Source organism: Aquarana catesbeiana, linkage group LG13 (genome assembly GCF_042186555.1).
Source record: "Aquarana catesbeiana isolate 2022-GZ linkage group LG13, ASM4218655v1, whole genome shotgun sequence".
NCBI lineage: Eukaryota > Metazoa > Chordata > Amphibia > Anura > Ranidae > Aquarana > Aquarana catesbeiana.
This window is the reverse complement of record NC_133336.1, coordinates 186,214,358-186,286,446: the sequence shown is the minus strand read 5'-3', so window position 1 is coordinate 186,286,446 and position 72,089 is coordinate 186,214,358. Positions and strand designations below refer to the sequence as shown.

Sequence of the window (72,089 nt, the reverse complement as noted above, 5' to 3'; positions counted from 1 at the left end):
TTAACTTGGTGCCGTTATAAAGCTGACTTAGCCTTCTGATGCCAAGATTCTCCCACTCCCTGAATGTGCCTATTTTAAGGACTTCCTGTAAGTTGCGATTGTTCCAGATAGGAGAGTAGACTGTTGGATCTTCATATCTCATCATTTTCTTGACTGTTTTCCAGAGTTTAGTTAGCAGTTTAATAGTTGGAAATTCGTCATGGAACATATCCGCCTCTAGAGTTTCAATTATTGTATTATGTGGAGTACTTAGCAATAGTAATTTGCCATTGGGGGTGCCTCCTTTCGGTATCCCACATCCCAGCAACTGCTGTAGCTGAGTTGCCAAGAAGTAGCGCTCAGGGTGTGGGAGGGCAAAGCCCCCCTCCCAAGTGGGAAGCTGGAGCACTCGAAGACGAATCCTGGCTTGCTTCCCCTTCCATATCAATTCCCTAAAGAGGCTATCAATTCTTTTAAACCACTTCTTGCCAATCTAGACTGGAGAGTTATGCAGGACATATAGCAATTGTGGCATCCATACCATTTTTATTAAGCTACATCTTCCTGCGGCCGACAGAGGCAGACGCCTCCAAATTCCTATTTTTTGTTTCAATTTTGTTAAAAGAGGGATGAGGTTTCTGCTGATATATAAGGTGGGGTCCTTCGTCAGAACTATTCCCAGGTATTTCAGGGCATCCACCATTACCATATGGGGTATGTCGCATGCTATTAACTCGCTAATGGGATCTATCGGCAAGAACTCGGACTTCTCCCAGTTTATCTCTAAACCAGAGAAACTGCCGAAGTCCTTCACTATCCTCATCGCGCCCAGTAGTGAATTTCTCGAATCCCCCAGGAATAACAAAATGTCATCTGCATAAAGCGCGATTTTTTCTTCGCCCGATTTTCTCAGGAAGCCAGTTATCGCACTGCTTTCCCTTATGGAGATGGCCAGGGGTTCCATCGCCAACGCAAACAGCAGAGGGGAGAGTGGACAACCCTGCCTAGTCCCCCTTTCCAACTCAAACCAGTCTGAAAATTCATTATTAATTTTTAGTCTTGCCTTAGGGCGGGTATATAGCATTCTGATCCACCCTATAAAGGACGGGCCAAATCCGAATTTCTCCAGCACACGCCATATATAGCCCCACTCCACGCTATCAAAAGCCTTGGATACATCAAGGGTCATTAACGCTCTCGAGCCCACATTCTCCGTTGGAGACTGTAAGTTCAAAAACGCTCTTCTAATGTTCAAACTCGTAGATCTGTTGGCTATAAAGCCCGCCTGATCCTCGTGGATCAGTTTATGAATAACTCCGTTCAATCTTGCTGCCAGTACCTTGGCCAGAATTTTTACATCAGTACAAAGTAGAGAGATTGGTCTATAGGCGGCCACGTCCAATGGGTCTTTCCCTTCCTTCTGTAGCACAATGATTGTTGCTTCTAGCATTGAAGCAGGCAACTGACCCCCCTCAAGCGACCCCTTCAGAGCTTTTAGTAGTTCAGGGATCAACACTTCACCATACTGTTTATATGTCTCGCTTGGAAGGCCATTGGGCCCGGGTGACTTAAGGCTTGCCATGCCCGGTACTGCTTGATGTAATTCTGCTACTGTTATTGGAGAGTCTAATGTGGCCCTTTCTTCCTGTGATATAGTTGGAATCGGCAGCCCCTCCAAGAAGTCCTCCATCTTAGCCTCCTTACCCTTTTTCTGCGAAGAGTAGAGTTTTTTTATAAAAAAACCCTGAAGGCTTGTACTATTTCTGGGATGCCTGATACTATATCTCCACTCTGCAATCTAATAGCGAGGACCGTGGATGGAGCTGCATTTGATTTTACTAGCATAGCCAATGTCCTTCCCACTCTTTCGCCCTCCACCATAAATTCCTGTCTCTGAAGAAGGCACCTAGTCTCTGCTTTCTGCATGACCACTAATTTATACTTTTGTTGTTTCTCTTGCCAAGTGCTTTCCGACTCCGGGGTTGGATTTCTAATAAAGTTATTTTCGGCCTCGAGAGCGTCCCTCAGAGTGCACTCTTCCTCACTCCCAGCCTCTTTATTGAATTTAGCCATCTGCTGTATTAGAACCCCACTAAGGAACGCCTTGAGGGTGTCCCATAGCACAGGAGGAGACGCCGATCCCTGATTGAACTCAACAAACTCCCTTAAGATGGGGAGAATCCCATCCGATTTTTTGATTACTTCGAACCAGTGCGGGCTCATACTCCAACTCTTCCTGGGCCTAGCCTCTCCTACATTTAATGTAGCCACCAAAGGGGAATGATCTGAAATGCCTCTTGGCCAGTATGTTATTTTTTCTAGCATCTGGAGTGCCCTGGCATTTCCCAGGACTAGATCTATCCTTGAGAGCGTGGAGTATGACGTGGAGCAACAGGTATATTGCAGCACGCCTGGGTTCCGCACCCTCCATAAATCTACTAGCCCCACTTCCTCCAGGAATAGACTTAACCGGCTCCTCCCTGATTCCTCTGAGGGTTGTCGTAACGGGAATCTATCCAGCTTTCTGTCTAGGACCTCATTAAAGTCCCCTACGACTACGATCGGGCACTCTTTTTTATCTAACAGAAATTTGTACAATTTAAGCAGTATATCCAGATTAAATGGCGGAGGGATGTATATATTTGCCACCACATACATGACCCCATCAATGGAGCAGAATAGAAAAATATATCTACCCAGCTCGTCTATACTGACCTGTCTGCAGGAAAATTTTACCCTGGCTTTCACCAAGATGCTCACCCCCCTGCTAAAAGAGGAGTGAAATGCATGGAATTGGTATTGAAATGTTTTCATCTGTAACTGCTGACTGGTATCCTTGGTTAGGTGGGTTTCCTGCAGACAGATCAGATCTACCCTACATCTCTCCAACGTAGAAAACACTGCCAGCCTTTTAAGAGGGGAACCCAGGCCCCTGACGTTCCAGGATCCTATTTTCAAGGACTTAACTAACATCTGGGTTCTGAAGAGCCTGCCTTGTCCCAACAAGTGCTACCGTATATATCAAGTTACTTTTATAAAGTGAAATTTATGCACCTCTTTACTCAAAATTAAAGTTTTTTTCCCCCTCCTAGTATATGTTGTATTAATTCTAAATGCGTGCGTATTGTGGATTCTAAAATACATGCTTAACTTAGCCACATCTACCCTGCTTTATTAAAATTTGCTGCAAAAAGTGCCTGTATGTGCAAGTAATAAAAACAAGAAAAATCTGTAAGTGAAGGTCTGGATACCTCCAGAGTAATTTCTAGTGGTGTAAGTGTTCGTGAATAATGAATTACCCACCCTAATTCCCCACCCTCCCATCCTCCCACCCCTTCCCTCCCCCCCCCCCCCCTACCCCCCCCCCCTCCCGTACCCACCTATCTAGGTATACCCCCTGGGGATTTACCATGACCGTTACCTCTTACACTAACACCACCCTTTTACACCAAATCTTCCACTCACAACGCCACACCTCCCCACATGTAGACAGCTATGTGCACCCATCCCCTCCCGTCCCCTACTAACAGATACCATCAGCAGATGGCAGGTAGGGGTAGAAACTTAAGGAGTACTCCCCCCCCAAAAAAAAAAAGAAAACAAAAAAGAAACAAAAAGAAGAAAGAAAAGCAAAAATACAGCCCCTATACCTCCCAATACCCTGTCATGTCCTCCTATTGATGCACCGGCCTATTATATCTTCCCCAACTCTCTACGTGAAATTCGTAATTTTTTCCCTATTATCTTCAAGCCACTTCTCAACTTCAGCAGGGGAGTTAAAAAACAGAGTCTCCCCCAGGGCCGCAACCCGCAACCTTGCCGGGTATAAAAGAGCATATGTCAACTTAAATTTTTGTAGATTGCGTTTTGCCTGAGTAAACTCTGCTCTTCGCCTCTGCAGATCCGGAGAGAAGTCGGAATAAAAAGATATTTTTGCACCTTTAAAAAAAAAAACCTCCCCTGCTTCCCTGATCTTCCGTAGCAAAGTCACTTTATCCTGGTAGTTGAGAAATCTCAGGAGGAGAGGTCTCGGGTGGCCCCCCTCCGGCGGTGCCCTGAAAGGGATCTTGTGAGCCCTTATGATGGAGAACAAAGCCGAGAATGATTCTTTCCTGAATAGCTCCCCCAACCATTTTTCTAGGAATGCAATTGGATTGGCGCCCTCACTCCTTTCAGGTAGACCTATCAGCCTCACATTATCTCTTCTACTCCTGTTCTCCATCTCATCCATTTTAGAGGCTTGTTTAGATAACTGTTCCTTCAGCCATTTTATTTCTTTGATTATTGGGGACACATTATCTTCTAGCCCACTGACTCTTTCTTCCAGGTCCGTTGTTCTCTCTGCCGTTTTCTGTAAATCTTGTCTGACCAGTAACAGATCTGCTTTAACACCTTTCATCTGCTCACAGAGATCTTTAAGCGAGCCGTTGCACACCCCTACAGCCATAAATACATCCGTTAAGGTTGGTTCTCTATTCAAGGGTATATTCTGGTCGCTTATTAGCTCCATATTCACGTTTGTGTTTTGATCACTTAGCCCCTGACCTTTATTACATAATGATTTGGAAGGCTGGGTAGCCAACGCAGCCCCTGAGGGCTGTAAATGAGGCTGGCCCTGGCTTTTCCTATCCGATGCCCCCCCCCCTGTTGACCCTTTAGCTGCGTCCCCTTTTTTGGAGGCGTCAGAGCAGAGGCATGAGCATATTGCTCCAATTTTGCTGCTGCCGATGCTGCTACAGCATGCTGCGAGTTTTTCTCTTTAGACGAGCGTAGATTCTGCATCATTTACTCTTATAGTTATAAATATACTCTAACAGCAACAAATTGGTTACCGACAGTTACCGACGGCTTCCGCAAGCCTAAGAGGATCTAAGGGGAAGGAAGAGGAAAGGAAGGAAGAGGAAAGGGAAACCTCTGCACCTGTCTGCACTTATCTGCCCGTTGTACAGAGCATATACCACAATGCTTTAAAAAGTAAAAGTAAAGTGTCTGAAGCGGGGTAGGTCTCTCCACCCTTATACACCCCGGTAAGGAAAAAGAGAGCTCAAACAGAAGGAAACCACAGTACCTTAGGTGGCCGGTGTGGGGCAGCTCCCTACACCCATAGGCTCCTCAGCTACGACAGTAATTAGTGCAACCCCCCCCTACACCGTAATTTGCACAGTTTGGTTAAATGCCGCTAAGGCAGTCGCCAGCTGTGTACGGTTAGTGGGGTGTATACGCCGAGTATCCCGACCCCCACCTAAATCTCACCCCTTGCAGCTGAGGATCCCAGGGCTTTGACTAGTTTATGATGGCCTCGCCTGAAGATGGGGGGATTAGTGTGTTCTTAATGGCACCCCAGGAATCCCCCACTGCCCCTGTTCCCACGTCCATCCCAGCAATACAAAAAAAAAGAAAAAGGAAATGTACTTTGCTTCCTGTATTAGCTTACTCTGCTCCCAAACGTAATATTACCCATGCAGCAAGCAAAGCAAAACACTGACACACGTAGGTGACTATGTTACTGCACAGACGTCACATTACCAGGAGTTGCTCTAATCCAAGGGTTGTCTATATCTTCTAAAACAGCATCTGGTTACCATATTAGTGACTCCATACTATACCAGCTCTAGCCGTCTTCTGTTCCATGACTAGCAAGGAGATGGGGAAGTGAAAGTGAAAGCTGCTTGTCTCGCAGCAGCGTGCAGGGGATGACGTCTCTCCCGGAGAATTCCACAGTGCTCACCGCCCATTTAGGGATTGATGGACCTTTAGCAGAGAAACAGGGGAGGCGGTAAGACACCGAGCCCGCGGGTACAGGCAGCGTCTAGGGAACCAGAACCATCCGGTATGCCGTTCGTATGGCCGGGGGAGAGAGAGATGAGAACGGGGGTGGGACGGAGCACACAGCGTCCTTGCTCACACTCACTCCATGCCGCCGCTCACCACGCACCCACCCATCCGGTCACGCCCCCTCACCCAACTTTTGGGCTTGAAGGTTAGTGTGACTTGTAGGTTTAGCTGAACACTGTGAGCAGGAAGCACCCCACTAACTTGTAGGTTTAGCTGAACACTGTGAGCAGGACGCACCCCACTAACTTGTAGTTTTAGCTGAACACTGTGAGCAGGACGCACTCCACTAACTTGTAGTTTTAGCTGAACACTGTGAGCAGGACGCACTGCACTAACTGTAAATAGTCTAGCTGCCTGACTGTGGTACTAATAGGATCAAAAGAACACCAGCAATTTTATTCAGGTAGCTGTAAATACTGTAACAAGACAAGCCTGCCTGTCAGTAAGAAGATAACAGGAACGGATCTAGCTGAACACTGTGAGCAGGACGCACTGCACTAACTTGTAGCTTTAGATGAACACTGTGCAGAGGTCCCACTACACTAACTTTTAGGTTTAGCTGAACACTGGGAGCAGGACGCACAGCACTAACTTGTAGTTTTAGCTGAACACTGTGAGCAGGACGCACCGCACTAACTTCTAGGTTTAGCTGAACACTGTGAGGTGGACGCACCGCACTAACTTGTAGTTTTAGCTGAACACTGTGAGCAGGACGCACCGCACTAACTTGTAGGTTTAGCTGAACACTGTGAGCAGGACGCACCGCACTAACTTGTAGGTTTAGCTGAACACTGTGAGGTGGACGCACCACACTAACTTGTAGTTTTAGCTGAACACTGTGAGCAGGACGCACAGCACTAACTTGTAGTTTTAGCTGAACACTGTGAGCAGGACGCACCGCACTAACTTGTAGGTTTAGCTGAACACTGTGAGCAGGACGCACCCCACTAACTTGTAGGTTTAGCTGAACACTGTGAGCAGGACGCACCACACTAACTTGTAGTTTTAGCTGAACACTGTGAGCAGGACGCACAGCACTAACTTGTAGTTTTAGCTGAACACTGTGAGCAGGACGCACTGCACTAACTTGTAGGTTTAGCTGAACACTGTGAGCAGGACGCACCCCACTAACTTGTAGTTTTAGCTGAACACTGTGAGCAGGACGCACTGCACTAACTGTAAATAGTCTAGCTGCCTGACTGTGGTACTAATAGGATCAAAAGAACACCAGCAATTTTATTCAGGTAGCTGTAAATACTGTAACAAGACAAGCCTGCCTGTCAGTAAGAAGATAACAGGAACGGATCTAGCTGAACACTGTGAGCAGGACGCACTGCACTAACTTGTAGCTTTAGATGAACACTGTGCAGAGGTCCCACTACACTAACTTGTAGGTTTAGCTGAACACTGGGAGCAGGACGCACCGCACCGCACTAACTTGTAGGTTTAGCTGAACACTGTGAGCAGGACGCACCGCACTAACTTCTAGGTTTAGCTGAACACTGTGAGGTGGACGCACCACACTAACTTGTAGTTTTAGCTGAACACTGTGAGCAGGACGCACAGCACTAACTTGTAGTTTTAGCTGAACACTGTGAGCAGGACGCACCGCACTAACTTGTAGGTTTAGCTGAACACTGTGAGCAGGACGCACCCCACTAACTTGTAGGTTTAGCTGAACACTGTGAGCAGGACGCACCACACTAACTTGTAGTTTTAGCTGAACACTGTAAGCAGGACGCACAGCACTAACTTGTAGTTTTAGCTGAACACTGTGAGCAGGACGCACCGCACTAACTTGTAGGTTTAGCTGAACACTGTGAGCAGGACGCACCCCACTAACTTGTAGTTTTAGCTGAACACTGTGAGCAGGACGCACTGCACTAACTGTAAATAGTCTAGCTGCCTGACTGTGGTACTAATAGGATCAAAAGAACACCAGAAATTTTCTTCAGGTAGCTGTAAATACTGTAACAAGACAAGCCTGCCTGTCAGTAAGAAGATAACAGGAACGGATCTAGCTGAACACTGTGAGCAGGACGCACTGCACTAACTTGTAGCTTTAGATGAACACTGTGCAGAGGTCCCACTACACTAACTTGTAGGTTTAGCTGAACACTGGGAGCAGGACGCACAGCACTAACTTGTAGTTTTAGCTGAACACTGTCAGCAGGACGCACCGCACTAACTTCTAGGTTTAGCTGAACACTGTGAGGTGGACGCACCGCACTAACTTGTAGTTTTAGCTTAACACTGTGAGCAGGACGCACCGCACTAACTTGTAGGTCTAGCTGAACACTGTGAGCAGGACGCACCGCACTAACTTCTAGGTTTAGCTGAACACTGTGAGGTGGACGCACAGCACTAACTTGTAGTTTTAGCTGAACACTGTGAGCAGGACGCACCGCACTAACTTGTAGGTTTAGCTGAACACTGTGAGCAGGACGCACCCCACTAACTTGTAGGTTTAGCTGAACACTGTGAGCAGGACGCACCACACTAACTTGTAGTTTTAGCTGAACACTGTGAGCAGGACGCACAGCACTAACTTGTAGTTTTAGCTGAACACTGTGAGCAGGACGCACCGCACTAACTTGTAGGTTTAGCTGAACACTGTGAGCAGGACGCACCCCACTAACTTGTAGTTTTAGCTGAACACTGTGAGCAGGACGCACTGCACTAACTGTAAATAGTCTAGCTGCCTGACTGTGGTACTAATAGGATCAAAAGAACACCAGCAATTTTCTTCAGGTAGCTGTAAATACTGTAACAAGACAAGCCTGCCTGTCAGTAAGAAGATAACAGGAACGGATCTAGCTAAACTGAATACAGTGTATATATATATATATATATATATATATATGCAACACCTGGGATGCATATATATACACAATACACTGTAAGTGCAGCTAACTGACTGACTGTTCTGCCTAATCTATCTAACTCAAATCAAATGACACTGTCTGTCTCTCTCTCTCTCTATCTATGAACGCCGGAACACACACTACACAGGGCCGCCGTGCAGGCGACCTTATATAGTGTGGGGCGTGTACTAATACCCCTGAGCCATAATTGGCGGGTCATAGTGCATGCTTGGCCAATCATCAGCCAGCAATGCACTGTGATGCCGCAGTGAATTATGGGCCGTGACGCACCACACGAATTGTTCGCAATTCGGCGAACGGGCGAACAGACAATGTTCGAGTCGAACATGGGTTCGACTCGAACACGAAGCTCATCCCTACTCTGCAGAAATTCGAGCCTTAGGTGTTGGTGGTACCAGAACACTGTAAGCCCTCACAGTTACTCTTGGTGGGCGCTGGAACGGGTCCTGCTGTGAAATATTAGATCAAGAATTGTAATTACATGCCCCTGTTGAACAGGGTCAGAAAAATTGGGCCTTTGGTGGTGGTGTGGTGGTGTTGCCACAACACTGTAAGCCCTCAGTTACTCTTGGTGGGCACTGGAACAGACCCTGCTGTGAAATATTATATCAAGAATTGTAATTACATGCCCCTGTTTAACAGGGTCAGAAAAATTGGGCCTTTGGTGGTGGTGGTGGTGGTGTTTCCACAACACTGTAGGCCCTCACAGTTACTCTTGGTGGGCACAGAAACGGACCCTGCTGTGAAATATTAGATCAAAAATTGTAATTACATGCCCCTGTTAAATAATAGGGGCAGAAAAATTGGGCTTTAGGCACTGGTGCTGATGCCACAACACTGTAACCCCTCACAGATACTCTAGTTGAGCGCAGGAACGAGCCCTGCTGCAAAATATTACAGCAAAAGTTGTAATTACACTCTCCTGTTAATCAGGGACAGAAAAATTGGGCTTTAGGCACTGGTGCTGGTGCCACAACATTGCAACCTCTCACAGATACACTAGTTGAGCGCAGGAACAAGCCCTGCTGCAAAATATTACAGCAAAAATTGTAATTACACGCCCCTGTTAAACAGGGGCAGAAAAATTGGGCTTTAGGCACTGTTGCTGGTGCCCAGAACCAAAAATGTTCTTAGAAGCTATCAACAAGAACATTGAGGAGGAACAGGATAGTCACTCAGCATCAGCATAGGCAGTCTTCAAGGGATCTCACATTCATAAAAAAAATAATCGGTAACATCAGCGTCAGGTGATTGGTAGCTGGTGATCCAAGACTGATTCATTTTTAGGAAGGTGAGCCGATCAACAGAGTCTGTGCACAGGCGCACTCTGTGATCGGTTACAAAGCCTCCAGCAGCACTAAATGTGCGTTCAGATAGAACGCTGGATGCAGGACAGGCTAGTAGCTCAATTGCATACTGTGCAAGCTCTGGCCAGTGATCCATCCTTAAGACCCAGTAACCCAGTGGATTTTCGGTTGGAAAGGTCACCAAGTCTGATCTTGCCCCAAGGTATTCCAGCACCATGTAAATCAGACGCTGGCGATGGTTGCTGGAACCAATTAGACTTTGGGGCTGCGGACTAAAAAATTGTCTGAACGCATCGGTCAGACAGCCACCTTCTCCACCGCTCCTTCTGTGACTGACCGAAGCCTCAGCAACACATTGTCCAGGAGGACCAGGAAATTGTACCCTCCCAGGCTTTGGAAACGCACTGCAGATCACTGAATCACCTGCCTGCCTGCCTGAAAGTCTATTTGAAAATGTACACCAGCAATGGCCTGTAGTCAGGTATAGGCTTGGTTAGACTAGAATGCAGTGGATATATATGTAGGAGACTGTATATATATTTTATGCACTGCAGATCACTGAATCACCTGCCTGCCTGCCTGAAAGTGTATTTGAAAACGTACACCAGGAACTACCTGCAGTCAGATATAGGCTTGGCTAGACTAGAATGCAGTGGATATATATATATATATATATATATGTAGGAGACTGTATATATATTTTATGCACTGCAGATCACTGAATCACTTACCTGCCTGAAAGTGTATTTGAAAACGGACACCAGCAATGGCCTGTAGTCAGATATAGGCTTGGCTAGACTAGAATGCAGTAGATATATATGTAGGAGACAGTATATATATTTTATGCACTGCAGATCACTGAATCACCTGCCTGCCTGCCTGAAAGTATATTTGAAAACGTACACCAGGAACTACCTACAGTCAGATATAGGCTTGGCTAGGCTAGAATGCAGTGGATATATATATGTAGGAGACTGTACATATATTTTATGCACTGCAGATCACTGAATCACCTGCCTGGCTGCCTGAAAGTGTAGTTGAAAACGTACACCAGGAACTACCTGCAGTCAGATATAGGCTTGGCTGGACTAGAATGCAGTGGATATATATATGTAGGAGACTGTATATATATTTTATGCACTGCAGATCACTGAATCACCTGCCTGCCTGCCTGAAATTGTATTTGAAAACGTACACCAGGAACTACCTGCAGTCAGAGATAGGCTTGGCTAGACTAGAATGCAGTGGATATATATATATATATATATATATATATATATATGTTGGAGACTGTATATATATTTAATGCACTGCAGATCACTGAATCACTTGCCTGCCTGAAAGTGAATTTGAAAACGTACACCAGCAATGGCCTGCAGTCAGATATAGGCTTGGCTGGATTAGAATGCAGTGGATATATATGTAGGAGACTATATATATATATATTTATTGCACTGCAGATCACTGAATCACTTGCCTGCATGAAAGTGTATTTGAAAACGTACACCAGCAATGGCCTGCAGTCAGATATAGGCTTGGCTAGACTAGAATGCAGTGGATAGATATGTAGGAGACAGTATATATATTTTATGCACTGCAGATCACTAAATCACCTGCCTGCCTGCCTGCCTGAAAGTGTATTTGAAAACGTACACCAGCAATGGCCTGTAGGCAGGTATAGGCTTAGCTAGACTAGAATGCAGTGGATATATATGTAGGAGACTGTATATATATTTTATGCACTGCAGATCACTGAATCACCTGCCTGCCTGCCTGAAAGTGTATTTGAAAATGTACACCAGGAACTACCTGTAGTCAGATATAGGCTTGGCTAGACTAGAATGCAGTGGATATATATATATATATATATATATATATATATATATATATATATGAGACTGTATATCACTGAATAACCGGCCTGGCCTGCCTGCCTGACAGTGTATTTGAATACGTACACCAAGAATGGCCTGCAGTGAGATCTAGCTACACAGGATACAGTATATATATATATATATATATATATATATATATATATATATATTTAATACACTGCAGCTAACTGAAACAGCTGCCTCCTGGCTGAAGTAGATTAGAAACAGTACACAAGGAATGGTCTGCAGTGAGATCTAGCTAAACTGGATACAGTGGATATATATATATCTACCAGTCTTAAAAAAAGAAGGGAGAAAACCTGGCCCTACCACTCTCTTCCTATCTCAGCGCTATGGAGTAATGTAGGCCTTAAATACAGGAAATGACACAGATAGAATTTAAATAAAATAACATAAAACAATGATAATAAGATTTTTCAATCAGCAGCTGCTTAAAGTAAATTATCAATATAGACAATTGATGTAAAATCTGATACTGTAAACAGTGGCAAACAAACATCAAAGGTGACTACCAAATACGCAACAAATAGAAAAAAAAAAGGGGACGATGTGAATAGTGGTAAGTGAACAGTCTCTAATTGACACTGATGGCATAAACAGCTGATAATTAAGGAGTGCACCTTTCACCAAATATTCTTCCACCTTGTGCTCCACACACCCCCTCTGGGTTACAACTCACCGGACATTATGTCATTGACGCTGTGTGTTCCAGGACCTGGAGAGTTGAACCTGGAAGGAGGAAGTGCCGAACGCTGAGATCATCACGATCTCCACCGAAGCACTCTCGGCCCTTTTTAGTTTTTAGCTTCTGGGGGAAAGTGTATTGGCTTGTAGCTCACATAGAACCAACCTTGAGCTATACGATCACTTTTGGAACTGGCACTGTGTCATTGAACATTGGATTTATTTTTTATCATATTTTATAATAAATGGTGTCCGGTGAGTTGTAACCCCGAGGGGGTGTGTGGAGCACGAGGTGGAAGAATATTTGGTGAAAGGTGCACTCATCAATTTTCAACTGTTTATCCCATCAGTGTCCATTAGAGACTGTTCACTTACCACTATTCACATCGTCCCATTTGTTTTACTATTTGTTGCATATTTGGTAGTCACCATATACTTGCTAGTCAGTAATTTATTAATTGACAGGAGTGCTGCTTTGATGTTTGTTTGCCACTGTTCACAGTATCAGATTTTGCATCAATTGTCTAACAGTCTGACTGTTAATATATATATTAAATACACTGCAGCTAACTGAATCAACTGCCTGCCTGAAGTATATTAAAAACAGTACACCAGTAACGGTCTGCAGTGAGATCTAGCTAAACTGGATACAGTGTGTATATATATATATATATATATATATATATATATATATATATATACAAAGCCGGGATGTATATATTTACAAAATACACTGCAGCTAACTGAATCAACTGCCTGCCTGAAGTAGATTAGAAACAGTACAGCAGGTCTGCAGTGAGATCTAGCTAACTGAATAAAAAACGTTGATCACCTCTACGATTTTTATTTTTTGCGCTATAAAAACAAAAGTAGAGCGACAATTTTGAAAAAAACACAATATTTTTCACTTTTTGCTATAATAAATATCCCCAAAAAATATATAAAAAACTAATTTCATCCTCAGTTTAGGCCGATATGTATTCTTCTACATATTTTTGGTAATAAAAATGGCAATAAGCGTATATTGATTGGTTTGCGCAAAAGTTATATGGTCTACAAAATAGGGGATAGATTTATGGCATTTTGATTATTATTATTTTTATTCACTAGTAATGGCGGCGATCTGTGATTTTTATCTGGACTGCGACATTGCGGCAGACAGATCAGTCACTTTTGACACTATTTTGGGACCATTGACATTTATTCAGTGATCAAAGCTAAAAATAGCCACTGATTACTGTATAAATGTCACTGGCAGGGAAGGGGTTAACACTATGGGGGCGATCAAGGGGTTAATTGTGAGTCCTAGGGAGTGTTTCTAACTGTGGGGGGATGGGACTGCCTGGGGGAGGAGACCGATTATTGTTCCTAAGCAGTAGGAACAACAGGTCAGTCTCCTCACCCCTGACAGAACGGAGATCTGTCTGTTTACATTGACAGATCTCCGTTCTGTCTCTGTCAGGAGACATCGCTGCCACCGGGGCACGTGCATCGGCTCCTAAGTGACACGGCGGGTGCTTGCGCGCCCCCTATACTCCTTAAAGCACCCGCCGTACAGCTACGGCGATTTGCGCACAAGTGCCATTCTGCCGTTGTCAAACGACGGCGGGCGGTCGACAAGTGGTTAATCAGAGTCCGTTCTGAGAGTGGAATTTACAGCCTTATGCCTCTACCGGTAGTTTACAAGGCTACAGATAACAATAACAGATGAGGTGACATCCTTGTTTTTGTTGCAGATTCGAAACAACCTGTTATGGCATTGTGAGATAGGATGGATTGTAAAAGTGTGGAAGGTTCAACTATCACTCAGTTCTGCAGGGTATCATGCTGACTAAATAGCTGGCACTCTTGTTTTGCATTAAAAAGGGTTAAAGACCGTGAAAGTACAAAAAAATATATGTTATTTGCTGAAATGCTCTCAGCTCCTAATACCTGTTGTGGGATGACAACACGCAGCTTTTGTAGACTGATTGGTGTCAGCCCTGCCCAGTGTTGTTTGCTAAACTACTCAACTACTCCCACTCTCAGATCTCTACAACATAAAGTCTTAGGTGGACTTCACAGGCAGGATTAGTATTTCTGGTACTTTGCAGGACTGTAAATTCGTATGTACTTATAATCAATTGTTGCTGCACATATTTTATTCTCACGTGAGACTATTTATGGGTGTGGCTTGACAACACAATTCCAAAATATCCCAAACCTTTGTAAGTGAAATCAACATAGGTACTATCCACCACCTTTATATATTGTTGGTTGAGTTTTCCAAAATAAAGCATCGATATCTTGTTTGCACAGCATAGATCATTTTATTGTTGCAATGAAAAGCAGACCAAATACAAGGTATGGAAAGCGAATATAGTAAAGCCGGCACACGCGTTTCAGCCCGAGTAGAGCCTTACTCATAGCTAGGTATGGAAAGGATATCCAGCATTTCCACTCTCACACAACCGGATAGACACCAAAGTCAGCGATTCCACATTGGTTGCCACGATTTCTGGCCAACTTCATGAACCCATTTTCACCCCAGCCTGGGCCCCAGCTGCAAAGAATGTATACAAATAATATTACAGATCCAGAAATGTTTATATTCTGTACAGATTTTTAGTAGAATACTTCTTTTCACTACTTATACAAGGCACTTATCCCCTTCCTGCCCAGGCCAATTTTCAGCTTTCAGCGCTGTCACACTTTGAATGACAATTGCGCGGTCATGCAACACTGTACCCATATGAAATTTTTAGCATTTTCTTCACACAAATAGAGTGTCCTTTTGGTGGTATTTAATCATGAATCACAATTTTGAAAGAAGAACAAAACATGTTTTATTAGTTTCTGTTATAAAATTCTGCAAATAAATAATGTTCTTAAATTTAGGGCAAAATGTATTCTGCTACATTTCTTTGGTGAAAAAAACCCAAATCAGTGTATATTATTTAGTCTGTAGGAAAGTTATAGAGTTTCCCAAACTATGGTATATATCTGAAAATTGATCAATTCCGATATACTGACTGACTATACTGACTATACTCTCATTTCTTGAGACCCAAAAATGTCAGGACAGTACAAATATCCCCCAAATGACCCCTTTTTGGAAAGTAGACAGTCCAAGGTATTTAGTAAGAGGCATGGTGAGTTTTTTGGAGTTGTAAAGTTTTATCATATTTTTTTAGAAAATGAAAAAATGAAAAAAAAACAAAAAACAGTTTTTCACATTTTTTTTTACATACTGTCACCAATGGAGTACAGCTTTATCATATATCAGTGATCAGGGACACTGACTGGTGATGTTATGTAAAAAAAAAATATTTATATTTTTATTTTTTTTATTACTTTTTTAAAACTATTTTTACGATTTTTTTTACCCCTGTGACCAGATTAATACAGTGTTACCATAGTAACACTGTAATACTCTGGGGAAGTGATTTCTTTTTTTACACATTATGATTGCTTATACTAGTGAATTTCATTGGTATAAACAACCATTTTTCCTGAATAAAACTGATTCGTTCAGTATGTATTGTTGTGATAAGCTGTAATTGGCCAAAGCTAATCACATGGTACAGATGGCCTGTGATTGAGCCTGTCTGTACCATGTGATCACTGTGACCAATCACAGCTAGCAACACAAGTGTACACAATGAAAGGAAGCCATTCATTGTTTACAATTGTCATGTGATCTGCTGTGATTGGTCACAGCAGATCATATGGTACCACCAGCGGGCCAGTACAGTGATCAGTGATCGGCTGTGTTCGCAGCTACGGCGCATTCCTGGAGGACACTAGGCCCCGCCCCCTCCTCTTTTCTCAATGGAAGTCTAAGCCTCCTGGGATATGTGACAAACACATCCCAGGAGGCAGGACAGGCCAAGTGCAAGTCAATTGCCTAGGTAAATGACTTGCACAGAGAGGGTGGTGTTGGTGGTGCTGGACCTCAATTGACAAAAAAAAATCCTAAACAAATGGAAAAAGATAATGTGCCTGATACCCAATCCTCCATGACATTCTCTGCAGAACGAGGTAAGTGCCAGTAATATCTTGTTAAATACGATTTTTTTACCTGGTTTATCCTGCAGAAATACTGAGGGTCAGGAGAGGCTACCACAAAAACCTTATAATGGTTTTAGTCATTTTATCCACAGTCTGTATGAAGTTCTCATTTAAATGTTTTCCAATTTATAAAATGTATACCTGTTTTTAATCAGCCAGTAGTCAGCTCCATTTTCTCTTCCGTATCCAACTATAAGTACTGCATGGTCCGCGGTTTGTGGAAGGCAGCTAGGATCATAGTACACACCTAATACATAAAAAGTAAAAGGAAAAAGATCAGCTTACACTTCTGTATATAATAATGACTGTAAATGAAAAAAACGTATTAACCACTTCAGCCCCGGACCATTTGGCTGGCAAAAGACCAGAGCACTTTTCGCGATTCGGCACTGCATCACTTTAACTGACAATTGCGTGGTCGTGCGACGTGGCTCCGAAACAAAATTGACGTCCTTTTTTCCCACAAATAGAGCTTTCTTTTGGTGGTATTTGATCACCTCTGCGGTTTTTATTTTTTTGCGCCATAAACAAAAATAGCGACAATTTTGAAAAAAAAAAAACGCATTATTTTTTAATTTTTGCTATAATAAATATCCCCCAAAAAATATATAAAAAAACATTTTTTTTTCCTCAGTTTAGGCCAACAACTGACAGTAAACAAATTGAATGGATTATTAAAGTAGGTACTTTTTTCAGTATAGAAATTGCTTAAAGCTTAGTTCAAGCTTTGTTTTGTATTACAAAAAAGTAAAAAAGAAACTTGAGACTTTTTTTGGAGGTTAATACATGTACAGATCCAGCATATAAAAAATCTTAAGCTTTAGGCTGCTTTCACACTGGGGAGGTGGGGGCGTCGGCGGTAAAACAGCGCTATTTTTAGCGCTGCTTTACCGTCGTTTTTGCGGCGGTATTCGGCCGCTAGCGGTGCGGTTTTAACCCCCGCTGGCGGCCGTAAAAGGGTTAAAACCGCGCGCATAGCGCGGCTATAGCCGCGGTATTGCCGTGGTATAGCCGCACTGCCCCATTGATTTCAATAGGCAGGAGCGGTTTAGGAGCGGTGAATACACCGCTCCTTCACCGCTCCAAAGATGCGGCTTGCAGGAGTTTTTTTCTTCTCCTGCCAGCGCACCACTTCAGTGTGAAAGCCCTCGGGCTTTCACACTGAACAAACAGTAGCGGCTGTTTTGGGTCGGTTTGCAGGCGGTATTTTTAGTGCAATAACGCCTGCAAACCGCCCCAGTGTGAAAGGGCTCTAATTGCTTAAAAAAAAGATTAACAACAAAGGAATGCACAAAGGATAGTTCTTATGATTTTCCACATGTTGATTATACACTCGCTCCTTAAAAAGAGCTGTCAAGATTTGTGTAGTCATCAAATGAAGCAATAGAAAACATTAGAGATCTCAATGTGTTTCATTAACCAGTTGCCGACCGCTGCACGCCGATGTACGTCGGCACAATGGCACGGGCAGGCATAAGGGCTTATCTGTATGTCCCTGCCTGCCCGCGGGCGATTCCCCCCCCCCCGGTGCCTGCGGCGGTCGATTTCTTGTCAGGAGCGATTCGGGGTGAGGGGGGGGCCACTGATTCATGGCCACCCCCTCACGATCACTCCTGGCGAATGAAAACCTTCCTCTGTAATGTAAATAGCGGCAGAGGAAGTGATGTCATCTCTCCTCGTGTCGGTCTTTTTCGTTCCGGCACCAAGGAGAGAAGACATCAAGTAAGTGCACCAAACAGGGCAGCCATCAGAAATTGTGGGCCCCCCCAGGCCTGACTGCCAACATTCCCCAGGGCCTGCCCACTGGCCATCCCACCGAATGCCCACTAGCCATCCCATCAAGTCCTTCCGTGCACACACCTTTTATTTTAACAGTTACAACGTCTTATATGAAAATGAACAGTGTATTATAAGTCATCAGTGCTTTCACATTTATATTTTGCCCAAAAGAGACACCCCAAACCAGCAGCTGTACACTCGCAACCCCACTTACACTTGTGAGCTCGAAGCCCCAGTCACACTTGTACGCTCGCAGCCCCTCTTCACATATGTTCTCTCTCAACCCCCACACACTTGTATGTTCTCAGCCCCCCTCACACCTGTACGCTCTCAGCCCCAACACCTGTATGCTCTCAGCCCCCCACACACCTGTACGCTCTCAGCCCCCCTCACACCTGTACGATCTCAGCCCCCCTCACACCTGTATGCTCTCAGCCCCCCACACACCTGTACGCTCTCAGCCCCCCTACCACACTTGTACGCTCTTAGCCCCCCTTACACCTGTACGCTCTCAGCCCCCCTCTCACCTGTACTATCTCAGCCCCCCTCACACCTGTACGCACTCAGCCCCCCACACACCTGTACGCTCTCAGCCCCCCACACACCTGTACGCTCTCAGACCCCTCACACCTGTACGCGCTCAGCCCCCCACACACCTGTACGCTCTCAGCCCCCCACACACCTGTACGCTCTCAGCCCCCCACACACCTGTACGCTCTCAGCCCCCCTCACACCTGTACGCTCTCAACCCCCCTCACACCTGTACGCTCTCAGCCCCCCTCACACCTGTACGCTCTCAGCCCCCCCCACACCTGTACGCTCTCAGCCCCCCCCACACCTGTACGCTCTCAGCCCCCCTCACACCTGTACGCTCTCAGCCCCCCCCACACCTGTACGCTCTCAGCCCCCCTCACACCTGTACGCTCTCAGCCCCCCTCTCACCTGTATGCTCTCAGCCCCCCTCACATCTGTATGCTCTAAGCTCCCCTCACACACACACAGACACATATGTACACAGACACACACACATGTACATAGGCACACATGCATATGTACAGAGACACACACACACAGGCACAGACAGGCACACACACACACGTACACATGCATTGGCACACACACATATGTACACAGACACACACATGCACACACATATGTACACAGACACACACATGTACACATGCACATAGGCACACACACATATGTACACAGATACACACAGGCACACACATGCACACACACACACACATGTACACAGACACACATGTACACCACCCCACCCCCGTTCCTCTTCAGTTGTACATTAGTCCTTACTTGGAAGGTGCTGTTCCTGGTCCCAGCTCATGTGCAAAACACACAAGGAGTGCACATGCTGGAATTTACCAGAGGTGGCAGCAAAGAGCCCGATGTCAGTGACACAGCAGCAGCTGCTGACTCGCACACATTCTGAAAGCCAGTGCAGCCACAGAGCTTTCATGCATCTCTCCTTGCCTTCTCTCATCCCCGCCAGACAGCCGGGCCCTTCTAGACTCTAGGGCCCCTTACAAGTGTGTGGGCTGTACCCCCCTGATGGTGGCCCTGGCACCAAACACCACACATACAGTAGAACACTCTAGGCACACTTTTCACACACCCCCCCATCACCCCCTGATCACCCCCCTGTACCCCCTGTCACAGTGACACCAGTAGCAGTTTTTTTTTTTCCTGATTACTGCATGGTGTCAGTTTGTGACAGTTATAAGTGGTAGGGCAGTTAGTGTTAGGCCCCTTTAGGTCTAGGGTGCCCCCCTAACCCCCCCTAATAAAGTTTTAACCCCTTGATCACCCCCCGTCGCCAGTGTCACTAAGCGATCGTTTTTCTGATCGCTGTATTAGTGTCACAGGTGACGCTAGTTAGGGAGGTACTTAGGTTTTCCTGTCAGCATTTTATAGCGTCTGGGACCCCCATAGACTACCTAGTAAAGGTTTTAACCCTCTGATTGCCGCCTAGTTAACCCTTTCACCAGTGATCACCGTATAACTGTTACGGGTGACGGTGGTTAGTTTATTTTTTATAGTGTCAGGGCACCCGCCGTTTATTATCTAATAAAGGTTTAACCCCCTGATCGCCCGGCGGTGATATAAGTTAGGTTTTAGGGTCAGATAGGGTCTGTGTTGCCCCAGGCAGCGTCAGGTTAGTGCCAGTACCGCTAACACCCACGCACGCAGCATACACCTCCCTTTAGTGGTATAGTATCTGAACGGATCAATATCTGATCCGATCAGATCTATACTAGCGTCCCCAGCAGTTTAGGGTTCCCAAAAACGCAGTGTTAGCGGGATCAGCCCAGATACCTGCTAGCACCTGCGTTTTGCCCCTCCGCCCAGCCCACCCAAGTGCAGTATCGATCGATCACTGTCACTTACAAAACACTAAACGCACATAACTGCAGCGTTTGCAGAGTCAGGCCTGATCCCTGCGATCACCAACAGTTTTTTGGCAGCATTTTGATCCAGTCGCTAACAGTCAGGAGCTTTTTTGCCTGTGAGTCTCACTAGTGTACCACTAAATTTAGAGCCCAAAATGGCAAATCGAAGGTACACTAGTGAAGAGGAAGTCACTCATCTGTCAGATTCAAGCTCAGAATACGAACCCGTAGACAGCAGTGGCTCCATGACAGATAGCTCTGACGACGGAGTTGTGGTCCCTGCCAAGATCAGGCGTACCAGCTCCCAATCTTCTTCTTCTGCTGTTGAGTTGCAAGAACCGCAGGTCCCTCATATGGAGCAGAGAAGTACTAGCGCTGCTATTCCTTCTGGTGAACTGGCAAGCACCAGCGGCCTAGTACACCCTGGTCGTACATCCAGCACTGCAGTAACACTTGGTGACGTGGCGAGTCCCATAAGTGCAGTTCAAGCTGGCGAGGTGGCAAGCACAAGTAATGTCCCGCTGCCACCAAGAAGACGAACACAGGCCCGTCGTGCCCATAGTGCCCTTCCTGCTGCATTCGCCAATCCGAATTGGGAACCCACTACTTCTGCAGCACCCGTACTTCCCCCATTCACTGGCAAACCCGGCATTCATGTGGAAACAGTTGATTTTACGTCACTTGATTTTTATTCGCTGTTTTTCACCGAAGATCTCTATAGATCTATTGTGGACCAAAGCAATTTGTACACTGGTCAACACATCGCCACTATTCCCCAGTCCTCCCTTGTCAGAGATTGGAAACCAAATACGGTTTCCGAATTTAAGATCTTTCTGGGCCTTTCCCTCCTCATGGGCATAACCAAAAAGAGTGAGTTGCGGTCATGTTGGTCCACTGACCCAATTCACCATATGCCCGTGTTTTCTGCCTCCATGGCCAGGGCACAATACGAGCAGATTTTGCGGTTCATGCACTTCAACAACAATGAACTCTGTCGTCCTCGTGGAGACCCTGAATACGATCGGCTCTACAAAATTCGGCCCCTCGTAAACTACTTCAACCAACGTTTTGCAGACTTGTTTACTCCCCATCAAGTTGTCTGCCTTGATGAGTCCCTGATTAAATTTTCTGGCCGCTTGTCATTCAAACAGTACCTTCCCAGCAAGCGTGCCAGATACGGGGTCAAGATGTATAATCTCTGTGACAGGGCCACAGGCTATACATGTAGTTTTATGGTTTACGAGGGAAAAGATAGTCACATAAAGCCGACAAACTGCCCTGACTACATAGGAAGCGCTGGCAAGATTGTGTGGGACTTGGTGTCACCCTTATTCGGAAAGGGGTACCACTTGTACGTGGACAATTATTACACAAGCGTGCCACTTTTTAGTCACCTTTTAGATCATCAGATTGGAGCATGTGGCACCGTGCGACCTAATCACGGGGCTTTCCCCAGCGGCTTGTAGATTCCCGTCTTAGGCTGGGGGAGAGAGCCTGCTTGAAGTGTAATAATTTGCTCGCTATGAAGTGGAGGGATAAGAAGAATGTTTTCGTTCTTACCTCCCTTCATGCAGATACGACGGTCCAAATTACTACAGCGACTAGTGTTGTGGAGAAACCTCTCTGTGTCCACGAATATAACCAAAATATGTGAGGGGTGGACCTCAACGATTGTTGTTGTTGGCAGTTGTTGGCGCCGTACCTAGTTGCCCGTAAGGCCAGACGCTGGTATAAAAAAAAGTGTCTGTTTATTTATTTCAATTGGCTTTGCTGAACGCTCATGTGCTATACAGAGCTTCAGGACGGACTGGATCCTTCCTTAAATTCCAGGAACAGATCGTCAGAGCCCTTCTGTTTCCAGACGGTGCTCCACCTCACCTTCCCAACCAAATGCAGTAAGCCGGCTGCATGAGAGGCATTTTCCTTATGTCCTCCCGCGTACCCCTACCCAACGAGCCCCCCAAAGAAAATGTTGTGTCTGCAGAAAGCGCGGATATAGGCGTGACACCCCCTATTATTGTCCCTCCTGTCCTGGCAATCCTGGTCTTTGCATTGGTGAATGTTTTGAACGCTACCATACACTAGTTGAGTTTTAGCGTAGGGTAGAGCATTGCACAGAGTAGGCACACTTTCACAGGATCTCCCAAGATGCCATCGCATTTTGAGAGACCCGAACCTGGAACCGGTTACAGTTACAAAAGTTACAGTTATAAAAAAAATGTAAAAAAAAAAATAAATAAATAAATAAAAATACACAAAAAAATATAAAATAAAATAAACAAAAATAGTTGTCGTTTTATTGTTCTCTCTCTATTCTCTTTCTATTGTTCTTCTCTTTTTTACTGTATTCTATTCTGCAATGTTTTATTGTTGTTATGTTTTATCATGTTTGTTTTTCAGGTATGTAATTTTTTTATACTTTACTGTTTACTATGTTTTATTGTTAACCATTTTTTTGTTTTCAGGTAAGCCATTCAGCCTCAGCGCGGATTTATTTATCTTGACAGCAACAGCGTTTGCTCCCACGATACATAAAGACGTTGCTTTGCAGGTATGGTAAGTCTTATGCCCCGTACACACGGTCGGATTTTCCGATGGACAATGTCCGATCGGAGCGTGTTGTCGGAAATTCCGACCGTGTGTGGGCGCCAGCGGACATTTTCCATCGGATTTTCCGACACACAAAGTTGGACAGCAGGAGATAAAATTTTCCGACAACAAAATCCGATCGCGTAAATTCCGACCGTGTGTGGCCTGTTCCGACGCACAAAGTGCCACGCATGCTCAGAAGAAATTCCGACACGGGACAGCTCGTTCTGGTAAACGTAGCGTTCGGAATGGATACAGCACTTTCGTCACGCTGCAATGTTCAAAATGGTTTAATACAGCGCACTCTCTTCTTCTTTATAATGTGACAAGAATTAAGTAGTTTTGCTGCTCATATTCACACACACTTCTCACAAACTTATTTCGTTACTATTTATCGGGATTCCCTCAATATATTTTGATTTCTCACATCTGACAACAAAATTTTTTTTTTTTTTTGGACTTTAATGTAGATTCTTTTTTTGTGTTTCTCTTTTTTATTTTTATTTTTTTTGGTGATTTTGATTTGTATTCCCGAAAATGTTTGTGTGTTTTTTGTGACAAGTTCCCACAACACCACTAATATGTTGTTCTATTTAATCTGTAGGAGATTGTTTGGTGTTGTTGTCCCTTGTTAATTTCACATTGTACTTTAGAAATGTACCTGAATCGTCACCAACAAACTGTCCTTTTTGGATGAAAACACACACAGGAGAGTAGAATTTACCCAAAAAATTTTTATTAAGGGGTCACAACTATAAACAAAGAGGGAGGCAACGCTGGAGAAACTGCAGAAGTGGGCGAAGCCTTGGACCCCCAGGGCAGACATCAACTATTTAAAAGCAAAATTGGTGGCCTGAGGAGTCCATATCTAAGGGAGGGCAGTCTGGTCCAGAAGTCCCAGAGATCCGGAAAGCAGCAGATGACATCTGTGTCCCCAGGCTGTGGTCATACGAGAGACTGCATCTTCTGTCAGACCAGACTGAACCCAGGGCAATCACTCTTTGGTCTTCCTTCCACGCTTCCTTACAGGCTTTGGCTGTGGTGGTGGAGTTGTGGCAGCAGGAGGAGGAGGAGGAGGAGGAGGATCGTCGATCTCAATGACATCCGTCTTGTGTGTCAGTTCCCCACTCTCCCCCTTACGAAGGACTTTATAAATCAGGTCCTCAGAGATCTTGCGTTGACCCTCCTGCATGCCCTGCAATTTTGTGGCAGCCATGCAGGCAAAGGCCTCTTCAGGACTGGGGAAGGCTCGGAGGGACGCCGAAGCCTCCTGGATCAGCCTGTACGCTGAATCCTGCTCGGAGTGGCCTTCCTGGCTCGTTTATATGGCAGGCGGAGGGGAGGGACCTGAGACTCAGTCAGGCTGCGACTTGTCCCAGGCTTCTCTTGGCTGCCACTTAGCCCCGCCTCCTCCTGGCTGCCACTAATCCCCGCCTCCCCCTGACTGCCACATTCCACAGCCTCCTCCTGGCTGAGGTCTTCCTGTGTATGAAAAAGGGACATAGTTTTAGTTTTTTATTCATCAATCACACACAATTTTCACCTCCTGACTGCTGCAAATTGAATGTTAACAAATATAACAGACTATCCTTCAGAGCCCAGCAGTTTTCATTCTTTTCCCAATTTTGGGTGCCCACTACTGTCTATTGATATGTAAAGCACTTTTTTTAATCAGCAATTAGTGATCAATAATAACATCTAATAAACATCATTTATTTATTGACCAGAAATCTGTAGAAGAATGCTATACCTGACTCCAGCTGGGCTCCTCCACTTCTTCCTGGCTGGAAGGCCCAGGTTGGACATCGGAAGCCTCAGCTGGGGTGGAAGGAAGCGTGGAAGGAAGAGTAGAGAGGGATTCCCTGACTTCAGTGTGGTCTGACAGAAATCGCAGTCTCTCATAGTACCACAGCCTGGGGACATAAACGACATCTGCTGCAGCTCCGGATCTCTGGGAATCTGTGACCTTCTTGCGCTCCCTCAGATACGTGCTCCTCAGGCCACCAATTTTAGCTTTTAAATAAGGGATGGTTGCTGTGGGGACCACCGGCTTCACCAACGCCAGCAGTTTCTCCAGCGCTGCCTGCCTCTTCTGTTTGTGATTATAGTGGGGGTGTCTCACTTGCCACAGACAGGGCAGCTCCCTGTACTTGTCTATGAACAGGGGCAGGAAATTGTGGTCGTTGAACCCATCCATTTTCTCTGTAAGACACAACACAAGACAAAGCCTAATGTCAGGCCAAACTCCCCTAATCTTGTTACAATATAGGCTTCCATTTCGAAGCAGTATAGGCCCAAGTTTAGATCCTACCTTCGTTAGCACGATCAGCGCCTCCGATGCTCCTTCCTCCGCTCACAGATCGTACGTAAGACGCGCGCGTTACGATTTATACACACTGCGCATGCGTATAACTCCGCCCGCCCCTGACGTTCTTTCTAGTCTATTCCCCGCCCCTTTTCGTTCGGCGCAGTGGGGGAAGAGCACATGGCGGATAGACAGCAGGATCATGCTAATTGTAGCAACGAGGAGGAGGAGGAAAGGCTGGAGCCTGAAACGTCCCGATCCAGAAGGAGATTAAAGGACTCAAATATGTCCTTTGGGGAGATGTTGGAGATGGTGGACATCCTGAAGAAGGCCGACTATGATGGAAAGTATGGGCCTTACCCCAACCCCAATGTCAGAAAGGCCAAGATCATGGCAAAAGTGGTCAGGAGTCTGCACCGGAAATTCGGAGTATGACGATCGAAAGATCAGCTCAGGAAGCGGTGGTCGGACCTGAAATTACGAGAACATGAGCAGTACAGAAAGATCCGGAGAGTGCTGCAAAAAAGTAAGTAGTTGTGCTGTGTTCCTATTCTTTATGTTTATTACGTTCGTGCTGCTCCATGTGCTTTTAGGAACTGTTGTACAGTTTAAAATGGCAACTTTCATGTTCATGGGCACATTATTCGTTCGGATCACACATTGTTATTTCGGACGATAAAATACCATTGTTTAGGCCATATGCATTTGGCCACCATTTTGACGCCCTATACTTGTCTTCAAAGAATTGGGTTGTGTAGATGGCTTTGTTACTAGAATGAAATGCAAACTAGATTCTGTGTAAGGAGAGGACACTGAGCAGCTGCTTTCACATCTGGACACTGGAGCACTAGTGTGGGACACAAGAACACCATTTTTATTAGGGGGCCACACAGGTGCTCCAGTGTATACTATAGGGGGGGGGCTACATCTGTGAAGCTTGTACCAAACAGGTAAAGTATTGCAGCTTGACAAAGGGCACTAAAAAAGCTACATCTTGGAACTCGGCTAAAATAGACAATTGTACCCCACTTCCAAGCAATGTTTCATCTTTATAGTTCTGACATTAAATATCTGTGTGCTAATTATACCATTTTTGTTTTACATAGGGGATAAAAGACTCGGAGGACACCCCTCATCCGAGGAGACCAGAGCCCCCCCCCTCTGGAAGAAGGGGAAAACCCCCCAACACAAGCTGAGCAGGAGGAAGAAGACGTGGTGGAAGTAGTTACCACAACAGGTGAGTGTCTGCGACCACAGGCTCAGATAAGAGATGGATTGCGGCCTTTTTTTGAAACCTAATTTATTTTGGGGTTCCTCTCTTTTTAGGTGATCGTGAGGTTGTGGATCCAGATCCTTTCACATCCGAAAGTGCCCAGATCCTGATCGGGGAGATCATGGGGTGTAATTTACAATTGGAAATCATCAAGCAAAACATCAATGATGTTATTCCAAAATATAAAAACATCATTGATGTTTTGGGGCGAGTTTAAAACCCCTCCAAATCTCTTTCTTCTTTTGTGTGCTACAATGTGCGAAATGTTTTTGTGATTTTTCCCAAAGCCAAATTTGGAAGATGCACACAGTGTGTCAACATGTGCTATCTGCCATCACGGGAGATCAATGGACGCGTTTTGGGGGTGCAACCCCTTCCTCAATAATAAAGTAGCGGTGAGGAAGGGCTTTCTCCCCCAAAACACATCCCTTGATCCCCCCTGATGGCAGATAGCACATGTTGACATTGGGAAATTTGTGTGCATCTTCCAAATTTGGCTTTTCCAAGGGTGATTTCCCCCCATCTGAACGCAATATCAAACACAGTTCCTAAATACTCATGTCTGATATTGCCTTCCAGTTCTACCAAATGTGAACTTTGTAAGATCAAGATTTGTGTCTTTCTTGTTGGTTTTACACAGGCCTGTTTTCTATAAAATGGACATTTTGATTTTGGATAATGACACCACAAAAATTGTTATACAACAAACATGTTGGTTTGTCAGAAAAACCTTTGGTAAATGCACATGTGATTATGCAGGTATTAAAAAGATTGTTCATCAAGAATGTGTGGATTATTGTCTCACGCTACAACACTTTTGGGGTGATGTAATTGTTGTTTTATGAGAAAATGGGGGTAATTTCCTAAGGGGAAATCCACTTTGCACTACAAGTGCAGTTTCAGTGCAGTTGCAAGTGCACTTGTAGTGAAAAGTGTCTTTGCATTTAGTAAATAACAGCCAACAGTGCTTTGTATAAGGTTACACAATCACGACATTTTCTGCACTCCACACATTTCTGTCAGGGTCAGCTAAAACAAACACAAGCAGTAAATGTCCACAAAGAAGAGCCTGGGGGGAGATGCCTGTCGAGAACTTGAGGTCCTGCAGGCTTCTCCCTGTGGCCAAATACCGCAAGGTAGCGACCAACCTCTGCTCCGGAGTGATGGCTTGCCTCATGCAGGTATCCTGCCTGCTAATATAAGGGGTCAGCGAAGCCAACAGACGGTGAAACACGGGGTCCGTCATCCGGAGAAAGTTCCTGAAATCATCAGGATTATTCTCACGGATCTCACGGAGCAAAGGCATATGAGAGAACTGGTGACGCTGAAGCAACCAATTCTTGGTCCATGAACTCCTCCCCACCCTGTTCATGGACTGGACTTGTGTCAAGGTCAGGACCCCAACACCAAGCCCCCACACAGCACGAACTGTACGAGGAGTACGCATACGAAACATGGCTAGAAAACGGTCGGCTGCTCAGAACGAAGTAACAGAACGCACTGAAGAACAGCAAGGCCTGTGAAGAGCGACCTGAAAAACAGCAACGAGCAGGCAAGATCACACAGAAAACTCGGATACGAACTGACTGCACGCACTGAAGAGCTGATACAAACCCACAAGCACAAACTGAACAGCAGAAAACGATCTGAAAGCCACGAGTCTGAAAAAGCGCGAATCGTCTCTCACCAAACTTTTACTAACACGAGATTAGCAAAAGGAGCCCAAAGGGTGCCGCGCTTGGTTCTGAACCGGCCTTTTCTAGTCTCGTTGTACGTGGTATACGTGACCGCGTGGTTGTCGATCGGAAATTCCGACAACTTTGTGCGACCGTGTGTAAGCAAAACAAGTTTGAGCCAACATCCGTCGGAAAAAATCTGAGGATTTTGTTGTCGGAATGTCCGAACAAAGTCCGACCGTGTGTACGGGGCATAACTGTTATACTGTAATGTTACTTTGTTTTATTGTTAACCATCATTTGCTTAACAGGTACGCCATTCAGTTGCAGCGCGGATTTATTTATCTTGACAGCAACAGCGTTTGCTCCCACGATACATAAAGCCGTGACTCCAGCGCTGTCGGAGGTGATTTCACCACCACAGTTAAAAAAAAGAGCATATGTTCCAAAGCATGGGGGCAGCAGGGGCGGAGGAGCGATTTGCTCCTAACTTTTGGGGCGGATGCCCCCATGCTTCGGCATATATAAATGGTGCATGTATGCCCATCATTAGAAGTGGGTGGATGAAGGGAGGTATTCTAATGGTGGGCATACCCACCGATCAATCTCTTTTTTTCGTTCAGCCCACAGGCTGCATGAAAAAAAAGATTACAATATATGCCCAACAAGGACCAGCAACGTACTGGTATGTTGCTGGACTTTGGTTACACCAGAATGATGCCTGCAGGTTTAGGTATCATCTTGGTATCATTCTTTGCAGCCAGCAGTCGGCCTTCATGTAAAAGCAATTCTAGCGGCTAATTAGCCTCTAGACTGCTTTTACAAGCAGTGGGAGGGAATGTCCCCCCCCCCCCACCGTCTTCCATGGTTTTCTCTGGCTCTCCTATCCCAACAGGGAACCCGAGAATGCAGCCGGTGATTCGGCCAGCTGACCATAGAGCTGATCAGAGACCAGAATGGCTCCAATCATCTCTATGGCCTAAGAAACCGGAAGCTACCAGCATTTCATGACTTAGATTTCGCTGGATGTAAACAGCGCCATTGGGAAATTGGGAAAGCATTTTATCACACCGATCTTGGTGTGGTCAGATGCTTTGAGAGCAGAGGAGAGATCTAGGGTCTAATAGACGCCAATTTTTTCAAAAAAGAGTACTTGTCACTACCTATTGCTATCATAGGGGATGTTTACATTCCCTGAGATAACAATAAAAATGATAAAAAAAACTAAAAGGAACAATTTAAAAATAAGATAAAAAAGCAAAAAAAATAATAAAAATAATAAAGAAAAAGCGTCGGTCTGGCGTCAACTGTAAACAGCAATTGCACCATGCATGTGAGGTATCACCGCGAAGGTCAGATCGAGGGCAGTAATCTTAGCAGTAGACCTCCTCTGTAAATCTAAAGTGGTAACCTGTAAAGGCTTTTAAAGGCTTTTAAAAAAGTAGTTTGTCGCCACTGCACGTTTGTGCACAATTTTAAAGCATGTCATGTTTGGTATCCATGTACTCGGCCTAAGATCATCTTTTTTATTTCATCAAACATTTGGGCAATATAGTGTGTTTTAGTCCATTAAAATTAAAAAAAGTGTGTTTTTTCCCAAAAAAAGCGTTTGAAAAAACGCTGCGCAAATACTGTGTGAAAAAAAATGAAACACCCACCATTTTAATCTGTAGGGCCTTTGCGTTAAAAAAAATATATAATGTTTCAAAGTAATTTTCTTGCAAAAAAAAAAAAAATTTTTTCATGTAAACAAAAAGTGTCAGAAAGGGCTTTGTCTTCAAGTGGTTAGAAGAGTGGGTGATGTGTGACATAAGCTTCTAAGTGTTGTGCATAAAATGCCAGGACAGTTCAACCCCCCCCCCCCCAAATGACCCCATTTTGGAAAGTAGACACCCCAAGCTATTTGCTGAGAGGCATGTCGAGTCCATGGAATATTTTATATTGTGACACAAGTTGCGGGAAAAAGACACATTTTTTTTTTTTTTGCACAAAGTTGTCACTAAATGATATATTGCTCAAACATGCCATTAGCATATGTGAAATTACACCCCAAAATACATTCTGTTGCGTCTCCTGAGTACACTGATACCACATGTGTGAGACTTTTTGGGAGCCTAGTCGCATACAGGACCCCGAAAACCAAGCACCACCTTCAGGGTTTCTAAGGGTGTAAATTTTTGATTTCACTCCTCACTGCCAATCACAGTTTCGGAGGCCATGGAATGCCCAGATGGCACAACCCCCCCCCCCCCAAATGACCCCATTTTGGAAAGTAGACACCCCAAATCTATTTGCTGAGAGGTATGGTGAGTATTTTCGCAGACCTTGCTTTTTGTCACAAAGTTTTTTCTTTCTTCATTTTCAAAAACAAATGAGAGCTGCAAAATACTCACCATGCCTCTCAGCAAATAGCTTGGGGTGTCTACTTTCCAAAATGGGGTCATTTGGGGGGGTTTGTGCCATCTTGGCATTTTTTGGCCTTCAAAACTGTGATAGGTAGTGAGGAGTGAAATCAAAAATGTATGCCCTTAGAAATCCTGAAGGCGGTGCTTGGTTTTCGGGGCCGTACGCGGCTAGGCTCCCAAGAGGTCCCACACATGTGGTATCCCCGTATTCAGGAGAAGCAGCAGAATGTATTTTGGGGTGCAATTCCACATATGCCCATGGCATCTTTGAGCAATATATCATTTAGTGACAACTTTGTGCAAAAAAAAAAAGTTTGTCATTTTCCCGCAACTTGTGGCAAAATATAAAATATTCCATGGACTCAACATGCCTCTCAGCAAATAGCTTGGGGTGTCTACTTTACAAAATGGGGTCATTTTGGGGGGGGGGGGGGGTTGTGCCATCTTAGCATTTTATGGCCTTCAAAACTGCGATAGGTAGTGAGGAGTGAAATCAAAAATTTACGCCCTTAGAAATACTGAAGGCGGTGCTTGGTTTTCGGGGTCCCGTACGCGTCTAGGCTCCCAAAAAGTCCCACACATGTGGTATCCCCGTACTCAGGAGAAGCAGCAGAATGTTTTTTGAGGTGCAATTCCACATATGCCCATGGCCTGTGTGAGCAATATATCATTTAGTGACAACTTTAAAAAAAAAAAAGTTTGTCATTTTCCCGCAACTTGTGGCAAAATATAAAATATTCCATGGACTCCACATGCCTCTCAGCGAATAGCTTGAGGTGTCTACTTTACAAAATGGGGTCATTTGGGGGGGGGGGGGGGGCTGGGTTGTGCCATCTTAGCATTTTATGGCCTTCAAAACTGTGATAGGTAGTGAGGAGTGAAATTAAAAATTTACACCCTTAGAAATCCTGAAGGCGGTGCTTGGTTTTCAGGGTCCCGTCTGCGGCTAGGCTCCCAAAAAGTCCCACACATGTGGTATCCCCATACTCAGGAGAAGCAGCAAAATGTATTTTGGGGTGCAATTAAGCATATAACCATGGCATGTGTGAGCAATATATCATTTAGTGACAACTTTTTTTTTTTTGTCATTATTCAATCACTTGGGACAAAAAAATAAAATATTCAATGGGCTCAACATGCCTCTCAGCAATTTCCTTGGGGTGTCTACTTTCCAAAATGGGGTCATTTGGGGGGGTTTTGTACTGCCCTGACATTTTAGCACCTAAAGAAACGACATAGGCAGTCATAAACTAAAAGCTGTGTAAATTCCAGAAAATGTACCCTAGTTTGTAGACGCTATAACTTTTGCGCAAACCAATAAATATACGCTTATTGACTTTTTTTTTTTACCAAAGACATGTGGCTGAATACATTTTGGCCTAAATGTATGACTAAAATTGAGTTTTTTGGATTTTTTTTATAACAAAAAGTTGAAAATATCATTTTTTTTTCAAAATTTTCGGTCTTTCTCCGTTTATAGCACAAAAAATAAAAACCGCAGAGGTGATCAAATACCATCAAAAGAAAGCTCTATATGTGGGAAGAAAAGGATGCAAATTTTGTTTGGGTACAGCATTGCATGACCGCGCAATTAGCAGTTAAAGCGACGCAGTGCCAAATTGGAAAAAGTGCTCTGGTCAGGAAGGGGATAAAACCTTCCGGGGCTGAAGTGGTTAAAACAAATTTGACTTCATCAGGAGTTTGATGTTTCTGACAGGTTGTAACTAATCATGGCAATCAAAGTTTAACCAATCCAAAACAGTCAGGAGATCACCCAACAGATGGAGAGTCTGTCCTGGGGTTTGTGGTGACAGGGGACAGGCGAGAAGTAGCCTGAAGGGTGAAGATCAATGGGCAAGCATGGCTGAAGCACCCAGCCAAAAAACTCAGAAATCCATGGTAACCATAAGTACAGGATCTAAGTGATATGAACATTAGGGCTCTTTCACACTGGGGATTGGTGGGGTTGATAAAAACAGGCGACTGAGCTGCGGTTTTACTGCCCCAAAGCCCCCCTCCCCCAGAATTCTAACATTGCAGCCCCATAGGGCTGTATACATGCTGTTTCAGTGAACCAAAGCAATTTAAGTTGGGCAGCACCACCTACAAATCTCGCCCGATGAGATCAGTGGGGCTGCACCACAACTGCACGCCAAACACTTGGCTCACCAATTGTAACACGGTGTCACAATGTACAAATGCCATTTGACATTAAATTAAAAAACAGTTCAAAGGGAAAAAAAAAAAAACAGACAGCAGGAGGTGGCAGTAGCCAGCTGCTGCTACAGCACCCTCTGAAAAGTAATCCACTACGGATTGCTTGCCACGTCACCTGTCACCATTTGCAGATTGTCACTTGCCACGTCACCTGCCACCAGATGTGGGTTGTCACTTGCCATGCCAGCCAGTGCCACCAAATGTGCATTGTTGCTGCATTGGTGGCAGGCTGGCAGCACTGGTCCATTTAGTGAGGGCAGGAGAGTGGAGATGCAGGGCGGGCAGAGAGAGATGATGTCATCTCTCTGCTCCCCGCTGCACCTCCGACATTGAAGAGGCCCGTGTTCTGACAAAATGAGCACCTGCGCTGTGAGGGCAGAAGAGCGCTGATGTGTGGCGGGCAGTGAGTGATGATGTCATTTCTCTGCTCCCCGCCGCACATCCCTCCCACATTGAAGAGGCCTGTCTGTGAGGGTGGAAGAGCGGTGATGTGGAGCGGGTGAGAGAGAGGATGTCATCCCTCTGCTCGTCCGCCCGCTCGCCTCTCTCTTCTCTCATCCGCCTCTAATGCAGGCCGCCGCAGCCGCGACCCGCTGGTTAGGCAGGGACCCTGCGGCAAGAGACTCGGGGCTATGGGCCACCCCCTAGTGACACCTCTGGTGGTAAGCATTACTGCCTGCTGAAAGAGCAGTGTTATTAAATAGGACTCTAGATCTGATTTGTGCATTGGGTACAAATACTTTATACGCACCCTTTTCGTATGACATGAAGGACTTTAGAGTAGAATTAATTGCAACAGACACGGGTCCCTTGATTGCCACAGCTTGTTGAAGTGACCGTTCATTCTCAGATGGTATTTTCACATAACTGCTGCAATTAGCAGCTCTAGGAGCAGACATGCATTTGCCTTCCTAGTGAATGGATAAAAGCAATACAATTAAGTACAGGATTCATGGTCTGAAGTCTGATAACTTATTGCCCACGTCAACCAATTAAAGTTGAACTCCAGGAATATATAAAAGACACAAATTATTTAAGCTCTGCACTCATTAATATATCAATAAATGTATGTTTTTTATTAAATGTATAAATTTAATAAATCCCAATATAAATCCCTTCTATGTATCAGCCTCATGTAGTCCCTGTATAGCAGTTCAGATGGGGGCCAGAGAAGCAGCACAAGGAGCCAATCAGATGGGCTGCAGTACAAGAAGCATATTGATAGAAGGAGAGAGCAAAGTGACTAAAAGATGAGCTGCTTCTCCTTTTACTGCCCAGTCACATGCTAAGGTGGAACAAGACCTGTAAGTGTTACTGAACTAATCTCAGTACAATACAGCCTGTGATACTAGTTAGAGCAGGGGCTTCAAACTTTCTAAATAAAGGGCCTGTTTTCTGTCCTTCACAGTAAATTATGGCCAGAGGGAGTAGAAAATGCCCCAGAATCCAAGGGAGTAGACAATGTATCAGCTTTGGTGGTCAGTGGCAGTAAGTACTGTAAATTACATAGTGCCCGTCATTGGTGTCAGTAGAAGGAATAATGCCCCATCATTGGTATCAGTGAGAGGAATAGTGCCCCATCATTGGTGTCAGTGGGAGGAATAGTGCCCCATCATTGGTGTCAGTGGGAGGAATAGTGCCCCATCATTGGTGTCAGTGGGAGGAATAGTGCCGCGTCATTGGTGTCTCGTGGAAGGAATAATGCCCCATCATTAGTATCAATGGGGGGAATAGTGCCCCATCATTCATGTCAGTGGAAGTAATAGTGCCCCATTATTGGTGTCAGTGGAAGGAAAAATACCCACTCATTGGTATCAGAGGAAGAAATAGTGCCCCATTACTGGTGTCAGTGAAAGGAATTATGTACCATTGTTATTGTAAGTTGGAGGAATGGTGCCCCATCGTTGGTGTCAGTGGGGGATAGTGCCCCATCGTTGGTGTCTTTGTGAGGAATATAGCCCCATTGTTGGTGCCAGTGGAAGGAATAAAGCCCCATCATTGTTATCAGTGGGAAGAATAGTGCCCCATAATTGGTGTCAGCGGGGGAATAGTGCCCCATCATTGGTGTCAGTGGGAGGAATAGTGCCCCATCATTGGTGTCTTTGGGAGGAATATAGCCCCATTGTTGGTGTCAGTGGGAAGAATAGTGCCCCATCATTGGTGTCAGGGGGGGGAATAGTGCCCCATCATTGGTATCAATGGGAGGATTGGTGCCCCATCATTGGTGTCAGTGGGGGGAATAGTGCCCCATCATTGGTGTCAGTGGGAGGAATAGTGCCCCATCATTGGTGTCAGTGGGAGGAATAGTGCCCCATCATTGGTGTCAGTGGGGAGAATAGTGCCCCATCATTGGTATCAGTGGGAGGAATAGTGCCCCATCATTGGTTTCAGTGGGAGGAATAATACTCCCTCAATGGTATCAGTGGAAGAAATAGTGCCCTATTACTGGTGTCAGTGGGAGGAATAGTGCCCCATCATTGGTGTCAGTGGGAGGAATAGTGCCCCATTATTGGTGTCAGTGTGAGGAATAGTGCCCCGTCATTGGTGTCAGTGGAAGGAAAAATACTCCCTCAATGGTATCAGTGGAAGAAATAGTGCCCCATTACTGGTGTCAGTGGGAGGAATAGTGTCCCATCATTGTTGTCAGTGAAAGAAATTGTGTACCATCGTTAGTGTAAGTTGGAGAAATGGTGCCCCATTGTTGGTGTCTTTGGGAGGAATATAGCCCTATTGTTGGTGTCAGTGGGAAGAATAGCGCCCCATCATTGGTGTCAGTGGGAGAGATAGGGTCCCATCATTGGTGTCACTTGGAGAAATAGTGCCCCATCGTTGGTGTTCATTCATAAATGTTTAAATCAGTGGAATGAATGGTGCCTTATCGTTGGTGTCAGTGAGAAGAGGATAGTATCTCAGGACTGTGTTTTGTTACCTTATCTTTGTATGGGTATGAGGATTCCAGTGCAAGTCCATGTTTAATGATGTAATCAAAAGCCAAATCAAACCATCCTCCCTTGCATCCACCGTTTCCAAAGCTCTTGCTGCAATCCACAAGCTGCTGTTCGCTCAGTGACTGCAACTTTCCTGTCTTCAGCTTCATCTGGCATTCCAGAGCGCCTGTTGCAGCGAAAGCCCAGCAAGACAAACAGTCTCCCTGCAAATATGTATAATGCTGAGGATCAGATATATTGTGATTGTACAATTTTTTTCTTTTTAACTATTTATGACATCATGTATGTACACAGTAAGTTCCAAGAAAGAGGAACAAGCAAAAAGGCATTACCATAAAGTTACAGAAAAAACATATAACATATAGTTCCAGAGATAAGAAGTAACCCCCCAATAGACAGTAAGCAAGAAACATCAATTGTATCCAGCATAGTGTCACCAAGCATATAATGTCCGAAATCCTTGCAGTAAGTGCCACATACATTATGAAAGCCTCGCGCCCTACGTCTAGCCATGGGACTATCAAACCCATATGTAGCACCCTCTAGTGTGCAACTAGTGTAAGTGTAGGCACATTTATGCTTTTCTTATGGTCTAACTGATGGGTCTCGAATCTGGGTCAAGAGTTTACTGCAGGTCAGGCTGGATAACTCATACAGGCAGGTCTCTGGTGCCTCCCCATGGTTCTGGACGTTTGGAGAAATTTCTAGAAGCTGGAGGGCAGGGGCCAGAAGGGTTGATCTGCATACTTAGGGGAACTTAGCCAATCCCCAGGCCGTGGGCCTAGCATGGTGTCTGAGCCAGCCCATAAATATGGATGAGTCATGATAGGAGGGGAGTCGGGTGGAAGATGGAGATGGATGGAGTGCTGAGGAGACTGTCGGTGGAATGGAGGGCCCTCTAGGTCTGGGGGGGGGGGGGGGTTTGGCTACCCACAGTCTGGAGGCTTAGGCTGGCTCAGGAAGGATCCCTTCAGCAGTGCAGTTTAACTGGAAACACATCTGGGAGAAGTGGGATCAAGAAAGGACAGTGTCAGTACTCCAGTATACTCAGGGATTTTACAAGGGGAAAGACTGCCATATGTAGTCAGCTTTCTGGAGGGACAGCGGTGTGCTTAACCCCTTCATCCTTACCCTGAGAGATCTCCAGAGCAGCCAGGAGGGCTGGTAGGACCTGCTTAATAGTTGGAGCTGGGATCAGTTCTACAGAAGGAGGGGATATATTCTTGCAAACAGTTATCTCCTAGTCTGTAATGGACTTTTGCTCATAATTTACAAAGGACGGTGTTTTGTACATAAAGAAGCAGTTCAGGATTTCTGTATCGAGAGAGGAAGATTGTCCTCAAGGTTTGCTGTGTTCATCATCTGCTGACCAGAGGCGGCTCTAGGCTTTGAGAGGCCTTAGGCAAAACTTGGACATGAGGCCCCACTCACGCCCATAATGGGAAAAATACTAAAAATGAACTGGGGTATGGGTAAGACAATCATTGGGAGTTCAGGAGTGGGGCTAACAATTTAGGTGTGCTGTAACCTGTAGTGTTCAGATCTATAGCTTACAGAACATTGGCATGATCAGTGAGCTGTGTTATAAAAACATTTAAAAATATAGCATTAAAGGGGTTGTAAACCCTTGTTTAAAAAAAAAAAAAAATAACAAACATATACTTACCTCCACTGTGCAGTTCGATTTTGAACAAACATCCTCTTCTGGGGTCCCCCAATGGCGTTCGCGGCTCCTCCCCGCATTGGGAAACCACCTAGGAGAAGTGCTCTCCCTGGGGGTTACCTTGTGAGCACACTCCCTTTTCCAGCATTTGTGTCCATAGACACAGAATTCCGGACTCAGCCCCGCCCCCCGTATCATTGGATTTGATTGACAGCAGCGGGAGTCAATGGCTGGGCTGCTATCAATCTATCCAGTCAAGAGCCAAGAACCCCCGTCTAGAGAGGTAGAGCGCGTCTCCGGCGTGGGGGACGAACGGGCTCAGGTGAGTAAAATGGGGGGGCTGCTGAATGACAGAAGTTTTTTCACACAAATGCATAGAATGCATTAAGGTGAAAAAACATGAGGGTTTACAACCCCTTTAAATAATGGAAACAAATCTTAGAGCTTACCTATTTTATGTGAAACTTATGCTTTTTTTTTCCACAGACGCTCAGTTCTGGGTTTAACCTAGGTAAGCAGTGTACAGGGGACAGCAGGGTAGAGCACAGGAGGTCAGGAGACAATACGGGGGGGGGGGGGGGGGGCAGCAGGGGACATTATGGGGCACACAGCAGAACATTGGGCACATCATGGGGCACACAGAACATGGGGCACACAGCAGCACATTGGGCACATCATGGGACACACAGCAGAACATGGGGCACATCATGGGGCACACAGCAGAACATGGGGCACATCATGGGGCACACAGCAGAACATGGGGCACATCATGGGGCACACAGCAGAACATTGGGTACATCATGGGGCACATCATGGGGCACACAGCAGAACATGGGGCACATCAAGGGGCACACAGCAGAACATGGGGCACATCATGGGGCACACAGCAGAACATTGGGCACATAATGGGGCACACAGCAGAACACTGGGCACATCATGGGGCACACAGCAGAACCTTGGACACATCATGGGGCAAGCAGCAGAACATGGGGTACATCATGGGGCACACAGCAGAACATGGGGCACATCATGGGGCACACAGCAGAACATGGGGCACATCATGGGGCACACAGCAGAACATGGGGCACATCATGGGGCACACAGCAGAACATTGGGCACATCATAGGGCACACAGCAGAACCTTGGGCACATCATGGGGCACACAGCAGAACCTTGGGCACATCATGGGGCACACAGCAGAACATGGGACACATCATGGGGCACACAGCAGAACATGGGGCACATCATGGGTCTCACAGCAGGGCATAGGACACACAGCAGGGCAGGGGACAAATCACAGGGCACACAGCAAAACATGAGGTACATCATGGGGCTCACAGCAGAACATGGGGCACTTTAAGGGGCTCACGACTGGGCATGGGGCACACCATGGGGCAAGCAGCATAACATGGGGTACACAGCAAGGCTTATCAAAAGGCAGACAGCAGGGCATGGGGCGCACAGCAGGGTACAGGGCACACAGTGTGGTACAGGGCACACAGCAGGGTACAGGGCACAGCAGGGTACATGGTACAGCAGGGTACAAGGCACATAAGGGTACATGGTACAGGGCACAGTAGGGTGCATGGTACAGGGCACAGCAGAGTACTGGTAACATCAGGATACAGGGCACAGGGTATGGGGCACAGCAGGGCATGGGAACAGGGCACAGGGTATGGGGCACAGCAGGGCACATCAGGGTACGGGCACAGCAGGGCGCAGGGTATGGGGCACATCAGGGAATGGGGCACATCAGGGTTTGGGCACAGGGTATGGGGCACAGCAGGGTGCAGAGTATTGGTCACATCAGGGTATGGGTCACAGCAGGGCACATCAGGGTACAGGCACAGAGTATGTGGCACTGGGCACAGCAGAGTACATCAGGGTACTGGGCACAGGGTATGAGGCACATTAGGGTACTGGACATGGCAGGGCACAGGGTACAGGGCACATCAGGGTACTGGGCACATCGGGGTACTGGGCACAGGGTATGGGGCAAAGCAGGGCACATCAGGGTACGGGCACAGCAGGGCACAGGGTATGGGGCACATGTGAGAATGGGGCACAGCAGGGCACATCAGGGTTTGGGCACAGGGTATAGGGCACAGCAGGGTGCAGGGTATTGGTCACATCAGGGTATGGGTCACAGCAGGGCACATCAGGGTATGGGCACAGGGTATGTGGCACTGGGCACAGCAGAGCACATCAGGGTACTGGGCACAGGGTATGGGGCACATTAGGGTACTGGACATGGCAGGGCACAGGGTACAGGGCACATCAGGGTACTGGGCACATCAGGGTACTGGGCACATCAGGGTACTGGGCACAGGGTATGGGGCACATCAGGGTACTGGACATGGCAGGGCACAGGGTACAGGGCACATCAGGGTACTGGGCACATCAGGGTACTGGACATGGCAGGGCACAGGGTACAGGGCACATCAGGGTACTGGGCACAGGGTATGGGGCACATCAGGGTACTGGACATGGTAGGGCACAGGGTACAGGGCATATCAGGGTACTGGGCACATCAGGGTACTGGACATAGGGTATGGTGTACATCAGAATACTGGGCACAGCAGGGTACACTTTTCTTTCAGTTTCCTTTAAATGCAGAGTAGCACGGGAAGCGGCGGTATTATAATAAGTCCTTACTGTCCTCTCTCATGTCGCGCTGCTCCCAGGTGGCCCCTCCCCTCCTCTCCTCTCGTTGTATGCTTGTGACATCACCTGGAATGGACGAGAGGAGAGGAGGGGAGGGGCCGCCGGGGAGCAGCGCGACATGAGAGCGGACAGTAAGGACTTATTACAGCCGCTTCCCACGCTACTCTGCATGTCGGCCGATACTCAATCTACCCGTCAGCTGCCTGTGATTGACGGGTAGATCACCGCAGAGCTGGTGACTTTGGGCATACCAGACTGGGAAACCACCACTGTTAACCACTGCAATAGGCAAAAGGCAAATTAGGCGGCCGCGAGGCCCCTGTGAGGGCGAGGCCTTAGGCGACCGCCTAACTTGCCTAATTATAGAGCCGCCTCTGCTGCTGGGCATCCTATAAATCCCTTCACCTTATCCGAGTTGTTATCCTCTAATAAAATCAACAAAAAGAAGCCAAGGGACTGACTTCTTGTGTCTGAATGCAAGTGGAAAATGCATGTTGCCTGGCTGTGCAGGATTAGGGGGTCCAGTTACCAGCAGCCAGTGGAGTCGGGAGGGGGGGGGCTGACGGGGGCCGGAGCCCCGAGTATGCCCCCAAAAAGCCCCGGGTCTCGATATTCCTAAATGCATTATTAGCCCCGAGCCATTTACACAGGCAAGAGGGAACGATCTCCCGCTTATCCAGCACGGCCGAGTGACTTACAAAACGTCCAGCCTCTGGGACCCGGCTCCTATGATGGACGTCACGCTGGTCCAAAGCCAGGACCGCAGGACGTGTGACGTCCATCATAGGTGCTGCCGGGTCAAGGAGGAGGCGGGAATGGCACTGTGGCCGCGCTGGGCACTGGGAGGTCCCTGCTCGCTCTGTGTAAATGTCGGTTGACGTGTATGGCCTCTGTCTTCACTGGAGCCAGGTGACCGGATTCCCTTCCGGGTTACCACGCTCCTGTTTGTGCATCACGGGAGGTTGACGCGGGACGGCGTCACTTCCACGCTACGTCCAGCAGTTGTGGCCGGTACTAATGACGTCATTACGTCACGTCCGAGGTTCCACTATGCCGGACACTCCCTTCACGATTGTGGTGGCGTGTTTGGAGGCGCCTTTCGCGCGCCATCCTCTCGGGGGCGCCCAGAAAGACCCACTCCTCTTTATGCATGTGCGCATGATTGGTCCCAGGCCGTTATGTCCATGTACAAAGCATGGCGTCAGTCCAGCCACCCTCTCATGCTGTATGGGCAGAGAGACGTAGGACCATTGTATTCTCCAGCCACACCTCAGGTAAATTTTTTCTTTCTGACATCCAGCTTTTAAAGAAACTGTTGATCCAATCACTTACCTACCCAGAGGGGATCTTTTTGATAGAACACTCCCCCCCCCCGGTAATTCTTAAATTTCACTTTTTACCTTCTGTATTTTTACCTTACTCTTTACTGTTTTCATATTAGATTGCAGGCTATCTGCTTGGTCATCTGGGAATGTACTAGAGCCCTTTGACGAACTGTGTGGACTGGTTAACCTCATCAGGTCCTTCTCTTTTTTCATCTGAGTTTCATGCAAGTGGCTGGGCAGGTATATATGTACTAATATATACAGATATACTATATATTGTCATACATATGTCATATATGTTATAACTATTTTCTATATATACCTGTCACTCATCTATATACAATATATTCCGAGCTGTGTTTTATATTGAGCTTGGCTTATACACTAGACCAACAACTCTCTTTCTTTCCCTTCATAGCGACTATTGTCGCTCCAGGACACACGAGGGGGACCCCAGTGGGCTATACCAGGGCGCCCTTTGCGAGGGACTATATTTTGACTCAAATGCGCCTTGGACAGTGTCCCCTTCTCGCTGGACTGGAACTGGTTGGGTTCATAACTGCAGCATGTTTTTAGTATCTCCCTTTTAATCGGAAGCAAGATACCTTGAATACTTATACAATTTGCATGGTTAGTGCAATTGTGATAAATGACAAGGAATGTTGTGATACTATGCATGTCCATTATGATGTTGCATTATATGTACTCCTATTTATAAATACTCTTTTTATCAATTGTATATACGTCCTGTTGTAACCGCACACCCCTGAAGAAGAGAAAGTATATCACAGACTTGAAACGCGTCGGGTATTTCTGTTGTCCTCATTGTAACAGATTACTTGTGGTTGTCAACTGTTTTACCAATTGTATAAATTCTGTATTAGCATCCAGCTTATTTTCATGTACTGTATACATATGTGACCAACATATAAACAATTAAAAGCTTTATATACTTTTGTAAACCTGTGTGACCTTGTAGCTGTTCACTGCCCCCTTTAAAGTCCCACCTAGAGGAAAACTGTCTTTAAGCTCTGTGTAAATGGGCGGGCGGCTCTTCTATCCTGGCTCTGGCTGCCTGGTGCCTGCAGGGCTGTCTGAGTGGTGGTGAATGCCGGGATGAGTGTACTCCCACACTACAGGTAAAGTGTGCAGGGATATGAAAATTCTTTTTCAGGGATTGAATGTCGGTTATAAAATAAGAGCTGAAATTTGTAATAGACATGTAAAGAAAAGCCTGAACTATATAATTATACTGATATAACCATTTTAAACATTTACTGCCTGTGACAAATTATAAATGGATGTGTCAGGAGATCAGAGGTCACCTGAAGTCTGACGTGTGCTGATGTGCCATCAGGTAGGTCAGTGTAGGTCAGGTAGGTCAGTGTATGTCAGGTAGGTCAGTGTATGTGTCAGGTAGGTCAGTGTATGTCAGGTAGGTCAGTGTATGTGTCAGGTAGGTGTCAGTGTATGTCAGGTAGGTCAGTGTATGTCAGGTAGGTCAGTGTATGTGTCAGGTAGGTCAGTGTATGTGTCAGGTAGGTCAGTGTATGTGTCAGGTAGGTCAGTGTATGTCAGGTAGGTCAGTGTATGTCAGGTAGGTCAGTGTATGTCATAGGGTTGCCACCTTTTCTTCAAGTCAAACCCAAACACTTTAGCGGCGCACAGCAATTTTTTAATATTATAAACTATACATATATTTTGCTATTAAATAACATTTCTAATCATATGAAGTTAATAACAAGAGTTCCTCTTTTACATCTGAACTCGCAGAGTTCCCGTTCACTGTAAGGGGGTACTCTGCAGACTCTCATGTAAGGGAGAACTCTGGGGACTCTAACATAAGGGATGCTCTGGGAACCCTGATTTAAGGGGGAACACTGATAACTCTGATGTACGGAGAAGACTCTGATGTAAGGGGGAACACTGTGGCCTCTGGTGTAAAGGGGAACTCTGATGTAAGGGGTGCTCTGAGAACCCCGATTTACCTTAGTGTACTCACTCAGAGGCAGGAGAGAGAAGGGGAGAGATTTCAGTCATAGACAGGGATGGATGGTGAGCTCACTCACCATTTCGCAGTCAGCACCTCTCATTCAGATGTATCTGAGGCTGCTGGACTTCAAATTTCCAGCCCCCACTTTCCTTTTCTGAGGCACAGAGCCGGGGATTGGAGTGTGGGCAGACACAGAGGGGTGGGGGGGAGGAAGAGGTGCAGATCAAACCCTCTCTCCTCTCCCGTCGGTGTGTGTGTTGGGGGGAGGGGGGATTGTTAGTGCTGGCTTTGGGCAGTGTGAAAGAGTGTGTAACAGACACTCTCAGCTTAGACAACTGGAGCCAGCAACCCTGCTTGGAAACCATAGTCCAGTCTGAATAATGTGTCCGGGTTGCAGGCAGTCTGAAACCCGGATGCATGATTCCAAACCCGAACTGTCAGGGTGAATCCTGGACAAGTGGCAACCCTAGTATGTCAAGTAGGTCAGTGTATGTGTCAGATAGATCAGTGTATGTCAGGTAGGTCAGTGTATGTGTCAGATAGGTCAGTGTATGTGTCAGATAGGTCAGTGTATGTCAGGTAGGTCAGTGTATGTGTCAGGCAGGTCAGTGTATGTGTCAGATAGGTCAGTGTATGTCAGGTAGGTTAGTGTATGTCAGGTAGATCAATGTATACCAGGTAGGTCAGTGTATGTGTCAGATAGGTCAGTGTATTTCAGGTAGGTCAGTGTATGTCAGATAGGTCAGTGTATGTCAGATAGGTCAGTGTATGTGTCAGATAGGTCAGTGTATTTCAGGTAGGTCAGTGTATGTGTCAGATAGGTCAGTGTATTTCAGGTAGGTCAGTGTATGTCAGGTAGATCAGTGTATACCAGGTAGGCCAGTGTATGTGTCAGATAGGTCAGTGTATGTCAGGTAGGTCAGTGTATGTCAGGTAGGTCAGTGTATGTGTCAGGTAGGTCAGTGTATGTCAGGTAGGTCATTGTATGTCAGGTAGGTCGGTGTATGTTTCAGATAGGTCAAGCAAGTGAGCCTATCCCCCTCCCCGCCTGCCGCACCCCCTGGCTTTACCTCCGGGCTGAAGCCCCTGGTCTTTTTCCCACCTAGCAACACCCCTTCCCGCAGCCCTTACAGAGGTAGTGCTACACATAATATCTATGCAGCACATTATCACAATATGGAGCGTGTCTAGTAAATGTCTCTCTCCCTTATAGCAATGAAGTGTGTAGGTAAACAAAATAGGTTGGGGGGTTCCGTTTCCAACTCTATGAGGGAACAATTACAACAAATAAGCTGTAAGGCAGGACTGGAGAAAAAAAGAAGAAAAAAAAAGGGGGGGGTAAAAATGTGAGGGAAAGTGGGAGGGGTAGAGAAATCCAACTGCTCCCGGTCCCTACCCTTGGGAAGAGCAAATGGTACCTAGAGACATTGCAGGTCAGGTCTCAGCCGATCGATGTAAGGGATAGGAGGAGCCAAATAGCGTGTCGACGCCATCCACAGCATCCATGTGTCCCTGAATTGGTCTTTTTTGTTATAGCGTGAGGCTATCAGACTTTCTATTGATCTAATTTTGTTCGGTCTGGTGAACTAGTTACTAAAAGTGGGTGATTTGCTTCCAAAAATCAGGAATGCAAGCCTGGGCTGCGTTTAAAAAATGTGCCATCAGAGATTTCCTATAACGACGCAAAGGTACTGATTGTACAGTGTTTATAACGTCACAGGGTACCAACTACAGGAACAGTAGTAATGCAAATTATCATAGATTTTCCTGCAAAATTACCTGAAGTATCGACAAATTCAATTAAAAATGTTTTGACTTGGGTCCACATTTGGAAAGACCTACAATGCCTTGCAAAAGTATTCACCCCCTTTGGCTTTTTACCTATTTTGTTACCTTACAGCCTTTAGTTCATTGTTTTTTTAATCTGAATTATATGTGATGGATCAGAACACAATAGTCTAAGTTGGTGAAGTAAAATTAGATAAATATATACATAAAACAATTTTTCAGAAATAAAAAACTGATAATTGGCATGTGCTTATATATTCACCCCCTTTGTTATGAAGCACATAAAAAGCTCTGGTGCAACCAATTACCTTCAGAAGTCACATAATTAGTGAAATGATGTCCCCATGTGTGCAATCTAAGTGTCACATGATCTGTCATTACATATACACGCCTTTTTGAAAGGCCCCAGAGGCTGCAACACCTAAGCAAACACTGCCATGAAGACCAAGGAACTCTCCAAACAAGTAAGGGACAATGTTGTTGAGAAGTACAAGTCAGGGTTAGGTTATAAAAAAATATCCAAATCTTTGATGATCCCTAGGAGCACCATCATATCTATCATAACCAAATGGAAAGAACATGGCACAACAGCAAACCTGCCAAAAGATGGCCGCACACCAAAACTCACGGACTGGGCAAGGAGGGCATTGATCAGAGAGGCAGCACAGAGACCAATGGTAACCCTGGAGGAGCTGCAGAGTTCCATAGCAGAGACTGGAATATCTGTACATAGGACGACAATAAGCCGTACGCTCCATAGAGTTGGACTTTATGGCAGAGTGGCCAGAAGAAAGCCATTACTTTCAGCAAAAAACAAAATGGCACGTTTTGAGTTTGCAAAAAAGGCATGTGGGAGACTCCCAAAATGTATGAAGGAAGGTGCTCTGGTCTGATGAGACTAAAATTGAACTTTTTGGCCATCAAAGAAAACGCTATGTCTGACGCAAACCCAACACATCACCAAAAGAACACCATCCCCACAGTGAATCATGGTGGTGGCAGCATCATGCTGTGGGGATGTTTTTCAGCAGTTGGGACTGGGAAACTAGTCAGAGTTGAAGGAAAGATGGATGGTACTAAATACAGGGTTATTCTTGAGCAAAACCTGTACCACTCTGTGTGTGATTTGAGGCTAGGATGGAGGTTCACCTTCCAGCAGAACAATGACCCCAGACACACTGCTAAAGCAACACTTAAGTGGTTTAAGGGGAAACATGTAAATGTGTTGGAATGGCCTAGTCAAAGCCCAGACCTCAATCCATAGAAAATCTGTGGTCAGACTTACAAATTGCTGTTCACAAGCGCAAACCATCCAACTTGAAGGAGCTGAAGCAGTTTTGCAAGAAGGGATGGGCAAAAATCCCAGTGGTAAGATGTGGCAAGCTCATAGAGACTTATCCAAAGCGACTCAGAGCTGTGATAGCTGCAAAAGGTGGCTCTACAAAGTATTGACTTTAGGGGGGTGAATAGTTATGCACATTGACTTTTTCTGTTATTTTGTCCTAATTGTTGTTTGCTTCACAATAAAAAAAAAAAATCTTCAAAGTTGTGGGCATGTTCTGTAAATTAAATGATGCAAATCCTCAAACAATCCACGTTAATTCCAGGTTGTGAGGCAACAAAACACAAAAAATGCCAAGGGGGTGAATATTTTTGCAAGGCACTGTATGTTAAAGCAACCCTATCAGGACCTTCTGTAATCCCCAATGCCAGCTCCATGTTAGAGTAGAGGTATTATACTCACCTCACCAGTGGGCTATGTGTCCCACCTCCCCTCCATCACCGCAGACTCACTCCACCAGGTCCTTCAGCATTCAACACTTCCCGAACTGTTGGATAATTGTATCCCCCACTGTGCTATGAGGTTCCTTCCTCCAACCACTGTGTCTCCATAAATGTGATGGAGGAACAAACTGCACACAGCAGGAGAAGACACAGACATTCAACAATCAAGTGTTAAATACTGAAGAGACTTGTATAGGCTGTAGGGTGAGAACAGAGGGACGTTTGGAGACGGGCCACTGTAAGTTGTGTATAACCACTGGAAGACCAGGCCTATTCTGATATATATATATATAGATATACAGTGCCTTGAAAAAGTGTACCATCCAAAAACATTTATTTATTTTATTGGAGTTTTATGTGATAGACCAACACAAAGTGGCACATAATTGTGAAGTGAAAGGAAAATGATAAATGGTTTTCAACATTTTTTACAAATAAAAATCTGAAAAGTGTAGCATGCATTTGTATTCAGCTCCCTTTACTCTGATACCCCTAACTAAAATCTTGTGGAACCAATTGCCTTCAGTAGTCACGTAACTAGTGAATAGAGTCCACATGTGCGTAATTTAATCTCAGTATAAATACAGCTTTTCTGTGAAGCCCTCAGAGGTTTGTTAGAGAATCTTAGTGAACAAACAGCATCATGAAGGCCAAGGAACACACCAGACAGGTCAGGGATAAAGTTGTGGAGAAGTTTAAAGCAGGGTTAAGTTATCAGAAAATATTTCAAGCTTTAAACATCTCGTGGCACACTATTCAATCCATCATCCCAAAATAGAAAGAGTATGGCATAACTGCAAACCTACCAAGACATGGCCGTCCACCTAAACTGATAGGCAAGGAGAGCATTAATCAGAGAAGCAGCCAAGAGGCTGATGGACTCTGGAGGAGCTGCAGAGATCCGCAGCTCAGGTGGGAGAATCTGTCCACAGGACAACTATTAGTCGTGCACTCCACAAATCTGGTCTTTATGGAAGAGTGGCAAGAAGAAAGACATTGTTGAAAGAAAGCCATAAGAAGTCCAGTTTGCAGTTTCCAAGAAGCCATGTGGCTGACACAGCAAACATGTGGAAGAAGGTGCTTTGGTCAGATGAGACCAAAATTGAACTGTTTGGCCTAAAAGAAAAACGCTATGTGTGGCGGAAAACTAATACCCTGAACACTCCACCCCCACCATGAAAAATGGTGGAGGCAGTATCATGTTGTGTGGATGCTTTTCTTCAGCAGGGACAGGGAAGCTGGTCAGAGTTGATGGAAAGATGGATGGGGAAAATACATAGCAATCTTAGAAAAAAACCTGTTATGCCACGTAGACACGAGCGGACTTCTCGTCGGAAGTCTCGAAGGACTTTTCAACAGAGTTGCGACGGAGTTGCGACGAAACGGACTTGCCTACACTTGATCACACCAAAGTCTGATCCTTTCGAATGTGATGACGTACGACCGGACTAGAAAAGGAAGTTCAGTAGCCAGTAGCCAATAGCTGCCCTTGCGTCATTTTCGGTCCGTCGGACTAGCATACAGACAAGCTTTTTTTTGATAGGAATCGAGTCCGTCGGAAAGATTTGAAACATGTTCTATTTCTAGGTCCGTCGAAATTTTCAACATAAAAGGTCCGATGAAGGTCCGATGAAGCCCACACACGATCGGAATGCCAGTAGCCAATAGCTGTCCTTGCGTCATTTTCGGTCCGTCGGACTAGCATACAGAAGAACTTTTTTTTTGATAGGCATCGAGTCCGTCGGAAAGATTTGAAACATGTTCTATTTCTAGGTCCGTCGAAATTTTCGACAGAAAAGGTCCGATGAAGGTCCGATGAAGCCCACACACGATCGGAATGTCAGCCGGAATCGTTCCATCAGACCTTTGCTGCCGGAAAGTGTGTACGCGGCATTAGAGTCTGCAAAAGACTTGAGACTGGAACAGAGGTCCACCTTCCAGCAGGACAACGACCCTAAGCATACAGCCAGAGCTACAATGGAATGGTTTAGATCAAAGCATATTCATGTGTTAGAATGGCCCAGTCAAAGTCCAGTCCTACATCCAATTAAGAATCTGTGGCAAGACTTAAAAATTTCTGTTCAGACGCTCTCCATCCAATCTGACAGATCTTAAGCTATTTTCAAAGAAGAATGAGCAAAAATGTCACTCTCTAGATGTGCAAAGCTGGTAGAGACATCCCCAAAAGACTTGCAGCTGTAATTGCAGTGAAAGATGATTCTACAAAGTATTGACTCAGGGGGGCTGAATACAAATGCACACCATACTTTTCACATATTTATTTGTAAAAAATGTTGAAAACCATTTATCATTTTCCTTCCATTCCACTTCACAATTATGTGCCACTTTGTGTTGGTCTATCATATAAAATCCCAATAAAATACATTTACGTTTTTGGTTGTAACATGACAAAATGTGGAAAATTTCAAGGGATATGAATACTTTTTCAAGACATATATATACAGTATATATATACATATATATATATATATATACATATATATATATATATATACATATACATATATATATATACATATACATATATATATATATATATACATATATATATATATATATATACATATATATATATATATATATATATATATATATATATATATATATATAGCAGAGGACCTAAAAAATAAAATGGCAGCAGCGGTTTTTCATTCACAATTTTTTTTTTTTAAATACACTTAAATGAACTTTATTGCAGAAAAAAAGTGTAACCCAGATTGTTTAAAATATATAAGAAGATGTTACCTCAAGTAAATATATACCTAACATGTCATGCTTTAAATTTGCGCACGCTCATGAAATGGTGACAAACTACGCTACTTAAAAATCTCCATAGGCGACAATTTGAAAATTTTTACCGGTTTAGAGTTACAGAGGAGGTCTAGCGCTATAAGTATTGCTCTCGCTATAACATTAGTGCCGATACCTCACATGAGTGGTGCAAACGCCATTTAAATATGCATGTGCGGCCTACAAATGCGTTTGCTTCTGTGCCCTTAAAACATTTTTTTAAAATGTATTATTTTACACTGTTCCTTTTTTTTTTTTAATCACTTTTATTCCTCACACCAGAAATATAAACATCTCTTGTAATAGAAATAAGGCATTACAGGTCCTCTTTATGGAGATATCTGGGGATATCTTGGGACCCCAGATCTCTCCTCTACCCTTGAAACATGAGATCAAAAAAATAAAACATGCTTTCCAAAAAAAAAAAAAAAAAATGGCAGCATTTACATCTGCCTTAATCGGAGGTGACATAATAACTTCACTTCTAGTCTCCTAGACCAGCCCTCAAAATTTCCACTCGCCTGCTCACATTAGGTGAGTGGAAATAAGCTGAGGGCGAGTGTGGAGCCGCATTGGAGGGGGTGGTTTGCGTTGCCGGTAGGCAGGGTTGAATGGGAGTCAATTCTCCTACCAGCCTCCACCCCCTGTCATTCTCTTAGCAGTGCCAGGCATACAGCAGGAATTGGCAAAGGACTAGATAAGGTGGGGGCGAAGCAGGGTGGGAGCTGGCAAAGTTTACTTTTCCTATTAACAAGCTGGTAAATGATTGCTCGGACCACCTAGCAACCAATCACCAGCTTGTTAATAGGGAAAGTTAACTTTGGCAGCTCCCACTTCCCTGTCCAGTGCTGTGCTCCGCTGCAAGTCTCTCTGCAACCTAAATCAGTAAAAGTGTCATTCATTGGTTTAAAATTTTTAATGCTATTTTTGATATAGCATTAAAATATGCACTTTAACCATTTCAGCCCCAGAAAGGTTTACCCCCTTAATGACCAGGCCATTTTTTGCGATACGGCACTACCTTACTTTAACTGACCATTGCGCGGTCATGCGGCAATGTACCCAAATAAAACTGATGGGTTTTTTTTCCCCACAAATAGAGCTTTATTTGGTGTTATTTGATTACCTCCACGGTTTTTATTTTTTGCCCTATAAACAAAAAAAGACCAACAATTTAAAAAAAAAAACAATATTTTTTACTTTCTGCTATAATACATATCCAAAAAAATAAAAATAAAAAAAAAATCAAATGTTTAGGGAAATATTTATTCTTCTACATATTTCTGGTAAAAAAAAATCCTAATAAGCGTACAGTCAGGTCCATAAATATTGGGACATTGACACAATTCTAATCTTTTTGGCTCTATACACCACCACAATGGATTTGAAATGAAACAAACAAGATGTGCTTTAACTGCAGATTTTCAGCTTTAATTTGAGGGTATTTACATCCAAATCAGGTGAACGCTGTAGGAATTACAACAGTTTGTATATGTGCCTCCCACTTTTTAAGGGACCAAAAGTAATGGGACAGATTAACAATCATCCATCAAACTTTCACTTTTTAATACTTGGTTGCAAATCCTTTGCAGTCAATTATAGCCTGAAGTCTGGAACGCATAGACATCACCAGACGCTGGGTTTCATCCCTGGTGATGCTCTGCCAGGCCTCTATTGCAACTGTCTTCAGTTCCTGCTTGTTCTTGGGGCATTTTCCCTTCAGTTTTGTCTTCAGCAAGTGAAATGCATGCTCAATCGGATTCAGGTCAGGTGATTGACTTGGCCATTGCATAACATTCCACTTCTTTCCCTTAAAAAACTCTTTGGTTGCTTTCGCAGTGTGCTTCGGGTCATTGTCCATCTGCACTGTGAAGGCCCGTTCAACGAGTTCTGAAGCATTTTGCTGAATATAAGCAGATAATATTGCCCGAAACACTTCAGAATTTATCCTGCTGCTTTTGTCAGCAGTCACATCATCAATAAATACAAGAGAACCAGTTCCATTGGCAGCCATACATGCCCACGCCATGACACTACCACCACCATGCTTCACTGATGAGGTTTTATGCTTTGGATCATGAGCAGTTCCTTTCCTTCTCCATACTCTTCTCTTCCCATCACTCTGGTACAAGTTGATCTTGGTCTCATCTGTCCATAGGATGTTGTTCCAGAATTGTGAAGGCTTTTTTAGATGTTGTTTGGGAAACTCTAATCTGGCCTTCCTGTTTTTGAGGCTCACCAATGGTTTACATCTTGTGGTGAACCCTCTGTATTCACTCTGGTGAAGTATTCTCTTGATTGTTGACTTTGACACACATACATCTACCTCCTGGAGAGTGTTCTTGATCTGGCCAACTGTTGTGAAGGGTGTTTTCTTCACCAGAGAAAGAATTCTTCGGTCATCCACCACAGTTGTTTTCCATGGTCTTGGGGGTCTTTTGGTGTTGCTGAGCTCACCGGTGCGTTCTTTCTTTTTAAGGATGTTCCAAACAGTTGATTTGGCCACACCTAATGTTTTTGCTATCTCTCTGATGTTTTTTTTTTGTTTTTCCAGCCTAATGATGGCTTGCTTCACTGATAATGACAGCTCTTTGGATCTCATATTGAGAGTTGACAGCAACAGATTCCAAATGCAAATAGCACACTTGAAATGAACTCTGGACCTTTTATCTGCTCCTTGTAAATGGGATAGTGAGGGAATAACACACACCTGGCCATGGAACAGCTGAGCAGCCAATTGTCCCATTACTTTTGGTCCCTTAAAAAGTGGAAGGCACATATACAAACTGTTGTAATTCCTACACCGTTCACCTGATTTGGATGTAAATACCCTCACATTAAAGCTGAAAGTCTGCAGTTAAAGCACATCTTGTTTGTTTCATTTCAAATCCATTGTGGCGGTGTATAGAGCCACAAAGATTAGAATTGTGTCAATGTCCCAATATTTATGGACCTGACTGTATATTGATTGGTTTGCGCAAAAGTTATAGTGTCTACAAAATAGGGGAAAGATTTAGGGACTTTTAATTTTTTTAATTGTTTTTACTGGTAATGGCTGTGATCTGCGATTTTTAGCGGGACTGCGACATTGCGGCGCACAAATCTGACCCTAAGTGACACTTTTTTGGGGGCCAGTGACACCAATACAGTGATCAGTGTTAAAAAAATGCACTGATCACTGTATAAATGACACTGGCAGAGAAGGGTTTAACACTAGGGGCGATCAAAGGGTTAACTGTGTTCCCTCAGTGTGTGTTCTAACGGTGTGGGGGATAGGCTCACTGGGACAACACAGATTGCTGTTCCTGATTACTAGGAACAGATGATCTCAGTGTTATCCCCTGTCAGAACGGGGATCTGCTTTGTTTACATAGGCAGATCCCCTTTCAGCCTTTCTGTAGAGCGATACCGTGCGTGCGCTCACCCAGCATGCCCACAGTATCTATTACACGTAACAACGCACTAGTAGCTTGTTTCGCACAATAGAGCCGCCCTTCCGCAGTATTTACGCAGTGGGTGGTTTTTAACCACTAGCCCACCAGCCACCGCAGTTATACTGTGGCAGGTTGGCACGGCTGTGCAAATCGCCATAGGTACACGTTGGCTCTTTAAGATGCTATTGATGCGCGTGCCCGGCAGGCGCGATTTCAGCCGCTCACCCACGATTGCTCGTGACAGAACGAGAACGGGGATGTGTGTGTGTAAACACACAAATCCCGGTTCTGTTAGGGGAGAGGAAACAGATTGTGTGTTCCTACATAGGAACAACGATCTGTCTCCTTCTCTAGTCACTCCCATCCCCCACAGTTAGAACACACAGTGAGGGAACACATTTAACCCCTTGATCGCCCACTTGGGTTAACCCCTTCCCTGCCAGTGACATTTATACAGTAATCAGTGGCTATTTTTAGCTCTGATCGCTGTATAAATGTCAATGGTCCCAAAAAAGTGTCAAAAGTGTCTGATCTGTCCGCCGCAATGTCACAGTCCCGCTAAAAATCTCAGATCACCGCCAGTACTAGTAAAAAAAATAGTAATAATAAAAATGACATAGATCTATCCCCTATTTTGTAGACGCTATAACTTTTGCGCAAATCAATCAATATACGCTTATTGTGATTTTTTTGACCAAAAATATGTAGAAGAATACATATCGGCCTAAGCTGATGAAGAAATTATTTTATTTTATTTTTTTTTTGGATATTTATTATTGCAAAAAGTACAAAATATTGTGTTTTTTTCAAAATTGTTGCTCTTTTTTTGTTTATAGCACAAAAACTAAAAACAGCAGAGATGATCAAATACCACCAAAAGAAAGCTCTATTTGTGGGGAAAAAAGGACATACATTTTGTTTGGGTACAACGTGGCACGACCGCGCAATTATCAGTTAAAGCCACGCAGTGCCGTATCGCAAAAAATAGCCTGGTCAGGAAGGGGGTAAATCCTTCCGAGGTCGAAGTGGTTAAGGGGTAACAAGGCAGTAATGATGTGTACAATGCCTATAGTAGCCAATCATATTTTATCCTTTTTGTTGTTGTTAATATTTATTTCTGTAACTTAATTCTGCATGAAACATTTAACAGTGTCATTTCATGAGATAATTTATGAGGGCGTGTTTAGGGGCGAAAATAGGGGTGGGACAGGATAGGGGTTGGGTGGGGCAACTGGGGGCGAGTAACTCTTAAGGCCTGGCTAGTAGCTCAGGACTTCAAATTCTGAGCCCTGTCCTAGACTATAGGGATTGCCAGGGACCTTCTGGTCCTCGGCCAGCTATATGATAACCTAGCGGCACCACCAGATCTTTTTCTAAGGGGCTCCCTGATCGCACAGGAGAGCCCAGAAAGGCACCGGTGGGTGCACTGTTTGTCACCCCCCCCCCAAAAAAAAATTACCACCAGCCACCACTGCCACTGGACCAATCTGCCCAGTGGTGTCTGCCAATGCAGTTGTACCATCACACCAACAGGTGTATGTTTTATCAATTCATGAACATTCTCTTTCTGAAAGCCTTCTATCAGACAGAATTGCTGGAGTGTGGCTATTAATCTCTTGCCTATTCAGTTATAATGTGACATTAGTTGTTAGCATGTCTAAGAAATATACACAATTTGAAAAGGTGCAGGTGGGAGGCACTGGAACTAAAATTGGTTTATTTCACAGTGTGAAGAAAGACAAATCCATACTGTAGAGCAGTGGTCCCCAACCTTCTTGGCACCCATAGGTGTGCGCAGCCTATTACATTAGGGTGTGCACCCCAAAGCACATGCGTGTGTGTTTGTATGTATGTATATATATATATATATATATATATATATATATATATATATATATGAGCAGTAGAGCAATGAACAATGTCAGTAGGGCAGATGTTTGTATCAGTAGAGCAGGGCACGGTGTCAGTAGTTTATTTTTTATATTTTATTATTACTTTTTTTACAGTTTTATTATTTCTTACAATATTTTTTCACAATATTGTTTTTACAAATTTTTTTTAAGGAGCCCCATTGGGGGACTTTGGTGAGATATCAGGGGTCTAAACAGACCCCTGATATCTCACTTTGAGACAAGGAAAGGGATTGAAGACATAGATTCCCCAGTCCCTTTCTCTGCAGCCAAGCAGCAGGGGGAATTCGCCCAGCACAGGGGGATTAGGGCACCCTGTGCGCACGCCTATGTTGGCACCAGTGACCATGGGGGGGGGGGGGGTTTGTTGGACGGATCAGGGGATATTTTATTCACGAAGTCTGTCCTGCACACCGCAATCCCCCTTTACAGCACATCTACCCCTTTATTTCAGTGTCCTCAGTTCCCCTTCACATCACAGTTCCCCTTTTACATTATAGTGCCCCTTTACAGTGCAGTCCCCTTTACATCACAGTTCCTCTTTACATTAACCACTTCAGCCCAGGAAAAATTTACCCTCTTCCTGACCAGGCCATTTTTTGCAATACGGCACTGCGTCGCTTTAACTGACAATTGCGCGGTTGTGTAATGTTGTACCCAAACAAAATTGACGTCCTTTTTTACCCACAAATAGAGCTTTCTTTTGGTGGTATTTGATCACCTCTGAGGTTTTTGTTTTTTGGGCTATAAACAAAAAAAGAGCGACAACTTTGAAAAAAAGCAATATTTTTTACTTTTTGCTATAATAAATATCCCCAAAAAATATATAAAAAAACTAATTTCTTCCTCAGTTTAGGCCAATATGTATTCTTCTACAAAATGCAATAAACGTATATTGATTGGCTTGCGCAAAAGTTATAGTGTCTACAAAATAGGGGATAGATTTATGCAGGGCTTTTTTTCTATAACAATAGGTGCTGGAACTCAACCATGACCCCCCAAAACCCCTCCCCCCACACACACCCTCCAAATCACATCAAATAGTGGGTGTGGTCATATTTCACAAACAGTAGAAGGGTCAGAGTTCATGGGGGTTACACACAGAGTGCAGAGCTGTCACTTGTAAACACAGAAACCAGACTGGTGAGCAGGCACCAAAGGGTCTGAGCCAGAGGTGGTGGAACTAAGTTCCACCAAGTTTCCCCAGAAAAAAAGCCCAGGATTTATGTAATTTTTTTCCAAAATTTTTTTTTTTACTAGTAATGGCGGCGATCTGCAATTTTTATCAGGACTGCGACATTGCGGCGGACAGATCGGACACTTTTTACATTATTTTGGGACCATTGACATTTATACAACGATCAGTGCTATAAATAGCCATTGATTACTGTATAAATGTCATTGGCAGGGAAGGGGTTAACACTAGGGAGTGATCAAGGGGTTAAGTGTGTCCTAGGGAGTGATTCTAACTGTGGGGGGATGGGACTGACTGGGGGAGGAGAGCGATTGTTGTTCCTAAGCATTAGGAACAACAGATTGTTCTCCTCACCACTGATAGAATGGAGATCTATCTGTTTACATTGACAGATGTCCGTTCTGTTCTTCTCCGGAGCAATTGCGGGTAGTAATGGCTCCTACGTCAGGCGTGCGCGCCCTATACTCCTTAAAGCGCCCGCTGTAGCAGCTATGGTGATTCACGCAGGAGTGCCATTATGCCGCTGTCAATCGACGGTGGGCGGTCGGCAAGCAGCTAATGTAACAGGGACTACTCTGTAAAGGGGGCACTGTGATATAAAGTAAAGTGACCAGATTTTTAAAATGAAATCCGGGGACATTTTTTTATTGGCAAATGGTAAACTATTTTATAAGCATATTTTCCTCAAATGATATATGCAGTGTATGTGCTATGTGTTTATGGAATGATTGTATCATATATACATTATTTCTAACATTTTGTCCATAAATAAAGATTTAAAAAAAAGATACTGCTTAGAATTTTTTGAGATATGGCTGCCAAATGTTATGCAGCCTGACCAGTGCCCAGCAATGCAGCCTCGCCAGTGCCCAGCAATGCTGCCTCACCAGTGCCCAGCAATGCTGCCTCACCAGTGCCCAGGAATGCAGCCTCACCAGTGCCCAGGAATGCAGCCTAACCTGTGCCCAGAAATGCAGCCTCACCAGTGCCTAGGAATGCAGCTTCACCTGTGCCCAGGAATGCAGCCTCACCAGTGCCCAGCAATGCAGCATCACCTGCGCCCAGGAATGCAGCCTTACCCGTGCCCAGGAATGCAGCCTAACCAGTGCCTAGGAATGTAGCTTCACCTGTGCCCAGGAATGCAGCCTCACCAGTGCCCAGCAATGCAGCATTACCTGCGCCCAGGAATGCAGCCTCACCTGTGCCCAGGAATGCAGCCTCACCTGTGCTCAGGAATGCAGCCTCCACCTCCAACCTCCAGCACATATCTGTACCCCCCTCCACCTCCACCCCCAGCACATCTCTGTACCCCCCTCCACCTCCAACACATCTCTGTACTCCCAATCCACCTCAGATCCCCAGCACATCTCTGTACCCACTCCACCTCCAACCCCCAGCACATCTCTGTACACACTCCACCTCCAATCTCAAAAAAAGCACATCTCTGTACCCCCCTCTACCCCCCCTTTACCCCATGGTCGCTCACCAATCAAAGTTGAAGCCCGGGTCAGAGGCCCCTCCCCTCTCTATTGTACAGACTCAGGAAGAGAACTACAAGCCCCAGGGACATCCTGCCGCCCTCGGACACCATAGAGCTGCCGATCACCGCCTCCCCCCACTGCACAGTGAACTGACAGGCAGAGATGCAGGGAGAGATGCCGAGTCCCTTGTGGCCCCCCGCCGCCCCTCCAATCTGGGGACAAATCCGGGGACAGACGGTTTCCTGCGAAAGTGGGCTCAATCCGGGGACTAGGAATGCAGGAATGCAGCTTCACCTGTGCCCAGGAATGCAGCCTCACCAGTGCCCAGCAATGCATCATCACCTGCGCCCAGGAATGCAGCCTCACCCGTGCCCAGGAATGCAGCCTAACCAGTGCCTAGGAATGTAGCTTCACCTGTGTCCAGGAATGCAGCCTCACCAGTGCCCAGCAATGCAGCATCACCTGCGCCCAGGAATGCAGCCTCACCTGTGCCCAGGAATGCAGCCTCACCTGTGCTCAGGAATGCAGCCTCCACCTCCAACCTCCAGCACATATCTGTACCCCCCCTCCACCTCCACCCCCAGCACATCTCTGTACCCCCCTCCACCCCCAACACATCTCTGTACTCCCAATCCACCTCAGATCCCCAGCACATCTCTGTACCCACTCCACCTCCAACCCCCAGCACATCTCTGTACACACTCCACCTCCAATCTCAAAAAAAGCACATCTCTGTACCCCCCTCTACCCCCCCTTTACCCCATGGTCGCTCACCAATCAAAGTTGATGCCCGGGTCAGAGGCCCCTCCCCTCTCTATTGTACAGACTCAGGAAGAGAACTACAAGTCCCAGGGACATCCCGCCGCCCTCGGACACCATAGAGCTGCCGATCACCGCCTCCCCCCACTGCACAGTGAACTGACAGGCAGAGATGCAGGGAGAGATGTCGGGTCCCTTGTGGCCCCCCGCCGCCCCTCCAATCCGGGGACAAATCCGGGGACAGACGGTTTCCTGCGAAAGTGGGCTCAATCCGGGGACTGTCCCCGGAAATCGGGGACGTCTGGTCACCCTAATACAAAGGGGACTGCACTGTAATGATTACAGTGCCCCTTTACAGTGCAGTCCCCTTTATATTACAGTGGCCCTAGTAATCACAGTCTCTCCATCACAGTGCACCAGTGGTCTGCCCCTCCCCCCTTTTCCTCATTCCCCATTCTAATCTTTGCATCCCCTGCACAGGACTCCTACCTTTGGCAAGGTAGAAGCTATGCTCAGTCCGTGTGTCCTCTCCTGGCTCCCCCACCCACCCAACAATGTTATTCTATCAGCAGGGAAGGGGGCGGGAGGAGCTCTCCATTCTGATCTGCAGCTCCTCCCTCCCCCTGCCCTGCTGATAGGATGACATCATCTGCCAGGTGGAGTAGCCGGGAGAGGAGTAGCGGGGAGAGGACATATGGTCATGGCCACACAGCAGGTGGTGAGCGGTGGCTGTGGTCTGTGTTAAAGGAGTGCGGACACAGTCGCCGCTCACCTCTCGCTCTGCAGCCCAGTCATCAATAGGCCGTGGACTGGCACCAGTCTACAGCCCAGGGGTTGGGGACCCCTGCTGTAGAGCACAACGACTCTCTAACACAGTGTTTCTCAACCGGGGTTCCGCAGACCCTGAGAAGTCCCCAGGGGTTCCACTGCGATTCAACATTGTGGCGAATGTATATCTGTCCAATGTTGTTTCCAGTGTTCCCAATGTGTGCTGACAGTGTGTACTTGTTTTTGAAAGATAAATAGTGCATTTGATATACAACTATATGGATCAGACCAAAATGAGGGAGAAATGAGGAGGAAAGAGGGACAGAGGGACAGTCCCTCGAAATCAGGGACAGTTGGGAGCTATGCAAAAACTGATGTGCAATATTGACTTGCTTAGAATATTTTGGGCTTGTTCTAACGTAAGTCTCTGCAAGGGCATAAAGAAAACTATTGATTTCTATGTGCCCTGTTCACACTATAATGTTGGTGTCAGGTGAGTTCTAATATTTATTCTATTGTTTAAATCTATTTGTACAATGATTGTGGTTATATCTACAGCTCGCTGATCAGATCCAATGTCCCGTGAGCTGTAGATCTGAATTTTTGTTTTCAGGGGTTCCCCTGAGATCTTAGACTTTTTGCCAAGGGATCCTCCATGGTTAAAACATTGAGAAACACTTCTCTAACACAAAGCGGCCTAAAAGGCCCTGATGAAAGGGCATCTAATAGCCCTACAAACGTGTTGGCTTCTTATTTTTGGACTTCTATAATGAAATAAGCAGTCTTGGACTCCTGAACCTTTGGTGTGATACTCATCTTTCACATATATCTTCCAAAGTAATATATAACAGTGTATTCTTAGAAGAAGTACAAATGACTAGGACCTTACCGTACCCCACCTGGGATTAGGAAGTGGGTACAGCTCTAGTCTGAAGTGGAAAACTTCTGTAAATGTGACATACCTGGTTCTTCACTCTTGTGACACAGTCTTTAGTTCTCCAGTCAATTGAATCTGGAACGTTAACATCCAACTCATCTAATCCACTTGTGTAATCTGGCTCTAGGATGTCAGGAGCCTTAAAGCCTGTGATTTTGCCCCCCACTTCCTCGGGTGTCTGGAATGAAAAAATAAGAATAAAAACAACATCTCTGAAATGAATGTTTTCAGTTATACAAGTGATACAAGGACTGTCCTTGAGGCCCGCCCCTTTCATTCACTGGATTTCAGTTTTTTTTCAATCATTGAGTTTTAGCTTCACATGTAGGCGTTACCTAGGGTGGTCTGCATGCAAATGCAGCCAGCCTAAGAACGTTCACTCCCCCAGACTGACATCCAGCCAATAAGAAATTTGGATATTTGCATAACTCCTCCCACTGCTGACATCAGGGCCGAAGGCTCTTGAGGTGCTGTGATGTTTTCAGAAATCTATGTACAGCACCCTGCTGGGCCCTCCCATTAGTCATGATCTGCCTGCATTGGTGTAAAATAAAGTATGTAATGAAAATAGAAAGGTGTTATTTAATTTCATTCTATTTTAGTTTCAAATTACTGCACAAATTTGGAGACACATTCTTACCATGTCTGCCAGATGGTTCATTCCAACCTCATAGGTGTGAAGGCCCAGGCTGTACTCCAGATTGTGGATGGTGACAAATTTCAGAGTTTCTTCCCAGATCATCCGTCTTCTCATCTCTTCCATCTATGATGTCAGGAAATGGATATCATCATCACAAAATCCAGGATACACATAATATATCTCCTGGCTCCTCCTCTTCATCGGGTGCCCCCACGGAGAGAGCATTCGATTGACAGCAGCGGGAGCCAATGGCTCCTGCTGCTATCAATCTATCCAATGAGGACAGAGACAGCGGCTGGAGCTGCTGGGCTCGTGCTCGACGCTGGAACGAACAAGTTCAGGTAAGAAAAAGGGGGGGGGGGGGGCTCTGGGGGCAGATGCAGCACAGAAGATTTTTCACCCTAATGGATAGAATCCATTAAGGTGAAAAACCTTGAGACTTTACAACCCCTTTAACCACTTAAAAACCTGGCATTTTCTGGCACTTTTTGTTTATATGTTAAAAATATTTTTTTTTTGCTAAATTCGTTAGAACCCTAAAACATTATATATTTTTTTAAAGCAGAGGCCCTAGAGAATAAATTGGTGGATTTTGCAATTTTTATTGTCACACGGTATTTGTGCATATTATTGGTATCATTGGGGAAAAAAAATACACGTTTTTACATTTTAATGCAAAAAAATGCAATACATAACCCAATTTATTTGAAAAGTATAAAAGATGATTTCATGCTGAGTAAATAGATACCAAACATGTCAAGCTTTAAAATTGCGCACGCCCGCACAACGGTGACAAAAGACAAACATTTTACTATCCATAGGCAATGCTTTAAAAGCTTTTACAGGTTACCACTTAGATGTACAAAGGGGATCTAGTGCTAGAATTGGCCGGTGGTTGTGGGGGTCTGCGGGCAGGGGGCTTATCAGAATCTGGAAGCCCCCTTTAACAAGGGGGCCCCCAGATCCCGACCCGCCCTATGTGAATGAGTAGGGTGTACATTGTACCCCTACTCATTCACCAAAAAAGCGTCAAAAATAAATAAAAACAGTGCACAGGTTTTTGACAATTTCTTTTAAAAGAAAAAAGAAACAATGTCCCCCCGATGTAGATCCATTGTCAATCACACTGCCTGCCACGCCCGAAAATAAAAAATTAAGGCTGGCCACCTACTGCAGGCTCCGCTGTTTAACAGTTCTTAAATGGGTAAGAGGCGGGGCCACCTGGTGACATCGCCTGGTGGCCCTGCCCCCTTGTAACATCACTGACCAGTGCATGCTGGGTCGAAGTTGTCACAAGGGGGTGTTGCCACTAGGTGACATCGCTGGGTGGCTCTGCCCCTTATCTATATAAGAACTGTCAAACAGAGGAGCCTGCAGTAGGTGGCCAGCCTTTATGGGCAGAAGGTTGTGTGGTGGGTGTCATGATTGACGATGGATCTACATCGGGGGACATTGTTTTTTTAAGTAAAGGACTTGTCAAAAACCGTGTACTGTTTTTCTTAATTTTTTACACTTTTTTGGGTGAATGGGTAGGGGTACAATGTACCCCATACTCATTCACCTAGGGGGAGGTCAGGATCTCTAAGCCCCCTGCCTGCAGACCCCCACAACCACAGTGCAGGGTTGTCGGGAAGAGGCCCTTGTCGGGAAGAGGTCCTTTGGGCCCTTCCCCGGCCCAAAGCACACCCCCTTGTTGAGGGTATGTGGCCTAGTATGGTTTAGTATGCCCCCCCTTTCCTGACCTGCTGGGGTGTGTGCTAGGATAAGGAACTGTTATGGATTCAAGGGGGACCCCACACCGTTGTGGGTTCGCCTTAAAATCCATATAAGACCCGAAAGGCCTGGTATGGACTGGGGGGACCCCACACCGTTTTTTTCTTTATTGAGGTTCCCACTTTAAATAAAACAATAAAAATGAAAAATTCCTTTAAATATAGTGCCTGGGGGTCCCCTTAGTCTGCATGTAAAGTGGCACATCTATAGCATGTATAGAACATGCTGCAGCAAAAATGAAATTAAAAAAAAAAAAAAAAATGCATGAAATGACATTTAAATTGCAGGCAATACAATACCATTGCCATCAATTGAAAAATGTTTAAAAAAAACAGTGTGGATTCCCCCCAGTCCATACCAGGCCCTTCAGGTGTGGTATGGATTTTAAGGGGAACCCTACGCCAAAATTAAAAAAAAAAACAGCATGGAGTCCTCCTCATAATCCATACCAGATCCTTATCTGAGCATGCAGCCAAGCAGGTCAGGAAAGGGGGTGGATGAGCAAGAGCCCCCCCCCTCCTGAATCATACCAGGCCACATGCCCTCTACATGGTGGACTTTGGGACAGGGGGGCTCTGCCCCCCCACCCCAAAGAACCTTGTGTCCATGTTAATTGGGACAAGGGCCTCTTCCTGATAATCCTGGGCTGTGGTTGTGAGGGTCTGCGGGCAGGGGGATTATCGGAATCTGCAAGCCCTGGCCCCCAGATCCTGACACCCCCTATGTGAATGATAATAGGGTACATTGTACCCCTACCCATTCACCAGAAATATGTCAAAAACAAAAAAAACAGCCCTTTATTTAAAAAAGCAAACAGTGTCATCCGATGATTTTTTTTTTTACGGTTGTGGCGGGCGGCGTGATAGACGATCAATCTACATCCATGGAACATTGTTTTTTTATTTTTTTAATAGAGGAATTGACAAACACCTGTGTACTGTTTTTATTTATTTTTGACAATTTTTTGGTTGAATGAGTAGGAGTACAATGTACCTCATACTCATTAACATGTGGGTGGGTTGGGATCTGGGGGCTCCCTTGTTAAAGGGGGCTTCCAGAGTCCGATAAGCCCCCTGCCCCCAGACTCCCACAACCACTGGCCACGGTTGTGGGGGTGAGGCCCTTGTCCCCATCAACATGGGGACAAGGTGCTTTGGGGTAGGGGGGCAGAGCCCCCCTGCACTAAAGCAGCCACCCCCCATGTTGAGGGCATATGTGTGGGGGTCCCTCGCACTGTTTCTTTAAAAAATGTTGGCTTTTTAAAAATTTTTTGTATTGCCAGCATTCTTTTCTTTACGGTGAAACCTTTAGCGGCGAAACCTACTGACAGCTGATGAGTCATCGGTTGTTAGGGATGCGGGTGGGCGGCCGGCTTCCCGGCCCGCTGCTTAACAACCAGCTATTCCTTACACATAATTCTAATTCGGTTTTTCAACCAATCCAATTTCTAGTTGTTCTGAAAAGTTGGAATTCATTAGAAAACGAATAACTGAAATAAATTTTAACGGATTTCAATGAAACTCGTTACTATTCGTTACTATTTCATACATCGGAATCTCCGCATAACCAACTATTTATCCGAATTTGTATTCAGACCGAAACAAATTGCACATGTCTAGCACTTATACACATAAGAAATATCTCTTCCAGCCCGCTCAGCATGCCAGCCATCAAATATGGATCAAGCTCAGAAAGCCCTGTATCGCAGAGCAGTTTACAGCCACAAGTACTCAGAATACAGTATTTTTACGACAGTGGTCCTTTAGTTATTCTAAGTGGTTGCCAATCTTAACCCAATGCATTCAATCAGAATTCACCGGTTACCAGGACCTGGATTGCTTCACTGCTCTTTTCATACCATTATTGCTTGTTATACTAATTTACAGAATAATTGTAACACCTTATAAACAAGGACAAGATGGTTTCATGCCAAAAATGGTATAAAAACAATGATGTGAAAACAAACACCATATAACGGTTCTCATCTGCATTATACGTTACCGCATTCACGTAGACTTTCTTGTGTTTCCTAGCCCATAGCTTCCAGTGGTCATCCAAGGTGGAATCAGGACCACCATAAACAGACATTATAATGATGAGCAAGCATACAAGACTGGTCACAGGGGAGCCCATTGTCTTACAATGCCGACCTGTTAGAAAAAACAATTGATTTAAAATGAGGGGATTTTACATGTTTATATCAACTCTGTCTGTAGCAATACTCCAGGTAAACTTTCCTACTTAAACTTAAGCCCCGTATGCACGATCAGAAAATCGTACAAAAAATACCGCTTTTGAAGCCAATCAGGACAGTTCATCCAATATTATCATATCGGACATGCACAAATTGTTTTTTTTGGACGATACCAGATTGTACGATTTTCGTTTAATCAGTACAGTTGTCATTCAAAAATGCGATACAAATACACTACAACACATTACATCACTTCCAATTTTTTATTCTGTCATACGGGAATTTTCTTAACTTTAATAAACTTTTCATTTTTGATATGCAATTAGCATGCAAAAAAAAAACAGGCGATCATTCGTTCAATAATCTCATTGTGTGTACCAGGCATTATTAATGGTTTGCTAACTATTAAAGCCAATAACCACTACTCAAGTAGATCACCTGCCCTTTCAGCCCCACATCCAGTCACTGTCCAGATCTTGCCACCTTCATCTTTGTAACATTTGAAAAATATGCCCAAAAATACACCCTTCTTAATCAATAACACCGCCTGGCTACTAATTCACTTCTTTGTTATCTCTCACCTCAACTCCCTCCTTGATGGCCTAACTCTACATAAGCTGTCCCCACTAGTCTATTATAAATGCCATTGCCAGACTCACCCACCTTACCAACCCCTTGGTGTCTACCATGCCTCTCTGTCAATCCCTCCACTGGCTTCCTCTTTCCCATTTAATCAAATTCTAAATATTAACACTATAAAAAGACATACACAACTCTGCCCCAAGCTACATCACAAGCCTTGTCTCACAATATCACCCAAACCATCCTCATTGCTCCTCCCAATAGCTGCTGCTTTCTAGCTCCCTCGTCACCTCCTCCCATGCTTACCTCCAGGAATTCTCTAGAGTCTCTTTCATCCTCTGGAACTCCCTACCTCAATCAATCCAGCTATTTCCTACTCGGTCTGCCTTTAGGCAATAGAAAACAAATACTCTTGCGCACAAGTGTGTTAACCAGCTGGACCAAAGTTCGTAGTGGACAATGCCTCAGGCCTTGCTACCCTCCAGGATAGGGGTATACTAGCAGTCAAAAGAGAAAAAGAAAAAAGAGGGTGCACCAACCTTGTACATTATACTTGGATGTATTTTATAAAAAGAATAAATTAAAAACTACCCACAAACATATGAAGGAAAACCGCAATATAAAATACCCTTCAGATGATAGCAATCGTCTGACGACAACAGTCTCCAGATGGTAATAGAGAAGACTTTGAGGGCCACTGCTGGCTGATTTCGAAGAGATACCTTCTTCCTTTAGAGCCCACAGTGGGCTCTGAGGAAGAAAGTATCCTTTCGAAACGCCTCAGACAGCAGTGGCCCTCAAAGTCTTCTCTATTACCACCTGGAGACTGTTGTCATAAGACCGATTGCCATCATCTGAAGGCTATTTTATATTGCAGTTTTCTTTCCCATGTTTTTGAGTAGTTTTTAATTTATTCTTTTAGTAAAATATATCTAAGGATAATGCACAAGGTTGGTGCGCCCTCTTTTTTCTATTTCTCTTTTTTTAGGCAATCCCTGAATACTCATCTCTTCAGGGAAGCCTGAAGAGATTAGTCTTTTACTTTGGGTACAAGGGCATATTCCAGCATAAAACATCATAAATTAAAATCTAGTCATTTTTGGTCCAGCAAGACAGTACTATACATAGTATGTTTAGATGTACTAGCTTGAAAACAGAGTGTCTCTGGACACCATTAAAAATAATGACAATTATGGTTGCTACTCACCTAGATTTATTCACAGCTGCTGCTGGTGTAGGAATGGTAAAATTGGAGAACTATTCACTGCTTTATATATTCCTTGGAGTCACAGTTCATTTTGCAATTTCCAATTGGCTAATGATGGGCGTTGTCTGAACTGTCGTCACTTGCTGGAAGTGTTCTATGATACCAGTTACCCAACCAAAAGCCAGAATGACTATCAGTGTAAAGTTGACCAATCTAATTCTGAATCCAGAAAATCTTTGAATAATCAGTTATGTACAATATATGGCTAAAGATTTCTAAACACCTGATCATCACACCTATATAAGCTTGTTAGGCATTCCAAAAACTTGTATGTGTTGGAGGCCACACTGTACTGGCTGAATTGGTCGCTGGACCTGGGTGAGTGGTTAAATGGTCAGATGGTCAGATCTGGAGAATTTCTTTTGGTAGAAATTGTGCCCAATGGTGGATATTAATCATAAACCCTGTTGGGTCTGGGGCTGCTGTGTTCTTGGTACGGCCTTAAGGCCATTTCCGCATGTTAGACTGGGAAAAAATTAGAAAAGGAGTGCCCAGTATCCAAAAGAATGGAGAGTTTTTATTGAAAGTAGCAACAAGTACATCAAGTCAATGTATTTTGGGAGAAAGGATTCCCCCTTCTTCAGGGCTGTTGATGCATGCTAGCTGACTGGGAGTGAATCCCAGGCAGGATGTTTGTTTTTCAAGGTTGTCTGGAGGCAGGCTGGCAGAGTGATAGCTGTGGTTGCAGGGGCAGCAATGAAGCACGTTGGCTTGATGTACTAATTACTACTCTCAATAAAAACTTTTGAATCAAACTCTAAACTTGCAATTCTTTTGCATACCGTATACCGGGCTCTCCTCCTTTTCTAATTTTTTCCAATCATTTCAAAACCATGGCAGTTAGCCCCCTTTTTATGGCTTGAACAGCCTCCAATATGGGAAAGGCATCTTTTCATTCAATTCTATTCAATTCCCATTCAGCCAAAAGAGTTATGTGAGCTCAGATACTGATATTGGATGGGAAGACCTGGCTTGTAAATGGTGTTCCAATGCATCCCAAATTATTTTATTGGAGTTGAGGTCATGGCTCTGCAGGCCACTTGAGGTCACCTGTATCAAACATATCAAACCAAGATTCAACATGCACAACTGTCTAAAATGTTTTTGTATACTGTAGCATTAACAGTACTCTTTACTGAAAATACTTGAACTTAGTAATTTGAGGGGATGTCCACAAACATTTGCCCATATAGTATATCATTAATATCAGCCTTCTAGGCAGAGTATCATATTACAGTACCAAGGAGCACAGCAATGAGTAATCCCTGCCTTCCATCCTACTGGTGTAATCTTGTTGCAATTTCTTTAAATAAAAGTTAAAACTTAACGGGGTTGGAACTCCTTTGAAATTGTAACAGAAGGGGCACAACCCCAAGAACTTCCAAGAATGTACATTCTTCAGCATTCCAGTAAAAATTCTCATCATTACACCAGCTTTTTCTGAGAGATTCCACCTCCTCCATTACTGCTGGAACATATGGAAATTCATACCTAAATTCAAGGGCTACCCTGCATTCTGGAGAATTTGGGTATTTCATCCTTAACTCCTCTGCCCAACAGGATATATGAATTAGCAGCCCTTGATGGGCCTCATCCTGAGCAATCACCCCAGCCCAGGTGTGAGGGGGAGAAAAGTCCAATGTACTCTGGGCACACTGTAACACCTGAGGAGCATGCTGCGAAAACGTGCTTCCATCTCTGGATGATGCCCAGAGCGATACTACCCCGGTGTCCTGTACTCACAATGTCCTGTGTGCTTGCCTCTGTTCGATACCAGCCAGCCAGATACTTCTCCTATGAGCTCCCAGGCCAGTTCATCAGTGAACCCCCTTCAGCTTGGCCCCAACTTCTCTCAGAAAAATACCCCCCCTCCTATCTCTCCAGGAGCTGGGACCTCGATGAACTCCTGCAGACTTCAGCTAAATTACCCAGAAGGGCAGCAGCTCTTCAGGCTGGTGTCTTCTCTTCCTGGACAAGAGCCATGCTGTTCCAGGCCCCAGACTATTTATGTACCACTCAGCCACCTACTGGGCATTCTGTCCCCCCAGGGATTGGCTGAGACCACATGAATATTCAGGCCAAGGGTCTACCTCTTCCAGTGCACTACATTTTAGAATCCACCAGAAGGAAGGGGAAAGTAGTTGAGCCAGCAAATATAAAGTTGAATACTTTTGTAATAGTCATATATTCAACTTAATAAGTTGTTTTCATACTGGCATTTAAAAAAAGGTATATGTTTTAAAGATGAAATGAAGATTGTATGCTAAATGCGTGTACATTGAATGTGTGTAACTGAACACCGTTCAAGATTCAACCAATCGCACGTTTTCTTTCTTTCTTACTTTTTTGCAAGTGCTTTTTTATCAAAATTTTTGATGGAATAAAAAGAACTTACAAACTACTAACTTGTGATATTATTACATCACACATCAAAGTAACTTAATAGAAGATAACAGCTTGCCGACCACCCTATAGCAGATTTACTCCCGGGTAAAGGGCGTGCGTGCGAGCCACTGGTGCGCTACTTCTGCTGTGCCAGCCAATGGATGTCTGCCAGCACCCGCCGATCATTGAGAAGACACACAGGATGGAGTTCTGCCTATGTAAACAAGGCAGAGCCCCATCCTGACGGGGGGAAGTGATGGATTTTCTTTCCCTGCAAAGCAGGGAATACAAATCCATCACTTCCCTTAGTAAAAGCAGCATACATAGTGTACACAAACACTGGCTAGGCAAACATTTAACCCTTTGATCGCTCTAGCTGTTTAGCCCCTTCTTAGCCAGTGTCATTAGTACAGTGACGCTGCATATTTTTAGCACTGATCATGGTAGTAGTTTAGCACTGGTTATGGTAGTATGTGATTCTGCTGTTGGTGGGATACAGGGAGAAGATCGGATATCGTGAGAGACGCCCTTTTGGAGCAACGGACGAACTGGAATCCCTGCCTTCCCGCCCTGGATTGTTTGGTTTGATTGCTGTCTTATTTTGTTTAAAAAAAAAAAAAAAAAAAAGGTTTGACAATTGGGGTCTGTGGAGGCGGTAACATTTTTGGAACAGTTCATAGGGTGACCTATCTAAGATATGGCATCCTCTATGGGATCCCAGTTAATGGTGGATTAAGGGAGAAGTGGTAACAAGGAGGTATCTGTGGTGAAGTGTGTTTGTCCCCGAGCCGGTGTTGCATGGCTGGGGACCGTTCAGTATTAACACTGATACACAATCTGAATTTGATTCTTTGGTGCCCCCCAAGACTGGCAACCTTTATATTATAGGTACTGGATTATGTATTATTTCTGTTTAAGAAAATGTTAATTGGTTCATTTCATAATAAATGGCCAAATTACCAAATTTTCTCCAGATCGGTGTCATTCGCTATTTGTTCAGAGTATATGTTTGGGAGATTCAGGGTAATTACGTATTAGGTGTACACATCTGGGGTACCCTAGCCAAGTGTTTAGGCAAGACTGTAAATACCAAGCAGACACGGGAACCCAACCTCCAAATGTGGTTGGAGGAAAACATAGAAATCAGAAAGGTTTTAAAGCGGAGGATCACACAAAAATGGAACCTCTGCTTTTCGGAAGCCTCTCCCCCCCCCGTGTCACATTTGGCATTATTCAGGGGGGAGGGGGGTGCAGATAAATGTATAATACAGGCATTTGCACCCACTTCTGGGCATAGACTCCCGCGCGAGTCTACGCCTCTTCCCTTACCCCCCCCGCTGTCTGCTGGGAAACACATGGGTCCCAGAGACAGCAGGGACCATCCGGATTGCGCAGCATGACTTGCGCATGCGCAGTAGGGAACCGGGAAGTGAAGTCGCAAGGCTTCACTTCCTGATACCCTTACCGAAGATGGCGGCAGCAGCACCCAAGAGCCGAGCGACAGATCGGCTTCGGGTGTTGACATCGCGGGCGCCCTGGACAGGTAAGTGTCAATATTTTAAAAGTCAACAGCTGCAGTATTTGTAGCTGCTGACTTTTAAAAAAATTTTTGGCGGACCTCCACTTTAAGTAGGGTTTGTCCAATAGCATCACACAAGCCCACCACCAGGGGTATCAGGACCAACACTGAACCTCCTGTAGAGGAGGGTGAAGGGCCACGGAAACTATAATGTAATTATGAATTGTGTGTTTACATGAGATATTCTAAAAAGCATAATATCAAACTGCACTAAGGCTAACATAGTGTTATATGCATTACTTACTTAGATTTGGTATGCTGATAGTGTAGGGAACCTATTTGTCCTCTAGATGGTGCTGTTGTAGTGAGGGATTTTCCACATGCTATAGACTAGAGCAGTGGTTCTCAACTCCTGTTCTCGGGACCCACTAACAGGCCAGGTTTGCAAGATAACTGAAATACATCACATGTGATATAATTTACTGCTCAGTGATTGTAGCTAATCTCCCCAACGTAATACTTAAAATCTGGCCTGTTAGTGGGTGCTGAGGACAGGAGTTGAGAACCACTGGACTAGAGGGACATACAGTATATGCATGCAGATCTGAAAGATCCCAAATGCAAAGTAATCGAATGAGCATTATTAAATACCAGTTGAAGGATAATTACACTTAAGGGTATTGATAATCTACAAAATAAGCTGAAATAAGATAAAATAAAAAATAAAAAGCTCCAGTAGACTTGATTATACCTTTAAACTTTATAATCAGAGTATGCAGGTCTTAAGCAGCCACATTAAGGCAAGTCCCATGGGTCTGTATGGAGATAAAATTGTATATTTATAAAAAATTGCCCAAAATCCGCAATACAGGGAAACGCACGCTCCTCTGTCCTCCCTAAAGCTGAGTAGATCTGGTTGGATGGCATAGACAGGTGGCTCCCCTGGTGCCTGGCGCCATGGCTGCTGCATTGACCCAGTCT

The 72,089-nt window shown here is 45.0% G+C and overlaps 1 protein-coding gene across 1 annotated transcript; it reads right to left on the bottom strand.

Moving 5' to 3' along the window:
* Nucleotides 1-14,883: 14,883 nt before the first annotated feature.
* Nucleotides 14,884-67,260, bottom strand: LOC141117582 (cathepsin S-like). The gene is made up of 8 exons (XM_073610495.1): nt 67,145-67,260; nt 65,163-65,311; nt 61,389-61,511; nt 60,774-60,926; nt 36,217-36,438; nt 34,039-34,198; nt 16,777-16,882; nt 14,884-15,127 (listed from the first exon to the last, which is right to left on the bottom strand). The coding sequence occupies exons 2-8, from the start codon at nt 65,292-65,294 to the stop codon at nt 15,028-15,030; spliced, it is 996 nt and encodes a 331-aa protein (XP_073466596.1). The 5' UTR covers nt 65,295-65,311; nt 67,145-67,260; the 3' UTR covers nt 14,884-15,027.
* Between the last annotated feature and the right edge of the window lie 4,829 nt (nt 67,261-72,089).

What these genes read in the sequence shown, in the direction of transcription:
- LOC141117582 (XM_073610495.1), bottom strand. Translation starts at nt 65,294, where the DNA reads ATGGGCTCCCCTGTGACCAGTCTTGTATGCTTGCTCATCATTATAATG. An exon ending in AGAAAGTCTACGTGAATGCG is followed by an intron (nt 61,512 to 65,162) that starts GTAACGTATAAT and finishes CTGACATCATAG; the next exon opens with ATGGAAGAGATGAGAAGACG. An exon ending in TGAACCATCTGGCAGACATG is followed by an intron (nt 60,927 to 61,388) that starts GTAAGAATGTGT and finishes TTTTCATTCCAG; the next exon opens with ACACCCGAGGAAGTGGGGGG.